The 72,089-nt window shown below is 41.7% G+C and overlaps 2 protein-coding genes across 3 annotated transcripts in view; one reads left to right on the forward strand and one right to left on the reverse strand.

Moving 5' to 3' along the window:
• Positions 1-672: 672 nt before the first annotated feature.
• LOC100554731 (ultra-long-chain fatty acid omega-hydroxylase) lies at positions 673-31,032 on the reverse strand. 2 transcript variants are annotated; one of them, XM_062971425.1, is made up of 12 exons: positions 30,624-31,032; positions 22,744-22,888; positions 21,642-21,695; positions 18,771-18,898; positions 16,509-16,630; positions 13,846-14,113; positions 13,377-13,443; positions 12,002-12,131; positions 9,772-9,905; positions 7,786-7,850; positions 4,919-5,001; positions 673-1,906 (listed from the first exon to the last, which is right to left on the reverse strand). In XM_062971425.1, exons 1-12 carry the CDS (start codon positions 30,843-30,845, stop codon positions 1,729-1,731), a joined length of 1,596 nt encoding a protein of 531 aa, XP_062827495.1. In that variant the 5' UTR covers positions 30,846-31,032; the 3' UTR covers positions 673-1,728. The 2 variants fall into 2 exon arrangements, with proteins under 2 accessions (XP_062827495.1, XP_062827496.1); XM_062971426.1 differs by lacking the exon at positions 22,744-22,888 and having other exon boundaries at positions 30,624-30,929.
• Positions 31,033-51,070: 20,038 nt separating this feature from the next.
• Positions 51,071-72,089, forward strand: part of pglyrp2 (peptidoglycan recognition protein 2) — a 24,165-nt gene continuing 3,146 nt past the window's right edge. Inside the window, exons 1-4 of the mRNA XM_062971427.1 lie at positions 51,071-51,172; positions 62,974-63,084; positions 67,560-68,459; positions 70,524-70,734. Coding sequence (XP_062827497.1) covers positions 63,024-63,084; positions 67,560-68,459; positions 70,524-70,734 — 1,172 coding nt within the window. The 5' untranslated portion in view covers positions 51,071-51,172; positions 62,974-63,023. The remainder of the gene's footprint in view (positions 51,173-62,973; positions 63,085-67,559; positions 68,460-70,523; positions 70,735-72,089) is intronic.

The raw sequence follows: 72,089 nt of genomic DNA on the forward strand, positions 1-72,089 counted from the left end.
GGCAAAGAAGGCATTAAGCAGTCCTGCCTTTTCCCTATCCCCTGTCACCATCACCCCATCTTCTCCTTGCAGTGGCCCTATCGCCTCCTTTTTCTTCCTTTTTCTACCAACGTAAGCAAAAAAACCTTTTTTGTTGTTTTTTATGTCCCTGGCAAGCCTGAGCTCATTTTGCGCTTTAGCCTTGCGAACCTTTTCCCTACAGGTGTTGGCTATACGTTTGAATTCTTCTTTGGTGATTTCTCCCCTTTTCCACTTCTTGTGCATGTCACTTTTGAGCTTTAGCTCAGTTAGAAGTTCTTTGGACATCCATTCTGGCTTCTTTGCACTTGTCATAGAATTAGAGTTGGAAGAGATCTCGTGGGCTATCCAGTCCAACCCCCTGCCAAGGAGCAGGAAAATCGCATTCAAAGCACTCCTGACAGATGGCCAAATTGTCTCAACTTTTGTGAAAGCTTGGGAAGCAGAGATTCTAGGATGACTCTGCAGTGGAAGAGATTATGCCCTTTTTTCAGAAAGGCAAACTGAATTTGGTACAAGTAGATTGGGTCTTTGCCTCAGAAGCATAATACGAAATCAGCAAAGCAAGGGGAGCACCTTGGAAGTAAGCAGGGTGCACTTGCTTATCACAAAGGAAAATGGATTCTCTGGAACTACAAAGACAAGTATCCACTGTTATAGTAATACAGAAATTTGTTTATTACCTTTTCACAATAACAATGGAGGCAATTGTCAATGATAGGATTTTTGAATTTGTGGTGTTACCAAAGGTTATATACAGTAGAGTCTCACTTACCCAACACTCGCTTATCCAACGTTCTGGATTATCCAAGCCATTTTTATAGTCAATGTTTTCAATATATCGTGATATTTTGGTGCTAAATTCGTAAATACAGTAATTACTACATAGCATTACTGCGTATTGAACTACTTTTTCTGTCAAATTTGTTGTATAACATGATGTTTTGGTGTTTAATTTGTAAAATCATAACCTAATTTGATGTTTAATAGGCTTTTCCTTAATCCCTCCTTATTATCCAACATATTCACTTATCCAACGTTCTGCTGGCCCGTTTATGTTGGATAAGTGAGACTCTACTGTAATATCATTTAAAGGGCATAGAATAATAAGGAATAAAACCAGCACCAAGTGTTTGTTTACTTTTTGTTTGTTACTTTAGTTTTTTTGTGTATATGTGTGTATTGTTATTGAGTTTTGGGCAAATCGTAGTTTTGTAATTGTAGGTACAATGTAGTTGTGTAGTTTTGTTACATATCACAACATTTTGTTTATTTCAGTATTGTTGTACTATTATGTTCTCTCTTTCTCAAACAAAAGTGACTTAAAAACAAAGAGTGTTTGGAATATTTGCCTTAAGATATCATTCTTTACAATCAACACTATGGTTAGGTTAGAGTTCTCCTGTCAACATGATTCAAGAAGTACTGCTGTAAGTTTAAAACAATGGCAAACTACATTTACACTGTTGCAACCTGTAAGACTTTACTGTAGTAGGACATAATTTTTAGGTCTCTTTGTCTCCGCCATAATATCAGAGCTAAGGAGCAATGGTAAGGAGGGCATAGTGATGCACAAACAATATGGTTCCACTCTGGTGTGCTGCTTTAGTTTAGGCACAAAGCTCCCGACCACCACAAATCCTCTGTGCAGATCCAGTGCTAAAACTTCCAGTTGCGTGTTGGAGGTTGGCGATAGCGAGGGCTTCCTGGTCAAGGCTTGGCCGGCAGAGGTTCCACCTGCAGCCACAGCCCATTCTCAGCTCTCAGGATTAATTCTGGCTTGCGCCGTACAGTCTGGCTTTTATCCAGACGCACCACAAACCGGAGCAACGTCAGAGCTAAGGTCACTTTCAGCTCTGCCATGGCAAAAGTCTGTCCAATGCAATTCCTGCAAAAAGGAGAAAGGTATGTTTTATGGAAAACGCCATATCATAGCACCAAAAGGGGACTGAACGGGCTGGTGTTCTACTGTGAAAAGTAACCATGAGACGATGAGGTTTGTATGTTATTCCTAAGGGAAAAAGCTGAGAAAGGTCCTTTCATGAGAGACAAACCACAGATGGCTCAGTATCTATTCCATAATGTTCTTCTGTTCAGGAGTTTCTTACGGCAAATTTGCACAGTGTCCTGAGCTTGTAATTCCCACCCACTTTTTGGTCTTCTGAAGAGTCACATGCCATGACAGTTCAGTGCCTTAAGGGAAGGGGATAAAAAGTCCTTACGATATATCTGATGTGCTTTTAAAGAGTGTAAGACTGCAAGGAGATCTGGAGACCAAATAATGTAGGATTTGTATTTTACAAATGCCTTTTTCAAGTGGTCTTCTGCACATCGTAACAAGTCCAAATGTGGAGTTTGTTTCCAATAGGTACAATTTTTTTTCTCAAAATTGAAAAATGAGTTATTGATTATAGCTCCAAAAATAAATTTTAATTCTTGAAGATCAATAATTTTGGTCTTGACCACTGCCTTGCTGATTCCACCTGCTTATTTTAGTATTTTTTTCTAGAATCATAGAATCATAGAATAGTAGAGTTGGAAAAGACCTATCTGGTGGCTTCCATGTCAGTGGGAGGATAAATCCAGTCCAGGTTTTCATCAAGAGAATCTGAGATATAGACTTTAGCACCTTGGGAAGCCAAGTTCCTCATTGTTTTTAAATCTCAATGAAAACCTTTTTTCCAAAACTTTTGAGATTTTAGTTTAATATCTTTTATAGAATCCTGTTTATTTTAATTACATCAATAGGACAATTTGCTTTATATTATATTATACTTTTTCCCTTCTGGAAAAGTCCCCGAGTTACAAACATCCGCCTTAGAAACAACTCCTAATTAAGAACAGGGGTGAGACAACAGGAAGTGAGAGAAATCTACCCCTCAGAAGGGAATTTCACTCCTGAGAGAGCTATCATGGAAGAAAGTTGTCTCCAGTGAATCTTTATCACCAATCCTTGCTTCCACAACAAGCCACATTGTTCAAAATCCAATTATCTCAGGGACATAAAGTAAAGAGCCTCCGGTGGCCTAGGGGATAAAAGCCTCGTGACTTGAAGGTTGGGTTGCTGACCTGAAAGCTGCCAGGTTCGAATCCCACCTGGGGAGAGCGTGGATGAGCTTCCTCTATCAGCTCCAGCTCCATGCGGGGACATAAGAGAAGCCTCCCACAAGGATGGTAAAACATCAAAACATCTGGGCGTCCCTTGGGCAACGTCCTTGCAGACGGCCAATTCTCTCACTCCAGAAGCAACTCCGGTTGCTCCTGACACACACACACACAAAGGGACAGAAAGTGTCCCTGAGACAACAAAACAAACAACACAGGAGTTACATTTAAAATGTACCAGTTCTAACTTACGTACAAATTCATCTTAATAATAAACCTAGAGAACCTATCTTATTTGTAACTTGGGAAGTGTCTGCATTGAATAATTTCATATTTTCTGGTGGTTTTTTTGAGTGGAAATCATCTATCGGACAGATGGCAAGCTATTTAACCTCAGCAGATTTAAAGCCAAAACCAAGGTCACCACAACATCTGTTATAGAACTCCAATATGCTGATGACAACATAGTCTGTGCGCATTCAGAAGAAGACCTACAAGCCACTCTCAACACCTTCGCAGAAGCATACGAGAAGCTCGGCCTCTCACTGAACATCGAGAAAACCAAAGTGCTCTTCCAACAGGCACCAGCTAATCCCTCTGCAAAACCAGGAATACAGCTTAACGGTGTAACATTAGAAAATGTTGACCATTTCCGCTACCTTGGCAGCCACCTCTCCACAAAAGTCAACATCGACACTGAAATACAACACCGCCTGAGCTCTGCGAGTGCAGCATTTTTCAGAATGAAGCAGAGAGTGTTTGATGACCGGGACATCCGTAGAGATACCAAGGTGCTTGTTTACAAAGCCATTGTCCTCCCAACTCTGCTCTACGCCTGCGAAACGTGGACTGTCTACAGACGTCACACCAAACTCCTGGAGCGTTTCCATCAGCGTTGCCTCAGGAAAATCCTGCAAATCTCTTGGGAAGACAGGCGGACAAATGTCAGCGTGCTTGAGGAAGCAAAGACCACCAGCATTGAAGCGATGCTCCTATCCCATCAACTCCGCTGGACTGGCCACGTTGTCCGAATGCCCGATCACCGTCTCCCAAAGCAGTTACTCTACTCTAAACTCAAGAATGGGAAATGTAATGTTGGTGGGTAGGAAAAGAGATTTAAAGATGGGCTCAAAGCCAACCTTAAAAACTGTGGCATAGACACTGAGAACTGGGAAGCCCTGGCCCTTGAGCACTCTAATTGGAGGTCAGCTGTAACCAGCAGTGCTGCGGAGTTCGAAGAGGCACGAACGGGGGGCCTAAGGGAGAAACGTGCCAAGAGGAAGGAGCATCAAGCTAACCCCGACCGGGACCGCCTTCCACCTGGAAACCGATGTCCTCACTGCGGGAGAATATGCGGGTCAAGAATAGGTCTCTTCAGCCACCTAAGAACCCACCCCCAAGACACCAAGGATGGAAGACAATCGTCCTCGAGCTCAGGAAAAGCCCCCTCTCCAATGTGCTAGAATGATTTTTAATACCCTGTCAACATCTACCTGGTCATATTGTGTATAAAGTTACTAAAACAAACAAAACCTTGCCAAAAGGCCAGGAGGCAAACAATACTGGTGACTCTGAACTTCTGTATTAATGTGTATACATGGAGAAGGAATCTTAATCTACTCTGGACTTCGGTCTGAACTTTCAAGGCACTGAACCTATTCCTGATATAATTTCTGTGCCTTAGTTCCTTTAAGTCAGGGTTGGCATTCATTGCCTCACTGACAGGGACACCAGCATAGATTGAAAGATTTGCTCCAAAGACTATATTTTTGGCAACCTGTGAATTCCTGCTCACCTCGGTCCTGCAGAGAAGGGGACGAAGGCCAGGGGGGACTGTTGCTTTGAGGCTGCTGGATCAAAGCGGTGTGGGTTATAAACCTGTGAGAACAACAACAGATTTCAAAAACAGGTTCCATGAGGATGAGAAGAAGAAGAAGTTAGGCAAGTTCCCAGAGAATGGGACACTGAGTCTTTTTATTACTGTGGATTTTCCTCGGTTTCCCAGGAATCCCAATTGATGTAATTATTTATTTACAGTATTTATTAGGCTTGATCGATCCACGAAAAATTTGATTCTAAACTCGTTTCAAAACTAGAGGGGGGCAGCTTTTCGTTTCTGATGGTATTTCCGAATTTGGCCCCCCAAAAAATTCGAAATTAACGAAAATTCGTTATTTTCTAAATTAATTCGTTAATGGCGGACACGCATGCGCAATTCCCAAAAACAGCACAGAGGGAGAGGACTTTACAGGACTCTCCCACCCTCATTTTTTGAGTGATCTTCTTCCAACTTGGTACAGTGGTAGAACACATTTAACACTGATAGCTCACCAAAATTTGGAACGTTTCCCTTATCCTCTGATTTTTGGCGAATTTTCATAGCTTTTATAATAAACCATTTTTTAATAATTGCAGAAATCTGTTCCTGGTTTGAAAGTCTTATTTCCTGTTAAATTGGGTTGTCTTTACTGTGAAAGTCATTGTTCTACTTCAGAAACTTTGTTTTTGTGGCTGAAACTTTGTTAAATTGGTGTGTGTGTGATATATACTGTGTATATAGTCCCTGCATAATGTGTGTGTGTGTGTGTGTGTGTGTGTGTATAGGTAAAGGTAAAGGTATCCCTTGACATTAAGTTCAGTCATGTCTGACTCTGGGGGTTGGTGCTCATCTCCATTTCTAAGCCCAAGAGCCAGTGTTGTCCATAGACACCTCCAAGGTCATGTGGCCGGCATGACTACATGGAGTGCCATTACCTTCCCGCCAGAGCGGTACCTATTGATCTACTCACATTGGCATGTTTTCAAGCTGCTAGGTTGGCAGAAGCTGGAGCTAACAGCGGGCACTCACTCTGCTCCCGGGATTTGAACCTGGGACCTTTCGGTCTGCAAGTTCAGCAGCTCAGTGCTTTAACACACTTCGCCATCGGGGCTCATGTATATATAATATACATACACATACACACAATGTGGAGAATATGTGGAAAGGTAGATAGATAAGTTGGGAGCCACAGCGAAGGCACCTTCCTGGGAGCAAGGTCTAATAATAATAATAATAATAATAATAATAATAATAATAATAATAATAGTAATAATAATAAAATCCCTTACAATATCCAAGATGGGTACCATTATTGGCAGAGAAAGCCAAGCTGTAGGAGTTGAAATCCAATCATTTATCCTCCCTATAGAATCAATTTTATATGCATTTTTAGCTACAGAAAAGCTAAAATCAGGACAGTAAAAGAACAACACCCAGAAAATGGGAATTCCAGACAGGAAACAATCAGGGCCAGCTAATACCTCCCAACAAAGGATTCCCCCAGGTAGGAAGCAGCCAGGCTTTGAAGCTGCAAGGCTATTCAATGCTAATCAAGGTGACCAATTGCAACATTCACACTTGCCTCCCACAGACAAGAGTTCTTTCTCCCACCCTGGACCTTCCACAGATATATAAACCCCACTTGCCTAGCTTCGCACAGACGTCAAAACCTCACCGCCGGGCCCCTCTCTGTCTCTCTCGGTTTCTCCATTCCCGGCTCCATCCGCCGCCTTCCCGCCTCACAGAGAGACACCAGGCCTGAGCTGAGGCGAGGCGGCGGCGGCCATTTCCCCCCTCCGTCTTCCTCCTCCTCCTCGGCCTCCTTCCCCCTTGCCCCCTCCCATTGGCTGAGCCCATGACGCCCCTTTTGCTGAGGGGCAAAAGGAAAGGGCCTGAATGGTGGGAGTTTGGGTGATTTGCAAAAGCTTTTTTTTCCTAACGAAAAAAACGACGACATAACGAAAAACGGCCTCTCGCGATTCGAAACCGCGATATCCAGACGTGTGGACAACCAATGCTTCAAAATTGCTTCAAAACAAACGAAAATAACGAATTAATAACGGTTAACGGGGAAAACGAATTATTTGAGCAAGCCTAGTATTTATAATTTGCCCTTCTCACCCCAAAGGGGACTTAGGGCAGATCACAGAACATACATATGCAGCAAACATTCAATGCCATTTTATACACAGACAAGAGAGACAATTGTACACAGAGGTCCATCTTCAGCAACTTTGGAGACTTGTGCTTGGTTCCGGCCATGAGGTGGGGGTGGGTATGGCGGTGGCATCACTGGCATTTTTCCTTACGAGTGTCTTAAAATACCTCCCTGCTTAAAAAAAAAGCAGCACCTACTCACATTTTGCTTTTAAACCGCTAGATAGGTGAAAGCTGGGCTAAAGGCCAGGAGCTCACCCTGACCCAGACTTCAGAGTGTCAACCTTTGATTGGCAAGATTTACTGCTGCTGGTGGTTTAACCTGCTGTGCTAAAGCCCAGCTTTTTACAGAGTGCAAAAAAGCTGGAACAGCCCAGTAGTAGACAACAAAGACATACATGACATATGTTTTATGTCCCATCAGCCTTATCAAAACATTTAACAAACACATTTAACACATACAGCAAACAACCCACATTAGAATCAAAGTCAACTTAAGCAAGCTGTTAACAAGGGGTCAAGATCCTGATCCAGATCTGCATCACTCCTACAAAGTGAATTTGAAAACAAAATAGTATCACCTCCCGGGGTCAATACAAGAAAAGTGTCTACTGGACTCTTTTAGGAATGCGCACTGAGTGTTCAAACTAGAGACAGAACAAATTGGGAAGAATGGGAAACAGTACCTCAGGCTCTGGCCACACAGCAGGATTGTGATGGGTCCCATATATGCTGATGAGGCAGACAACCCCTGGGGAGGGAAGAGTAATGAAAGCTTTTATTTTGCTGCTCAGGAAATTTAAAACTTTAAATCTCTAAAGCTTAAAACTTCAAAGTGTCAAAACTTTAAAACTTCAAAATTTTAAAACTCCAAAACTTTAAAATAAATTATTATTATTATTATTATTATTATTATTATTATTATTATTATTATTATTATTATCATCATCATCATCATTATCATCACAACAAGATGAGTCCACAGCAGACACTCTGCTGGCTGTTGAATTGGATCACACGTCGGACATTTCCCAAGTGTCTAGGACTGTGTGATATACTGGCAAATAATGCAAGCAGATCCCAGTAAGGTGGCCTTCTGCAGCTGGCAGATGGTAATTTTGTCAGCGCCGATTGTGTTTAAGTGCAGGCCAAGGCCTTTAGGCACTGCACACAGTGTGCCAATCACCACTGGGACCACCTAGACTGGCTTGTGCCAGAGTCTTTGTAGTTCAATCATTAAATCCTCATATCGTGTCAACTTTTCCAGTTGTTTTTCCTCAATCCTACCGTCACCTGGGATTACAACATCGACAATCCATACTTTGTCTTTTAACACGATCATGAGATCAGGAGTATTGTGCTCCAGAACTCTGTCTGTCTGAATTCGGAAATCCCAGAGTAGCTTGACATGCTCATTCTTTGTAACCTTTTCCGGCTTATGATCCCACCAGTTTTTGTCGCAGGCAGATGGTATTTGTGGCACAAGTTCCAATGAATCATCTGAGCAACGGTGTTATTTATGCCTCTGCTTGTAGTCTATCTGTGCGATCTTTTTGCAGCAGCTGAGGATGTGATCTATTGTTTCATCTGCTTCCTTGCAGAGCCTACATTTGGAATCTGTTGTCGACTTTTCAATTTTGTCTTTGATGGCATTGGTTCTAATGGCTTGTTCTTGGACTGCCAGAATCAGGCCCTCTGTCTCCTTTTTCAAAGTTCCATTTGTGAGCCAAAGCCATGTTTTTTCTTTGTCAATTTGGCTCTCAATTTTTCCTAGGAACTGTCCATGGAGAGCCTTCTTTTGCCAATTTTCTCTTCTGCTCTGGGTTGTGTTTTTACATCATCATCATCATCATCATCATCATCATCATCATCATCATCATCATATGTCCCCATGCTGTGCAGTCCTGGGAGTCATAGTTTTCCAAGATCCATGCCCTTTTCTTGGTGCATTTACACTGTGGAATGAATGCAGCTGAATCTTACTTTAATTACCATAGCTCCATACTATGCAGTCCTGGGAGTTATTGTTTTCTAAGATCCACACCCTTCTCTGTGGGACAGCCAGGAAAGAGAGAGAGAGAGAGAGAGAGAGAATCGCCACTTTCCCTCCCTGCTTCCTTGCTTCCAGAACTGAAGACACATAACGGCTGACATTTCAAAGAGAGGAGGTTTTTCCCACAAAGAACAGAGGGGCAGGATGGTGGGTGGTGCAATTAAAGTGTGATGGCAAATGTACTGAAAGAATGCTGAGTGCCACTGATACATTTAACAGTGTGATGAATGTAGGGAAATCATCTATTTCATTCCAGCACTGAGTCAGACGGAGCTCTACACTTCCCAACCTCAATGTGATGAAATGGATAGTGAAATTTTATGTCACAAACTATGAAAAAGGAAATAAGCACTTACTTAAAATGAACTAATGAAGTGAAGGATCAGAATGTAGGTGTGAATAAGCCACAGAGTCAACCTACCTTCCAAAACGCAGGATGTTTTGAAATTCACCCCATTTTACCTGTTCACACAATCTCATACTAATGGTGCAAAAACATGGCAGCCAATAGACAGCAGCTCCTTCACACGTATTCTGAGAGCTACTCCTTCAAGATGAAGGAGAAAGGAGAGCCCACCAAGCAACAGAGAGTGCACCAAATCCCTCTCTGGATAGATACGTTTGGGGATAACCTGTCCATTGGGCATTTTCACATCCTCGGTGCAGTGTCGTGAAATTTCTGTGACTGCCGGGTGGAGGCGCAAGCTCTCCTTAATGCACATGGTGGTGAAGGGCATCTGAGAGAGGTCTTCCCTGAGAAGAAAAAGGGGACCTACTGTTCACCATGGCTGGTTGGCACAAGAACATCAATGCATATGGTATCAGCAATTTCTCTTCTCTTCCTAGATGCAAGGCAGTCTGGAAGCCAAGACCTATTGAGGAGCAGTTTCAGGAGATGGGTATGTTTAGCTTGGAGAAGAGGAGGTTAAGAGGAGATACGATAGCCATGTTTAAATATTTGAAATAATATCCTATTGTGAAAGGGTCAAGCTTAATTTCTACTGCTCCAGAGACTAGGGCACTGAGCAAACCACAGGAAAGTAAATTACTCCTAGGACAAATGTTTTCGGGTGGAAAGAGCTATTGAACAGTGGAATATGTTGCTGCTTTGGAGTGTGGTGGATGTTATGGCTTGTGCTGAAGATGAGGGGGAAGGGGTTCTTCACCCCGTATCTGAATCAGGGGCAAATACAAATCCCCAGTATGAACTGTCTGACACTGAGGAACCTACCTCTGCAAAGCAGGAGCAGCAGCTGCAAGGAGACAGGGATACAGAGTCAGAGAAGGATCAGGGGTTTCAGGAAGCAAACCAGAAACTAAGCTAGGCTGCAATTGAGATCTGATGCCATTCAACTGAGGCTATCCAGTTGGTTGACAGAGAGGCGGACCAAAATGTGGGATCACTTGGGAAAGTGGCATAAGTAGCTGGAGATGACCGAAATATCATATTTGGCCAAAATTGGCAGAGATCCTTATTGATACACTGGATGTATGTTAGTGGCCATCCCTCCACTGCTCTATGATTATAATCTGATTTGGAGAGGGTGTTGCTTATTCATTTAATTTATATTGTCACTTTCTGCCAGAAATGATTACTTTTAAAAGCTATTATCAATTAGGAGCAAACAATTAATTTTTGCGTGTGTCAGGAGCAACCGGAGTTGCTTCTGGAGTGAGATAATTGGCCGTCTGCAAGGAAGTTGCCCAGAGGACGCCCGGATGATTTGATGTTTTTACCATCCTTGTGGGAGGCTTCTCTCATGTCCCCACATGGAGCTGGAGCTGATAGAGGGAACTCATCCGTGCTCTCCCCGGGTGGGATTCGAACCTGGCAGCCTTCAGGTCAGCAACCCAACCTTCAAGTTACAAGGCTTTTATCCCCTAGGCCACCAGAGAACACAAAAAAACAGAACATAAAACAGACATTTAATACCACTGGACTATTCAAGACTAAAAATAAGCTATTGAATTATATCAGCCAATACACTTTTAGAGGATGCAGAACCTCTACAAAAAGTGGAAAGGCTATGAATAAAAAGGAAATACATTTCGACCATAGAATCACACCAGAGGATTTAGAGATCCCATAAGAGAATATAATAATCAAATTTGCAAAAGCAAGACCTGCAAATGGGGAGAGCTGATTGTAATCATTAAAACAATTGATTAGAAGTGAAACAGAAAAACAAAATACAATGGAATTAACAATACATCAATAAATAGACATGATCAGCACCCAACAAGTTAGAACCAAACCATTTCAGAACAGACTATCTTGCTTTCTAACTTGAACAAAAAATGTCTTTGATTGCTTGTATTAATGAACAACAAAGAACTGATTCTAGCTTCTCTAGGCAGGGATTGTAAAAGTCTTCTTATTTATAACAGCACTTCGTTTTTGTGACTTAGGCAGGCAAAAGACAGCCAGTTATATTTCTCTCATCATGCCAGTAGTTGATAAGTGACCTCCTCTCTGATCTTTGGCAAGAGTCATACCAGCAGGTCAGGAAGTAATAGTTCAAAAATCAACTTTTTCAAGCTTTAGAATCTAATTCAGTGTAGATCCCTATCTATCATACTGTCTTAGTTCACTTTGTATGTATGTGTGTATAAACATGGAGGAAGATTAATTCCTTCTCTAGCTAAATAACATCTGGCCTCAAATCCACTTTAATTCACCCATTCCAAACCGTGCCCTGGTAGTAATAGTTTAAAAAAGTAACTTCTATCATACCATCTTTGTTTAGTGTGTGTGGAAGAGTTAATTCCTCTTCCAGCTGAATATTCAACATCTGACCTCAAGTCCACCATAATCTACGCATTTCAAACCAGGCCCTACAGTTCATTACCATTCAATTTCTTCTATGTCCCGGTCATGCAACAGTTCCTGGATTTCCTCCCGGCACTGGTCTTGGTAGTGTGGATGTTGGGCCAGATTGTACAGCACCCAAGACAAGCCGCTTGCTGTAGTGTCGTGGCCTAAAACATGAGAATAAGAGTGAAGCACATACAGACAGAGAGGGATGCAGTATATAAATGCAGGGAAACACAGAGAACACTGCTGACCCATTGCAGCCATGGCACTCCATCATCAAGCCATACACATTTGAACTGAAATAGCTCTTCTTGCAATTGGAATAAATTAAGCTGAGAGCATATATGTGCCAGGGTAGTGGTTTAGTCAAAATGCACATTTTTAGCTTTAAAAAAAAAATCAAAAGTTTTAAAGGATTAAATGTGGTCTATTACTATCCTGTAGTTTTATAAAATTCCTTAATACATTGCCTTCATATAAAACTCAGAGATAGGTGTTGGGAATGAACGGGCCGTTAAGCTCTAATCACCCTCTTTATGAGGTAAATTCCCATTAAAATAGCAGAGTAAAAATTGCAGCAGCAGTGAGACTTACGCAGTGTGAGTTTTGGAAGGCTTCTGTGTCATCAGGAAGGCAAAGGGATGCAAAGTTAGTTTTAAAGTTTAAAAGCATTTATTGAGGTAAAAAGAAATCCATTGATGGATAGAAAAGGTTTGGACCTAACTATCTAATCCAATCCTGTTCTAATACACATAGACGGATTAAAATAACAAAGCTCTAGATAGCTATATCTTGACTAATAGAGGACAGAGGTGCGTCCTCTCTGGAAAGCAGGAAGCTGGAATGGTGACCAAGCCTTGTGGGTCGCTTCTTCTCTAGGGCCATAAACATTCCAAAGGCCAAATTGGGGAAGTTACATCAAAGCCCTACGAGATATCACATTTCTAGAAACATCAAAGGGTGGGCTGACCTAAATAGGACGGGAAGCAGGAAACAATGGTGAATCCTATCTAGGCATGCTTTGGAAACGGGGAAAGGATTCCCTCAATCTAACTCTATCATCTATCTGACTACATTTAGACTTGAGTAGTCCAGGGTGATTCTCAACAATAGTGACTTGCTTTCCAAAACTCTCCAAATTAAGCTCTTATTCCTTTCATTATTCATGAGCTACCAAAAGAGAGAGAGATACAAGTATCTTCACATTTTCAAGTTCAAAGAGTGTGTCCAGGCAAAACATTCCCTTAAAAAACTGCAATGCTCCTCCCCAACTACACATTTCAGACTACTATGATGATAATTTGTGAGGGGCAACAGGATCCCAACCCCCAAATATCCCTCTATCTCTTCCTCTTCCCCTCTGGGTCATCGCTGATAGTGGCAGTAGAAGTCCAAACTTGGCATCTTACCCTCAAACATGAAGGTATCAACTTCAGCTGCAATGTCTTCATCAGACAAGTGGCATCCCTCTTCATCCTACGAAGACAAAATGAAATGTTGGGTGAGATGAGACTGCTGCCTGACCACTGGAGAATCTCACCAGGACCCACTATTAGTGGCAGGAGGCAATCCCTTTCCATGGACCAGAGTCTCATGTTGAGACTCTGCTTCCTTCTGTTGCTAATACAAGCCAGTTCTCATAAGAATAACTTTACCATGGGACCGGGACCGCCTTCCGTCTGGAAACCGATGCCTTCACTAAAGAAGGACATGCATTCACCGCCAAGGCACTACACTTGGAGGGCCATCATCCTCGAGTTACGAGAGATCAGCCAGATGGCAAAATCCAGTAGTGTAGGGTTCCTCATCCCATGAAGGTTCCTGCTCCACAGACAACAGTCAGGCCTTCCCTGCTCTTGTGACTCTTATGCCTAGTACCTTGGCTATCAACAGGACATCAATGAAATCCTTAGTTTTGTCCTGCTTGGGTTTGAGCCAGGCATCCTGTCCCAAGTTGCTAAGGGTCATTCGTCGCTTCTGGATCACATCAGCAGTGAAACGGTGTACGATGTCACAGGCATGGCGGAAGCGACGGCCATCTGACGTCAGATAATAGATCCAGTCAATATAGTTGTGCAGACTATATGGTCGCCGTGCTACAAGAGAACTGAGCAGCAGGATGGACGCAATGTATTCACTCGGTTTCCTAGAATCAAAAAAACCAATTTGTCAGGATATAACGAGAGACAAAGTTTCAACAGAAGCTGTCTCTCAGATATCTAAAAAAACTGGGGTAGGGGGGAATAATGGCCAGGCCTTGACCTGTCCCAGTTGTCAGCATATACCTTGGCTGACTTATTATCGCCAACTTACTTGGTTTGTTTGCACATTTCAATGGGCAAACAAACCTAGTATTTCTCAGAATATTTCATGCTATGAAATCTCTAGCAATGAACTGCTCTCAAATGTCTTCAAGATGTCCCAGCACAAGATGTAAGGGGTGAGGCTGCTTATTATTATTATTATTATTATTATTATTATTATTATTATTATTATTATTGGAGTCTCCGGTGGCCTAGGGGATAAAAGCCTTGTGACTTGAAGGTTGGGTTGCTGACCTGAAGGCTGCCAGGTTCGAATCCCACCCAGGGAAAGCGCGGATGAGCTCCCTCTATCAGCTCCAACTCCATGCGGGGACATGAGGGAAGCCTCCCACAAAGATGGTAAAACATCAAAACATCTGGGCATCCCCTGGGCAAAGTCCTTGCAGACGGCCAATTCTCTCACTCCAGAAGCAACTCCAGTTGCTCCTGACACGAAAATTTATTATTATTATTATTATTATTATTATTATTATTATTATTATTATTATTATTTGACACAAAGACATAGTATGACACAGCAAACGAGATATATATGCTGGATTTCATTTTAGAAAATCACAGGTTGAACACTTCCCAAGTGTTTAGAACTGTGTGATGTATTTTCAGATGATGTGTGCAAATCTTAATAAGGTGGCCTTCTGCAGTTGACAGATCATAATTTTGTCAATGTTTATTGTTTCTAAATGGATTATTATTATTGTTATTATTATTATTATTATTATTATTATTATTATTATTATTATTTTATTTCTATCTCGCTTTTCTCCTGTGGGTGGGAATTAAAGCGGTGAACAACATATAAAATTCATACAAATACATAAATTTGTGATGCTCCTGATGTCATCAACTGCAACTCCCAGCATTCTTCAACAGCAGCTTTGCCAACTTGGCTGTTGAGAGCAAGAGTGCAACAAAATTTGGAATCCTACCTGTGATATACACTTATTCAGGAGTTAACTCTCTTTAATTTTAATGGGCCTTACTCCCAAATAAACTTGCTTTGCACTGCAATCATTGGCATGCTTATCTAGAGCTAAACCCTACCCTACTAAATCTTATTAGACTCATTCCTAGGTAGGTATGTAACTCTTTGTGAGGCTACAAACAGAGCCAACCTCATCAGTAAAAACAGCCACAAAGATTTTACACATCTGGGTGTTTTTTAAATTTTGTTTTATAAAGCTTTAGTTTTGTTTTATAAATATTCAGACATTTCCAATGTTTTGAAGTAACAATAACTCCTAAGCACTGTTCACTACATGTTTTCTGTGAGTGCATCTCTATCCTGTAAAATGATTGCAGTTTGATACCACTTTAACTGACACAGCTCGATGCTATGGAATAATGGGAGCTGTCTTTTTACAGAGTGTTTAGTCTTCTCTGCCAAAAATTACTCATGCCTCACCACACTACAAATCCAATGATTCCATAGCATTGAGCCACGGTAGTTGAAGTGCTGTCAAATTGATCAGTTCTGTAGTGTAGATGTACTGTATATAGCTCTCAAAAATATACTTAGTGGCACCCTCATCAAACCAGAATTGCCATCACTTTTGGGAGATGAAGTTACAATCAATGAACAAATGATGATAAAGTATATGGATTCACAGGAAATGTTCATTTTGAATTTCAGACTCTTACATCGCACTGAGGAATCATCTCACTTGCTGAACTGTCACAGAAGTGATTGTGCCCAATGGCTAAACTGCAGCCCATGATTCACAAGTGATAACCACAGCCAATTCTGTAGCCAGTTAAAATTTCTCTCCATAAATTACCCCAATGTCCCTTAAGGCAGGGCTCCTCAAACCTTTTGACTTGGGACCCCTTTTGGCCCGAGAAATTTTTACATGATCCAGGATAGTTATATTAAATAGGTATAAATATCAAACATTTCCTGACAACAAATCAGCATTTGTAAGGCTTGCTAAACATGTTGATGTTCCTCTTCATTAAGAACAGCTGAAGCCTCTTCTGTAGAGTCTACTATAATTACTGCATAACATATCTATATAAACGTCTAAAATAGAACTGTGGTTTTTGTGGGAGCCGAAATGCAATTGGGATTGGTTCAGCTCTCCAATGTTCACTGGGGGATTGACATGGTACCCCATCTTTTCACAGTTTCCCACTCTGAAATAAAGATATCCCTAAGGCTGCCTATAATATCCCAAAGGCAACTAGATAACCTAGGATTACATTTGCTTGTTTACTCACTCCTGGCAGTTGCTGTTATAGCTGAAGACACATTTTTGTAAACTGTCCAGAGTCATGAGGCTGATATGCTCAAACATGTCAATAGAAGTAGGGCCTGCAGCTGTGAGCCTGCGCCATTTAGCCTTAAAAAAAGAACAGTGTGAACAGACAACCTGAGTCAATCTTGCTGAAAGAAAGCAATTTTTACAAAGTGAAGTGGGTTACTAAAGTAGCAGGGCTCTAGTAGGACAGAGGTTAAAAGGTACAAGCTGAGAAAGAAGATCCTGAAAATAGTTCATCTTTCTGTGAGCAAAGGCAGGAGATATAGCAATAAGATGATTCTCACTTGTCCAGAGGGCAAGTGAAGCTTATGCAGGAAGAGTTAGCTCAAAAGCAACATGCAACCAATGTCTGGGCAAGTAAAAGTTGGAAACAGAATGTCAAGTGTCCAAAATATAGGAGGCTTGCAAAATTTGAATTTAAGTATGGATATTTATTTAAGTTTGCCCTCTCCTCTGAATCCATTGCTAGAACCTTCAGTAGCTCAGTGTGATGCTATTTTGCAGATAAAATTTGTCATAAGAGCTGACTTAGAGGATGTTATTGGAGCAGAAGTCACCACAAGGTGTCCAGAAACTCTGTGAGTGGCATTATTGGATCAGTTTTAATTAGTGAGTACTGTTGATGGACAAGCTGTTGGGACAAGTAAGGAGGCTTTCTTGATCTCTGCTACTCTTAGTTGTTTGCCCAGGGAGGAGAAGCAATCAGATGTCAAATACAACAAATTATCAATGCATATCTTAGGGAAGGGAATTTTCCACCATGTTTAAAAGAAGCAGTAGTTAGATCACTGTTAAAAAAAACCCTCTCTGGATCCCCTGGACTTTAATCATTACAGACCAGTTTCTAACCTTCCTTTTTGGAGCAAGATGATTAAGAAGGCAGTTACCCTCCAACTCCAGGCAGTTTTGGCATTTCAAACTGGCTTCAGAGCAGGATATGAAGTTGAGACTGCTATGGTTGCCTTAGTGGATGATCTCTCTCTTAACATGGACAAGGAGTGTTTGTCCCTGTTGGTGCTTCTAAACCTCTCAGCGGCTTTTGATACCATCAACCATGGTATTCTTCTGGAATGCCTGGAGGGACTGGAAATTGGAGGCACTGTGTTGCAGTGATTCTGGTTGTACCTCTTAGGCAGGTTCCTGTTGGTGATGCTTGGGGAATAGCTGCTCCTCAAAAAAGGAGCTGTTATGTGGCATCCCACAAAGTGCCATTCCTTCCCCAATGTTTTTAAACATTTACATGAAACCGCTAGGAGAGATCATCTGGAGGCATGCGGCGGGGTGATATCAGAATGTTGAAGATAATCTAAAAATATTTATCCAAGCCATCCAAAACAGCTCTAGCTAAGTATAGTGTGTCTCCTCTGAATGAATGCCTGAAGGAGGTAATGGGTTGGATGAGGAAAAAGAAATTGCAACTGAATCCAGACAAAACAGAGGTACTTGCCATCAAGGACCCTAATCTGGGGATTGAGGTGTGTCAACCAGTCCTGGATGGGTTTACACTCCCCCTGAAAGGCTGTGTCCACAGCTTGGGAGTCTCCTGGATTCATCTCTCCAAATGTCAGCCCAAGTAGATGTGACGGTCAGGAGTACTTACTATCAGCTTAGGCTGATACTCCAGCTGCACCCCTTTGTAGGTACAGCTGGTATAACTGACTTGGAGGAGTTATAAGATGGTAGCGCATGCCCTGGTAACCTCAAGGTTGGACTTCTGCAATGCACTTTAAATTGAGCTACCTTTGTCCCAAGTTTGGAAATTCCAGTTGGTTCAAACCACGGCAGCCAGATTGGATACAGGAACATCCAGGAGTGAACTTATTACAGCTATTCTAAAGTCACTCCACTGGCTACCAATTAGTTTCTGGGCAAAGAACAAGGTGTTGATTTTGACCATTAAAGCCCTACATAGGGTGGGACTATGACTTCCCTCAACTGAGACACTATACTCCTATTGATGCAGCAGACAATCATATTGGCTTTTAAAGCTGTCACATCAGTTAACAAAGTATATGAGTTTCTGGACCATACTTCTTTAACATCAAGGCCACTACTACTTTAACAGCATTACAAAATTTGGGAGAAATTAATGCACAATAAAACAGAGCCTTTCAATATAGATATATGCTTCTTTTTTAACAAGCTGGTTGTAAGGCAAACATCTCTGCCTACATAGAGGGGGCATAGCCACAGAATGCACTGGAGTTTTGGAGGAGCTCACATGCATGATATCTGTGCTCTGGTTGAAGATTTTCATGTAAGGCTTCAGGATATCAAAATGGAAGGCAGGAGTGAGCATGCGCCGATGTCGTGCCCACTTTTTTCCACCGCTCAGCAGGAGTCCATCACCTGGGAGAAAAAGAAACAATAAGTTCATCATTTCTGGGGGACACAGAAAGAGCCTCCCCGAAGACTGAGTAAATCCAGTCAGGCATCCCCTGGGCAACTTTTCTTGTAAATGGCTAATCTCTCCAACCCAAAAGCATTGCTTTTAAACATTTTTAACATTTTAAATGTGTTTTATCTCTCTACAAATTGATGAATACCAAAGGTCTTTATCAAGACCATTGCTAACGATTATGTCTATTAATATAGAAGGTTTGTCACTTACTAAGGAAGAGCTACTAACCAAAATGTCTGAGGACATTTTGTGTGACATCTTATGTTTACAGGAAACACACAGAGACATCACAATGAGAAGACTAAAAATTATTGGAATGCAACTGGCAATGGAACGACCTCACAGACAATATGGTACTGCCATTTTTGTACGATCTGGTGTAGCAATCTCTGCAACCTCTCTCACAGAAGTGAACAACATTGAAATCCTATCTGTGGAACTTGATAGTTGCAGTGTATCATCACTCTGTAAACCACCTGGGGCTGATTTCTATTTTATGCTCCCAACCAATTGCCACAATCATCAAGCCCATTTTATTGTGGGAGATTTCAATACCATAACTGTGTCTGAGGCTATGACAAAGATGATAGAAATGGCAAAGCAGTTTTAATATTGGGCCGACAATAGTAGAATGAGCCTCCTTCATGACAGTAAACTACCACCATCTTTTAATAGCGGCCGATGGAAGCAGGGTTATAACTTATCCAGGCCTCGCTTATCCAAGGTTCTGGATTATCCAAGCCATTTTTGAGTCAGTGTTTTCAATATATTGTGATATTTTGGTGCTAAATTCGTAAATACAGTAATTACGACATAACATTACCGCATATTGAACTACCTTTTCTGTCAAATTTGTTGTATAACATGATGTTTTGGTGCTTAATTTGTAAAATCATAACCTAATTTGATATTTAATAGGCTTTTCCTTAATCCCTCCTTACTATCCAAGATATTCGCTTATCCAAGCTTCTGCCGGCCCATTTAGCTTGGATAAGTGAGACTCTACTGTACCACCATCTTTTAATAACGGCTGGTGGAAGCGTGGTTATAATCCTGATTTGATTTTTGTAAATGAAAGCATAATCCACCAATGCGTTAAAAGGGTATTAAACCCAATATCTAATACACAACACAGACCAATATGCTGCGTAGCATATGCAGCTATAAGACCAAAAAGTGTGCCATTCCGCAGAAGATATAATTTCAATAAAGCTAACTGGACAAAGTTAACAGAGACCTTGGAAGCTGCTATTTCTGATATTGAACATTCTATAGAATGCTGGCTCTTCGGCTAAGAAATTGAGATGAGCACCAACCCCCAGAGTCAGAAACAACTAGACTTAACGTCAGGGAAAACCGTTATCTTTTAGACTCCTATAATCCAGTTCAAAGCAGATGTGGATACAGCCTAAGACCAAATGATTGATTTAGACTCATACTGTGGAACCAGGCCCCATCTACACTGTCATATAATCCAGTTTCTGAATCCAGATTATCTGCTTTAATAAGGATTATATGGCAGTATAAAATGATATAATCCAGTTTAAGGTAGATAACCTGCATTCAGAAACTGGATTATATGACAGTGTAGATGAGGCCATAGTAAACAAAGTGCTCCCTACTCTTCCAGTTAAAATGTTAAAACCTTGCAACACTAAATCAAACAGCCTCTGTAAAAAGAATGCAGGCAATTAAGTTGCACCAATGAACTCACCTTTTCCCTGCATTAGTAATGATGCAACAGGTTCTCTGAGAGAAAGTTTAGGGATAGTTTTTTCACTTCATCGTCCTATAAAACTTTACACAGAGATTGCTTTAATAGCAGGCAGGGTGTCTCCTATGAAGAATGCTGTTTTATAAAGTAGTCATCAAGTGGCATGGCATAGCATGACATGGCATGTAGCCTGGAGCTTCCTCTTGCAAGCTGTCTTGCCTAACTTCAAGACTGACGTGTCTTCCTTTGAGCCTTCAGGCTGTTTCCACCAAAAAGAGTAATGGCCACTAGTAATGATGTACTGATGTAATGATGTTCAAGGTTATTTTAATACAGTAGAGTCTCACTTATCCAACATAAACGGGCCGGCAGAATGTTGGATAAGCGAATATGTTGGATAATAAGGACGGATTAAGGAATAGCCTATTAAACATTAAATTAGGTTAAGATTTTACAAATTAAGCACCAAAACATCATGTTATACAACAAATTTGACAGAAAAAGTAGTTCAATACGCAGTAATATTATGTTGTAATTACTGTATTTATGAATTTAGCACCAAAATATCACAATATATTGAAAACATTGACTACAAATATGCGTTGGATAATCCAGAACGTTGGATAAGCGAGTGTTGGATAAGTGAGACTCTACTGTAATTGCTTCCCAAATTCTGATCTGAATCACAGTGAGGATAAGTAGGCACATCATCCAATTGATATCGCATTACATTTTTTTGTACCACAACTGTTGGTTTGCCACATCTCTCACTTTTCTTGTACCTGACCTACACTTCCGATTTTTTTAAAGTTACTGTTTAGAAACTCTGTATGGTTTTAATGTTTATTTTTTACAGGTCAATTAAGCTTTTACAGTCCTGAAAATCGTACCAGAACACACCCAAATAATGCTTGTTCATGGTCAATATCTAATTGAATAAATACTAACTGTATAATAAATACATAGGAGGTCCTTACCAAGCCAGGGCTTCAGGAAGCCATAAAAGAGTTTGTCCTTGGGAGCAACAGCAGCTGCAGGGAAGAGAAAAACAAGACCTGTATTCAGTCTAGTCTTTCCTATTTTTATTGTTTTATTATTTTACTGTTCATATTTCTAGGTATCATATAATCTTTTATCTTAATGCATTCAAGCATACTTAAACTGGCGAAAAAGACAAAGCGATGAAAATAGTACAATAACACCCCTGTATAGGCAATGGTTGGAGCCCCGATGGTGAAGTGTGTTAAAGCACTGAGCTGCTGAACTTGCAGACCGAAAGGTCCCAGGTTTAAATCCCGGGAGCAGAGTGAGCAGCCGCTGTTAGCTCCCGCTTCTGCCAACCTAGCAGTTCGAAAACATGCCAATGTGAGTAGATCAATAAATACCGCTCCATGCAGTCATGACAGCCACATGACCTTGGAGGTGTCTATGGACTACTCTGGCTCTTCAGTTTAGAAATGGAGATGAGCACCAACCCCCAGAGTCAGACATGAATTGACTTAATGTCAGGGGAAACCTTTACCCTATAGGCAATGGTTATCAGAAACCATTGTTATGCCCGAATGTCAGTAAATTCCCTAAATTCTGGGATCAATCATTTTAAGGAATTTGCTGGGTCCTCTAGTGTGACTTCCAGGGCAAGCATAACACGGAATTGCTAGAGAACCTAGCAAATTTCTAGAGAGAACATTTTCCCCAGAACATGGGTAGGTGAAACTATGGATATGGAGTCTTACTTTATTGTATAGTCCCATTTCACCCATGACAACAAAACCTTATAAACAATAGGAAGATCATTTTTCTGTGCAAAGTCAAATGCTTTCTATCTCTCTCATTACATCAGCCTTTCACTTGATCTCCTATCTTACCATGGAAATAATCCCCATGGAGGGTACTGCATTCATTCTGCACTGTAGATGTACTCTGCTCTGCAAAATTCCACATCAATGTATGTTGCTCTCTATCAACTATGGACCATTTATATCATCCCTGTGGAGTTGCTGTAGAGAGAGGACCATGCTGTCCTCATGAGACTCCCTTTCCATTCCCACATTTTGTCACAATCCACCACCACAGTACCTGAGGCAGTCACAACTGGCTTAATATAATCAGGATGAGCCAACCACACGATTGGTAAGAAGGGCCCCATCCATGTCAGAAAGGGTGGGGACAACGTGGCCACCCACTTGGCTATTTTCACCAAGCCCTCCTCATTAGGATAAACCTGCAAGGGAGAGAGGCAGTGAGTCTGGTGCTATCAGGAAAGGAAGGGGAAGAGATGCTGGTGGGATTCTACAAGTGGGAAGCAGAGCAAAGACATATCCTTTTATAGAAAAGCATTGGGTCTGAAGTTCAGATTCTGGCCATATGTCATATGGTGCCATCCTAGAGCCGTGGTGGCACAGTGGGTGCCAGCTGGACTGCTGACCTGAAGGTTGGGTTGCTAACCTGAAGGTTGCCAGTTCAAATTCACAAGATGGGCTGAGCTCTCATCTGTTAGCTCTAGCTTGTGAGGACATGACAGAAGCTTCTCAGTTGCCCTTGGGCAACGTCTCTGTAGACAGCCAGATCTCTCACACCAGAAGCGACTTGCAATATGTTCTCAATTAGCTCCTGACACAATAAAAAAAATCCTAGAGAGCGCTAGGTTGAATAGTGTACAGTTTTTAGAATTATGCATTAGATGCTTTCAGTGCTAGGTTTAGGATTGTGCATTAGGAGCTTCTAACAAATAATTCTATTTCACCAAACTACAAATCCCACAATAGAATGGAGCAGAGAAAGTTAAAGTGTGCAATGTAGACAACACAAGGAACTTAGGAAAGTCCCCGTTACCTAGAATCTCTGACCTTGTTATTTTCAAGCAGAGGAATTCATGCCTTATATGACACTAGCTGTGCCCGGCCATGCGCTACTGTGGCGTAGTCTGGTGTTTGGCCGACATGGTTTGTGAGCTTGTGAATCATGTTGCATCCATGTTTTTCTGAGCATAGTAGTGTGTCTGCAGATGTGTGTTTTTGTGTGTGTTTTTTTGGTGTTGTGGTTTTGTATGTGTGTTTGTTGTTATGTGCTTTCGTTGTGGTTGTGTGTGTAGGCATTTGTTTCTCTTGGGTGTGTGTGTCATAGAAGATAGGTATTGGATTGGTTTGTTGATTGTAAGGTTTTGTCTTGTGTGCTGTTGTGTTGTGTTTGGTTGAAAGTGGTGAGACTAGAGGTGGTCTATATCTGTAATAATGATGATGTTGATTATGGCGTAGCTGGATGGCCATCTATCAAGACTGCTTGGGATGTGTCTTTCATGGTAGAAGGGTTGGACTGGATGGTCTGTTGGAGTTTGTTAAGTCTTGGAGCGTATGGTATCATGATTATCATTGTTATTGTTGTTAGTGTCATCATCATGATCCTCATTATTATGTAGTGGGTGGATGGCCATCTGTCAGGATTGTTTTGATTGTGTCCTCGTGCATGGTAGAAGGATGGTGTCCTCCATGGTAGGAAGGGGTTGGACTGGATGGCCTTTACGGGTCTGCCGTATATGTGTGTTTATAGGACTGTATTATTATTCTTATTGTGGAAATATTGGATGGCCATCTGCCAGGAGTATTTAGATTGTGTTCTCCTATATGGTAGTATGACGTGCGCCATTTTGAGCCCCTAACTTGGTCGTCGCTGTTGTTATCGTGATATGTGCCTGGCCATTTGTTTCCTTCCCTCGCCCCCCCCCCTTAGAGGGCCGTGACCCACGTACTTTCCCAATGCAGTGTGTTTTCGAATGGTAGTCTGAGGATGTAGCGGCAAGAGAGTCAAGGCCCGCTCTTGCCGCGGGGTCCTCTGAGGAAGATTGTTGTGAGCTGGGCAGTGGCGGCGACAAGTGTGACGCGAGCGTTGTGGAGGGGGGGGGCTGCGTGCGGTGCAGTTGGTGCAATGGCTCCCGTCCCACGCAGGTGCTGTAGGGGGTTTTGTGGTTTTCAGCTTTTTTGAGCAATGATTGTGTTTCTGAGTTGTGGTTGTGTTGTCGGAACCCAGCTGGGAGGATCATGGGTTGTGTTGTCAAGTTTCGTGTTTCTGAGTTGTTTAGTTTTGTTGTTAACCTCTCCTCTAAAATGGTCAGAACACATTTATATATATAGATTGGGAAGAAGGGATGGTGATCAAAGACCATGATTGGACAAAAGACAAACGTAACTCTGAAGTCTTGAATGTATTCTGTCTCAGACTGCTCCTTCCTTGTCTACGGTCATCCCAGTCCACAATTTGGTTTAAAAATAGCCAAGTACATAGTGAACATCACAACTCATCTGTCCGCATGCCAGCCTTCTTCAGAGCTTGCTTGTCCCTGGCAGTTCTCCACTTTGCCACCTTTGAGTTAATGCCCATTTCCGTCTTGGCAGTTGTATCCTAGGGAAACCTTGCCTCCTTAGAGGTTTCTGCTAAGAAACTGGTCCATTGTCAGGCACAAAGGATCCCCAGCACCATGAATCTTCAACCAAGACACAGTGGAGCAGGAATCAGTGGAAGGAGAGGATTTGTTGTGCTATGTAATTCCCTCTAACTAAACCAAACAGGAATGGCAGGGTGCTATGTAGAGAATTGGGGTGAGCATTTTCAGAGCCTGGCTCCCAAAATGAAGCTGGTTAAACAATACCAGCATTTTGCTCTTGACAGACTTTAGGTTCAACTAGGCCATGTGCCGCTGATCGTTTCTGTGGCTGCAAGAAGATAGCTGAGGGAAGCCACAATGAAGCAGATCCAGGCTCATAGATCTACACAGAAAACTAAAGTATTCAGCAAAATAGGTTTTTCTTTTTCACTTCTGACTTAATATTCAAAGTACAAAAACAAACTTTAAAAAACAGATTACTGTTGCGGGAAGGGGAAGGGTTGGACAGTATTTGGGATAAGCAGAAGGAGGTGGACCAAGAGCAGGGCCTCCCCAGAAGATGTTAATCTCCACAATGGTTCATAGAGGGAGATATGTTCGTATAGGTAAGCTGGGCCAGAATCGTTTAGGGATTTATAGCCTAAAGCCAACACTTTGAATTGTGCTTGGTAGCAAACTGGCAGCCAGTGGAGCTGGCATAACAGGGGGGTTGCATGCACCAGGGCTGTAGCAAAGGGAGGGGGAAGGTTAGGGGTTCACCCCCCCCCCCCAAAACACTTTCAGGTTTTAAAAAAATCTGGTTCACTCATAAATTTTAACCGATTAACCAAATCCCCATGAGTGTCCATTGAAGTTTTTAAAAAGTTTCAACAACCCCCCCCCCCCCCCCGGTTTTTTTTTTTTTTTTTTTGGCTATGGCCCTGGTATGCACCTACAATTCTATCCAATGTAGGCTCTTTATCTGATTGTAAGGTATTAAAGCACTGCTCTTTGGGAATTTGGTATTCTCTACTGGATAATATACATACACACACACACACATGCACACATGATATTAATAGCAGCTTATCCATTTGGGAGGGGCCCCTGGTGGCACAGTGCATTAAAGCGCTGAGCTGCTGAACTTGCGGACTAAAAGGTGCCAGGTTCAAATCCCGGGAGTGGAATGAGTGCCCGCTGTTAGCCCCAACCTAGCAGTTTGAAAACATGCAAATGTGAGCAGATCAACAGATACCGCTCCGGTGGGAAGGTAACAGCGCTCCACGCAGTCATGCCGGCCACATGACCTTGGAGATGTCCACGGACAACCACGGCTCTTCGACTTAGAAATGGAGATCAGCACCAACCCCCAGAGTCGGTCACGACTGGACTTAACGTCAGGGGAAAACCTTTACCTAACCTATCCATTTGGGAAACATCATATCTACAGTAGAGTCTCATTTATCCAACATTCACTTATCCAACGTTCTGGATTATCCAACACATTTTCAATACATCATGATATTTTGGTGCTAAATTCGTAAATACAGTAATTACTACATAGCATTACTGCGTATTGAACTACTTTTTCTGTCAGATTTATTGTCTAACATGATGTTTTTGTGCTTCATTTGTAAAATCATAATCTAATTTGATGTTTAATAGGCTTTTCCTTAATCCCGCCTTATTATCCAACATATTCGCTTATCCAACATTCTGCCGGCCCGTTTATGTTGGATAAGTGAGACTCTACTGTATATCTATATCTATCTTCATGTATATGGAACTGCACATTTAATCATCATCATCATCATCATCATCATCATCATCTCATCATTATCATTGTTATTATAAAACTTTATACCCGCCACCATCTCCCATATCGACTCGGGGTGGCTTACAAAATAGCACACAAAGATACCATATATAAAATACATAATACATAAAATAAAATACATCAGCATGAAAACAATAACATTACATAAACAAGGTATATAAATTGGATAAAAAGCCTCTATTAAAATAGAATCAGTTAAAAGATCCAGGTAATCAATATATCAGCCCAGCTAAATGCACACAATGCAGATATAAAGGGATTGGCAATCAGTTCTTGTTACTGTCTAAATGCCTGCTGGAAAAATCAAGTTTTTAACTTTTTCCTAAAGTGTTGTAGTGGAGGGGCTTGTCTAAGTTCCCAGGGGAGGGTGTTCCAGAGCCAGGGGGACCACCACTGAGAAGGCCCTCTCCCTCGTCCCCATCAACCATGCTAAAGACGGAAGTGGGACCGAAAAGAGGGCCGGGAGATCTTAAAGCCCATGCCAGTTCATAGGGGGAGATGCAGTCACGAAGATAGGCTGGACCCAAACTGTGTAGGGCTTTATAGATAACACCCTGCACTTTGAATTGGGACCGGAAATTTATTGGCAGTCAGTAGTGCTGCTTCAATAGGTGCATGATATGTTCCCTATAATTAGTTCCAGTTAGTAACCTGGCTGCCAATCTTTGTATCAATTGCAATTTCCGAGTTGTCTTCAAAGGCAGTCCCACGTACAGTGCATTACAGTAATCCATTCTAGATGTAACTAAGGTGTGGACCACCTTGGCCAAGTCAGGCTTTTCGAGGTATGGTAGCAGCTTTAACTGTGCAACCTGGGCTTCAAGCATCAGAGCTGAGTCCAGGAGGAGCTCCAGACTGTGGACCTATGTAACCCTGTTGAACACAGGTTGCCACCCTACACCCCGAACAGCCTTGCAACTGACCAGGAGGACCTCTGTCTTGTCTGGATTAAGCCTCAGCTTGTTGGCCCTCATCCAGTCCATCACAACTGCCAGGCACTGGTCCAGGATCCGGGGAGTTTCCTTGGAGTGGAGTGGAGAAGAGTAGTGGAGTTGTGGATCATATGCGTAGACAGAGGCGGTTCAACCACCAGGCCAACTAGGCAGTTGCCTGTGGCGCCATCTTGTTGGGGGCGCCATTGAGGCAACTCCTGTCTCCTGCGGCCTGCTTCTGTTGCCGTGCCTCCCTCCGCAAGGAAGGAGCTGAGGTCGCCGCTTTGGGGAGCAGAGAAGCAGCGCTTCTCTGCTCCTCAAAGCCCCGAATGCCTTCCTTCTTGCCAGGAAGATATTCAGGGCTTTGCAGAGCAGAGAAGCTGCCGAACGCCTTCCTGGCAAGGCCTTCCTGGCGAGGCCTTGCCAGGAAGGCCTTGCCAGGAAGGCGTTCGGCGGTTTGGGGAGCAGAGCTGCTTCTCTGCTCCCCAAAGCCCCGAACGCCTTCCTGGCGAGAACGAATGTCTGGATTTTTCCTGTTTTCAGAGTATTGTTCTTTATTTATTGTCCTGATTTTAGAGTTTTTTAAATACCGGGGGCTATCTGGGTTATTTAAGTCCACACTGCCCTATATCCCTGTTCAATGTTTGGTGTTAAATTCGCAAATATAGTAATTCCTACATAACATTACCATGTATTGAACTACTTTTTCTGTTGATTTGTTGTAAAACATGATGTTTTGGTGCTTAATTTGTAAAATCTTAATGTAATTTGATGTCTAATAGGCTTTTCCTTAATCCCTCCTTATTATCCAACATTTTCGCTTATCCAATGCTTTTATTTTTCAGTGATTGGTTTTTTTTGGGGGGGGGCACCAAAATTCTGTTCGCCCACATTTGACAAATACCTAGGGCCGGCTCTGTGAGTAGATATGGCACCCAACTCCAAAACTCCGGATGACCTCTCCCAGCGGTTTCATGTAGATATCGAAAAGCATGGGGGAAAGAATGGAACCTTGCGGGATCCTACAGGTCAAAAGCCAGGGGTCCAAGGAGGTGTCCCCCAGCATTACCATCTGGATCTGATCCTCCAGGAAGGAGTGGAGTCACTGCAGACTCAAGGTGCATCTACATTAACTTCAACTGCCATGGTCCAATGCTATGGAATCATGGGAATCATGGGAGTTATAGTTTGGTGAGGCACCAGTACTTTGTAAAACTATAAATGATCCCACAGCATTGAACCATGGCAGCAGAATTGTCAAATTACATTAATTTTGCAGTGTTGATGGATGATTAAATGCAGAGTGGATTACTGTATATACTCGAGTATAAGCCGACCCGAATATAAGCCAAGGCACCTAATTTTATCACAAAAAACTGGGAAAACTTATTGACTCGAGTATAAGCCGAGGGTGGGAAATGCAGCAGCTACTGGTAAATTCCAAAAATAAAATTAGATACCAATAAAATTACCTTAATTGAGGCATCAGTGGGTTAAATGTTTTGAATATTTACTGTATTTCAAAGAAAAATAGTAAACTAACTCTATAAGTGGAAAAGCAACAATAACTCATGAAATAATAATAATAATAATAATAATAATAATAATAATAATACTTTATTTATACCCCACCACCATTTCCCCACAGGGACTTGGGGCGGCTCACATGGGGCAAGGCCCAACTAGCACAATTTACAGAAACAACAGCATAAATACATTGAACAATATTCCCTCTTTTCTCCTGCACTTTCCCACCTCTTTTTTTCTCCCTTTTTCAAACTCTAAAAAGTAGCCAGAAAAGGCTTTTAAAAACTTCTCTCCCGCTCTCAAAAAACCCACCTCATTTTTGTTTCCTTAGGAATAAAAAGAAATACACACCTTCTATTGCTCTCTTTTCCCTCCTTCCCTCCCTTTGGACTCAAATGTTTTTTTCAATAGTAGTAGTAGTAGTAGTAGTAGTAGTAATAATAGTAATAATAGTAATGAATCGTGCAAATTTGCAAGAATATCTTTTTTTCTTCCCTTTCTGCCCATGCAATCTGGCTTGCAAGGGTTTCTCTCACACTCTCCTTTCGCTTTTGAAAACATTTGCTTCTTGTCTCTGTCTCTGTCACTCTCTCTCTCAAAAAAATAAGATAACCAGCCTGGAAGGAGAAGCAGAGGAGGGAGGTTTTGGAAAAGAAAACATACTGTGGCCTCCAGGCTCCACTGCTGGCTTGACCTTGACCCGAATATAAGCCGGGAGAGGCTTTTTCAGCTCATAAATAAGGGCTGAAAAACTCGGCTTATCTTCGAGTATATACAGTAATTGCCCCACTGACATGGATAGCTCCAGTTTCTACTTTCTGTCCCATAGCTGTGCCTGCAAGTACAGTAGAGTCTCGCTTATCCAAGCCTCGCTTATCCAAGCTTCTGGATTATCCAAGCCATTTTTGTAGTCAATGTTTTCACTATATCGTGATATTTTGGTGTTAAATTTGTAGATACAGTAATTACAACATAACATTACTGCGTATTGAACTACTTTTTCTATCAAATTTGTTGTATAACATGATGTCTTAGTGCTTAATTTGTAAAATCATAACCTAATTGGATGTTTAATAGGCTTTGCCTTAATCCCTCCTTATTATCCAAGATATTCGCTTATCCAAGCTTCTGCCAGCCCGTTTAGCTTGGATAAGTGAGACTCTACTGTACTGATTGACAGCATTCTCCCCCTCATAATCATGGCTGTAAAACTACTATACTCATTCTTCTCCGAAGAACTAGGGGCCACTCACCAGCTTGAAGCATGGTCCATGCCTAAGGTGTTTCCAGCAGCAATACTTACCACACCTAGGTGCCCCAAGAGCCAGTTGATGCGTGGGGGCTCTGGGAAGCAGCGCAGCTTCTGGCAGGTGACATAAAAGTGGTAGCAGAAACCAAAGCCCTTCAAAAGGAAATGGAAGAGGACAGCCAGCAGTAAAAATAACAAGCCAGAGACAGCTACCATCCGAAAGGAAACCTTCTCCAGAGTCAGGTCTTCCAGTATCCAGTCCATGAGGGGCAACATTCTGGGAGAAGAAAAAGAGACAGGATGTGTGCAGAAAGACTGACAGAGAAAAGAGGAACCTGGGGGCAGGAACTAAAGCAACCCTCTACTCTTGGACAGGACATTGGACTGATAGCTCAAATTTCACAGTTATTATGTAATTTGCCTTTCTGACACATCATTTGTTGCACTATGAGCATGGAACAGGCATTGCTTAAGAGTAGCAACCAATAGACAAAGCTGGGGAAGAAAAGTCCCGCCTTCTGCAGCTCAATTTCCAGTTTAACCTGTTACATTGCTGGAAATCCTCCTCTGACAACAGAACTGAGCTTCAAACTGATGTCCAATTTTCCTTTTACTGGTGACATCTAACACAGAAAACCTATGCTGGTTGCGTTACCATGGTCAATTACTGCTATTGTGGATATCTTGGGTTTTTCACAATTTTGTCAGACTATGATTTTACAGTCCATGGCCATTGGGCACATTTCCCTGCCCTAATTACTCCTTCCTCTCTTTGAGATGTCCTTTGTTGGAGACTGGCAACTTTCCCGGCAACAGTATATTCAGAAACTAAAATCCTTTCCCACTGATTTCTGAATGTTGCCACTTCAAATGATAGATTTGTTTCAGACTATTACTTTGTGTACTTCTTGTTGTATGAGGTCAATCATAAAGGAATATTGCAATCAACATTTAAGCCCAAAATGTTTAAACCTACAATCTGACAAATTTCGTATTAAACAGTTCCAATGTCCAAAGCTTCATGCATTGAATGAAGAGCCAGTGAAGGACTCAACTGCAGAAATATATACAGTACTAGCTGTGCCCGGCCATGCGTTGCTGTGGCTTATGGGAATCCTTTCTGAGCTGTTTCTAAAGGGGGAAAACAGCTCTTTCTCGTCCTCTAATTTGGGCTTTATTTTTCTAGGTTTTTTTTATTGAAAGACTGGATTATGTCTTTTGTGGCCAAATTTGGTGTGATTTGGTTCAGTGGTTTTGTTGTTTACTCCATAGTAAAACATCACATTACATTTTTATATATATAGATTGTACAATACAACTATATTGCAATATTATTAATAATATTACATGTAATGTAAATATGCATTTATAATACTGTATTATTATTATTACATTGTATTACATCATAATATTATTATCTATATTATATGTATATACAATATACATATATTATTTATTATACACTAGCTTTGCCCGGCCACGCATTGCTGTGGCTTATGGGAATCCTTTGTTGGCCAGGTGGAATAGCAGTGAATAGCCTTGCAGTCTCAAAGCCTGGCTGTTTTCTGGAGTAGCTGGAGCTTTTTGTTGTATGAATGTAGAGGCATGGATGAGGGGTTGAGCTGCCACGTTTAGTGTTTCTGGGATGTGTAGTTTTGTTGTTTTGTCCTAGGCCGAAATTTCATTACCCTTTTATATATATATAGACTAGCTTTGCCCGGCCACGCGTTGCTGTGGCTTATGGAAATCCTTTGTTGACCAGGTGGAATAGCAGTGAATAGCCTTGCAGTCTCAAAGCCTGGCCGTTTTCTGGAGTAGCTGGAGCTTTTTGTTGTATGAACGTAGAGGCATGGATGAGGGGTTGTGCTGCCAAGTTTAGTGTTTCTGGGATGTTTAGTTTTGTTGTTTTGTCCTAGGCCGAAATTTCATTACCCTTTTATATATATATATATAGATATAAAGGTCTAAATAAAAGAGACAACATAGATACAACTCAAAACAGAAATTCCACTACAAAGAATTTATCCTTTTGTCATCCCCTAAATCAATAACCAAAAATCCTGTTATCTTATACAAATCAAAAAATGACGAATCTTTCTATCTATTACATGGAGCCTCCGGTGGCCTAGGGGATAAAAGCCTTGTGACTTGAAGGTTGGGTTGCTGACCTGAAGGCTGCCAGGTTCAAATCCCACCCGGGGAGAGCGCGGATGAGCTCCCTCTATCAGCTCCAGTTCCATGCGGGGACATGAGAGAAGCCTCCCACAAGGATGGTAAAACATCAAAACATCTGGGCGTCCCCTGGGCAATGTCCTTGCAGACGGCCAATTCTCTCACTCCAGAAGCAACTCAGGTTGCTCCTGACAAAAAAAAAAAAAAGAAAGCTTTGCCCCACTCTACTTCAGAGATCTCAGGTGAAGCGCAGCTGCCCCCTGGTGGCCAATTTCCCCGTCTGCACTAGGCTTGCTCAAATAATTCGTTTTCCCCGTTAACCGTTATTAATTCGTTATTTTTGTTTGTTTTGAAGCAATTTTGAAGCATTGGTTGTCCACACGTCTGGATATTGCGGTTTCGAATCGCGAGAGGCCGTTTTTCGTTATGTCATCGTTTTTTTCGTTAGGAAAAAAAAGCTTTTGCAAATCACCCAAACTCCCACCATTCAGGCCCTTTCCTTTTGCCCCTCAGCAAAAGGGGCGTCACGGGCTCAGCCAATGGGAGGGGGCGAGGGGGAAGGAGGCCGAGGAGGAGGAGGAAGACGGAGGGGGGAAATGGCCGCCGCCGCCGCCTCGCCTCAGCTCAGGCCTGATACTCAGAGGTTTTGACGTCTGTGCGAAGCTAGGCAAGTAGGGTTTATATATCTGTGGAAGGTCCAGGGTGGGAGAAAGAACTCTTGTCTGTGGGAGGCAAGTGTGAATGTTGCAATTGGTCACCTTGATTAGCATTGAATAGCCTTGCAGCTTCAAAGCCTGGCTGCTTCCTACCTGGGGGAATCCTTTGTTGGGAGGTATTAGCTGGCCCTGATTGTTTCCTGTCTGGAATTCCCATTTTCTGGGTGTTGTTCTTTTACTGTCCTGATTTTAGCTTTTCTGTAGCTAAAAATGCATATAAAATTGATTCTATAGGGAGGATAAATGATTGGATTTCAACTCCTACAGCTTAGCTTTCTCTGCCAATAATGGTACCATATCAAACTAAACCTCCCAAGATTCTGTAGCAGTGAGCCATCTTGGATATTGTAAGGGATTTTTAATTATTATTATTATTATTATTATTATTATTATTATTATTATTAGACCTTGCTCCCAGGAAGGTGCCTTCGCTGTGGCTCCCAACTTATCTATCTACCTTTCCACATATTCTCCACATTGTGTGTATGTGTATGTATATTATATATACATGAGCCCCGATGGCGAAGTGTGTTAAAGCACTGAGCTGCTGAACTTGCAGACCGAAAGATCCCAGGTTCAAATCCCGGGAGCAGAGTGAGTGCCCGCTGTTAGCTCCAGCTTCTGCCAACCTAGCAGCTTGAAAACATGCCAATGTGAGTAGATCAATAGGTACCGCTGTGGCGGGAAGGTAATGGCACTCCATGTAGTCATGCTGGCCACATGACCTTGGAGGTGTCTATGGACAACACTGGCTCTTGGGCTTAGAAATGGAGATGAGCACCAACCCCCAGAGTCAGACATGACTGAACTTAACGTCAAGGGATACCTTTACCTTTACCTATATACACACACACACACACACACACACACATTATGCAGGGACTATATATATATTATATATACACAGTATATATCACACATTACACCAATTTAACAAAGTTTCAGCCACAAAAACAAAGTTTCTGAAGTAGAACAATGACTTTCACAGTAAAGACAACCCAATTTAACAGGAAATAAGACTTTCAAACCAGGAACAGATTTCTGCAATTATTAAAAAATGGTTTATTATAAAAGCTATGAAAATTCGCCAAAAATCAGAGGATAAGGGAAACGTTCCAAATTTTGGTGAGCTATCAGTGTTAAATGTGTTCTACCACTGCACCAAGTTTGAAGAAGATCACTCAAAAAATGAGGGTGGGAGAGTCCTGTAAAGTCCTCTCCCTCTGTGCTGTTTTTGGGAATTGCGCATGCGCTTCCGCCATTAACGAATTAATTTAGAAAATAACGAATTTTCGTTAATTTCAAATTTTTTGGGGGGCCAAATTCGGAAATACCATCAGAAACGAAAAGCTGCCCCCCTCTAGTTTTGAAACGAGTTTAGAATCAAATTTTTCGTGGATCGATCAAGCCTAGTCTGCACCTTGCCATCCAAAGCCCTTTGGCCAGGAGATCTGGAGTTTCCCAACTTGGTACAAAGGTAGCCCAGTGTAAAGCACATTGGAAAAGTCCAACTTCAAGGTTACCAGAACATGCGCCACTATCTCTAGGTCCTCCAATCTAGGAAGGGGCGCAGCTGGCATCTCATCTGAAGCTGGCAGAAGGTGCTCCTGACTGTCACATTTACCTGGGCTGACATTTGGAGAGAAGGATCCAGGAGACTCCCAAGCTGCCGACACAACCTTTCAGGGGTAGTGTAACCCCATCCAGAACTGGTTGAGACACCTCCATTCCCAGGTTAGGACCCTTAATGGCAAGCATGTCTGTTTTTTCTGGATTCGGTTTCAATTTGTTTTTCCTCAACCAGCCCATTACCTCATCCAGGCATTCATTCAAAGGAGATACGCTGTCCTTAGCTAGGGCTGTTTTTGAAGACATGGAGAAATATATTTGGGTGTCATCAGCATAATGATAACACCCTGCCCCATGTCTACAGATGATAATAAAAATAAATACATAATTTGATGTGTCACAAGACTCAAGGTGGGGGGAAACATAGTTAAAATACATAGCAAAAAACATAAGACTATTAAAACACTTAAAAAGACCCTGACCTAAAATTAAATCATATATTCATAGTTATATACTGGGTTAGGCCTCTGTTTGTGTGTGTGTACCCTAGTATACCATGTACCTGTACAGGGAATTGCCTGGCAAAACAATGTGGCCAAGCCAATGACAGTCAATGAAAGTCAGTGACAGTTGAGTATTGCCTCAGTTATCACATCCAACAATCAGTAAAACTCCCGTTGGTGTGGAAACAGATGCAATGTTCCCAGTTATATCTATATTAATCCCACAGGATGATAGGGCGAGATACAAATACAGTTTATATAGATAGATATGCTGGATTTCGTATCACAAAATCACAAGTCGAACACTTCCCAAGTGTCTAGGACTGTGTGATGTATTTTTGGATGATGCGTGCAGATCCCAGTAGGGTGGCCCTTTGCAGTTGGCAGATCGTGATTTTGTCAATGTCTATTGTTTCCAAATGCCGGCTGAGATCTTTTGGCACGGCATCCAGTATGCCCATCACCACCAGGATCACCTGCACTGGTTTCTGCCAGAGTCTTTGAAGTTCAGTCTTGAGGTCCTGATAGCGGCTGAGTTTTTCCTGTTGTTTTTCGTCAATGCAACTGTCACCTGGGATGGCAACATCAATGATCCAAACCTTTTTCTTTTCCACAACTGTTATTATATTATAATTATATTATTATTATTATTATTATTATTATTATTAGTAGTAGTAGTAGTAGTAGTAGTATTAGAATTACTATTAGTATTATTAAAAAGCACACCAGCCAAATGGCCTGGCTTTTCAGTGAGCCGGTGCCATCCATTCATGGAGGTGGGATAGCATTTGCAAAGAAAGCTAATGTTGCTATTTGTATCTGTAACCAGTGCTAGTTTGATGTAGTGGTTTGAGCAGTGGTCTACAACTTTGGAGACCAGGCTCCACAACTTGGTGACTTTGACCGAGTCACACACCCTCAGCCCAGAAAACCCTGTGATAGGGTGACCGTAAGTCAGACATTACTTGAAGACACACAACAATAAATATGTACCCCAACCCCATGGAAGTTATTCCATGGGCAGTGGCCAACCTGGCTGGGAGACACTGGAGGCAGTAGTTTGAAAAGTGTCTGGTGGGAATAAGATGTTAATAAAATATGCCTCCATTATTCTGTCTGTAATGTCTTTAATATATAGCACAGCTCTGAGCTGTATATGTTTAGATTTCCTCTAACACAGGCTCGGGCTGTGGCGTAGGCTGGAGAGCAGCTGCAATGAATCACTCTGACCAGGAGGTCATGAGTTCGAGGCCCGCTCGGAGCCTATGTTTGTTTGTCTTTGTTCTATGTTAAAAGGCATTGAATGTTTGCCTATATGTGTAATGTGATCTGCCCTGAGTCCCCTTCGGGGTGAGAAGGACAGAATATAAATGCTGTAAATAAATAATATTTCTTGGCAAGGATGTGGCTGGAATGGCGGCCTTCCCCTAGCATTGCCCTCCTCTGCTTTGCTGACCGTCTTCTCCAGAGCAGTGGGGAAGAGAGACTGGGCCTGAGACCCCAACGGCTGCACTTGCCGGCCCAGGCTATGGCTGATATCTTGCAAGCTCTAAATGAACTTGACATATGGCTTGTACTGTTATCAAATCCCACTATTCCCCCAAATAAAAAAGGATCTATGGTTTGGGGATCTGTAGTTTGCTAAAGGGCTTCAAACTGAAATGGTATAAAAGGGGTTGTCTTGGCCACCTTGCAAAAGGAGTAACAGCAGCAAGGATCCCCTTTCCATGTTAAACGACCCTGCTATTATGAACCAGTCCCAGGCAATGACTCATAAACGAAGGAACTCCAATGCCTTTTGTCTACTAGGGGTGAGAGACATTTGTACATTCTCAAAACTCAAAGTAGCTGCATGCAACAACATCCTGCAAAAACTTACTGGTAGTGCATGGGGTGCAGACCCACAAGTAATAAGAACATCAGCCCTGGCCTTGTCTTTCTCAACTGCTGAGTACGCCTGTCCTGTCTGGCACAAGTCTGCCCATGCGAAGCAGGTGGACATAGCACTGAACGAAACATGCAGAATAATCACAGGATGCCTTAAACCTACACCTGTTAATAAACTAATAAAGTTAGCTGGCATTGCCCCTCCTGATGTGCGACGGGAAGTTGCTGCTAATGGTGAGAGAAATAAGGTCGAACATTGTGAAAGCCACCCACTGCATGACCATCACCCCCCTCCCACCAGACTCAAATCAAGGAAGGGCTTCATGAGAACCACCACTCCTCTTGATGTTCCTCCAGCAGCAGCAAGGGTGTCCCTCTGGGCAGCTAAACAAGGCAATTCTAACTGGATGGCCCCCCAAGAGGGTCTTCCTCCAGGGGCAAACCAAGAATGGGCAACTTGGAAGTCCCTGAACAGACTGAGAAGCAGAGTGGGCAGATCAAAAGACAACTTGGCAAGGTGGCACTACCTGGAGGAATCCTCCACCTTGTGTGACTGTGGAGCTGAACAAACAACTCCACATATGTATGCTTGCCCACAATGCCCTGCTTCATGTATGGAGTTGTTTAAAGCTACGGACAATGTGGTCGCTGTTGCCCGCTTTTGGTCTAATACTATTTAGCTGTTTGTGATTCCTTTATTTTATCACTTTTGGACTTGTTTGTTATGCAATGCTTTTGACACTGAAAAAAAATTCTCAAAACTGGTTTGTCAAGTCAAGCTTCCTCCTGACCAGAACTCAATTTTTCTCCTGAGCCTGGACTTTCTAATCCCACCGTCCCCTGCTGGGTACATGCCAACCTCCCCTCTGGATTCTTCCCCACCCCCTGAGCCTAGCTCTAGCCTAGCTGGCAGAAGATTTCTAGTCACACTATCAAAGACTCATTCAATCCCAAGCCAGGGAGGAAGGATTCAAATGGTAACTATGAAACTCTATTTAGCTCCTTGCAGGAGCACATGTGAGCAGACTTATCTCTTGGTTGTGAGTCCACAGGTCTCCTTCCTATGGCCATGGACAAATAAATCTGCCTCTGTCTTATGTCTTCAACTGCCTTTGGTGAGTTAATTCTAATCTGGGAATAATTAATTGCTAGCATTCCTTGCCAGGCAGGATCTTCAAATTATTGCGATCTAGATTCAGTACCAGTACCAGCTCCCATAATCACAGACATTGCTGTTCCTGCATGGCCTTCAACCTGACCGCCATGCTGGAGAGCTGCCACTCCACGTCTTTCCTCCTCCCTTCTGCCTGTTTTACTGCTGTGCTGAACCCAAAGATGTCTTTGCTGGTGGAGGGGAATCTTCAGGAAAGGTAATGCAGGCATTATCTCTTCTCCCCACTTTGGATGAAAGAGGGCAAGAGCAGGATGCTGATACATGGCTCTATTGATCTGGATGTTGTGTGCTGTTTTCAATTACAGTAGTCTCTCACTTATCCAAGCCTCACTTATCCAAGCCTCTGGATTATCCAAGCCATTTTTGTAGTCAATGTTTTCAATATATCGTGATATTTTGGTGCTAAATTCGTAAATACAGTAATTACAACATAACATTACTGCGTATTGAACTACTTTTTCTGTCAAATTTGTTGTATAACATGATGTTTTGGTGCTTAATTTTTAAAATCATAACCTAATTTGATGTTTAATAAGCTTTTCCTTAATTCCTCCTTATTATCCAAGATATTCGCTTATCCAAGCTTCTGCCGGCCCGTTTAGCTTGGATAAGAGAGACTCTACTGTAAATGGCATCATCACTGAGGAAGTTTGGTGTGGAGTTATCATTCTGTGAAGGAGCTGAATTCATTTTTTTTAGACTCCAGTTTGTGGGGGGAATTGGAAGAAGAGGAGAAGTCCTTGTCTAAGCTGGACGTGGGCAAAACTGGAATGGCATTGAAAAGGCTGGTGTCTAATGCTTGTGCTGAAGGTGGTAGAATCCCATGCCCTTTCTCTGAGGCTGGGACTCTGATTGTCAAGATGAGGTCTGGGTGTGGAGCAACCATTTCCCCTTCTTCTTGAGGTGATACAAGAAGTATTTGGCCTGCATTCCCAGATTATCTGCAATGGCTGCCTTTCAAAACACCCAAGGAAACCTGGGCATAGGTTACCAAGGAGGACTTTCACAACTATTTTGCAATCTTCACCCACTTTCCCTAGGATAAAAAACCACATCTCTTTAGTCTTTGAATGACAATCAGGTCTGAGAGACACCATAAATCCAAACTATTAGATGCAAATGGAGAAGCTCAAGTTTAATACATTAACATTTTCACAGCCCACTTCAACTTGAGCCCCAATTTAGACTACGATGTGGTTAAAGAGGGCCTGTGTCCAGCGAATGCTTATGCTAAAGCCCAAAGTTCCCAATGGAAGAACACACTCACTAAGATGAAAGCAGCATGAGAGGTTTATTCGCAATCTGACCAGAAGGCATGCAAGTACTAGCGTCAAAAGTACATGCATAACCATATACTGTATATACTTGAGTATAAGCCGACCCGAATATGAGCCAAGGCACCTAATTTTACCAAAAAAAAAAACCTGGGAAAACTTATTGACTCAAGTATAAGTCAAGGGTGGGAAATGCAGTAGCTACTGGTAAATTTCAAAAATAAAATTAGATACCAATAAAATTACATTAATTGAAGCATCAGTGGGTTAAATGTTTTGAATATTTATTGTATTTCAAAGAAAAACAGTAAACTAACTCTATAATAATCATCATAATCAACAACAACAGCTTCATTTGTACCCTGCCCTATCTATCTCCCCCTGGGGAACTCAGGCCAGCTTCTAACATAGTAACAGGCAAACATATAATGCCTGCATAAACAGTGCAGAGCTAGATAGAGATCTATCATGATATATGCTAATTTCACATGTGTATTTCCCCCTGAAACCTTTGCAAATCCTCTCTCTATGTGCATTGTGCTTCTGCAATATTTGCAAGCCTGATTTATCAATGTTTATATCTACTAGACATCTGTTTGTGTGTGTGCGCGCACACACACATTTTCCTTCTGTACTTGCAAACATGTGAGGGTAAAATTCATATAAAATTCATATATAAAATTAATGTATACATATAGGAACAGATATACAGGTACATGGAAATCTCTAGTTATCTATATTTACATGGGATTTGCAAAGACCTGTAAACATATGAGGGGGAAATTCATATATTAATGTATTTGTAGTGGGAACATCTATATAAATATTTAGAAGCTTTGGGGCATGCATTTACCCAAGGAAGAAATGCAAGCAAAGTCCCCCTAAAAACAACTTTGTCCTCTTTTCTCCTGCCCTTTCCCACCTCTTTTCTTTCTCCCTTTTTCAAACTCTAAAAGTAGCCAGAAAAGGCTTTTTAAAACTTCTCTCCCCCTCCCAAAAAAGCCCACCTCATTTTTGTTTCCTTAGAAATAAAAAGAAATACACACCTTCTGTTGCTCTCTTTTCCCTCCTTCCCTCCCTTTGGACTCAAATGTTATTGCAATAGTAGTAGTAGTAGTAATAATAATAATAATAATAATAATAATAATAATAATAGTAATAGTAATGAATCGTGCAAATTTGCAAGAATATCTTTTTTTCTTCCCCTTCTGCCCTTGCAATCTGGCTTGCAAGGGTTTCTCTCACACTCTCCTTTCGCTTTTGAAAACATTCACTTCTTTTCTGTCTCTCTCTCAAAAAAATATAAGATAACCAGCCTGTGAGGAGAAGCAGAAGAGGGAGGTTTTGGAAAAGAAAACATACTGTGGCCTCCAGGCTCCGCTGCTGGCTTGACCTTGACCCGAATATAAGCCAGGGGAGGCTTTTTCAGCCCATAAATATGGGCTGAAAAACTCGGCTTATCTTCGAGTATACATGGTAATCCACACCAAGCAGAAAGGGAGCATTTTAGTGCAAAGGCAGATTATCTGTTGTCTTGGCTCTGTGCCTTCCCCAACAATTTGCAGAACGTTTTATGCTGTGAAAGAAGTAGTTGGCAACTTCAGTTATTATGCTGTGAAGAAAAACTCTTAGAAAAGGTAGCAGGAACAATACATCAGGTATGTGTATGAGCTTTGTATCTAATTTTATTTTTGAAATTTACCAGTAGCTGCTGCATTTCCCACCCTCGTCTTATACTCGAGTCAATAAGTTTTCCCAGTTTTTTGTGGTAAAATTAGGTGCCTTGGTTTATATTCGGGTCGGCTTATACTCGAGTATATACGGTATGTAAAACTTTAGAGCAAAGCATGGAAGTTCAAGGCAGTGTGCAATGTTGCTTAAAACCAAACGCTGTTATCTTTCCTGGCACTGTCAGCAAAAGAGGTACTTGCCCTTTGGCTGCTGCTTCAGGTGATGTTGCATGACATCAGTCTCTCCTTGTACAAGCAGTACTGATAAGCAATGCAGTATCTATTTTTCCAGTGTATGCTACGGACAATGCGGTCGCTGTTGCCCACTTTTGGTTTAAAACTACACAAAATAAATAAAAACCTCCAGAGTTCATCAGTATTCTCAATTGGCCATGTTGAATTTGTGTGCCAAGTTTGGCCCATATCCGTCATCAGATGGGTTCAGTGTTCTCTGAATACGGGTGAACTATAGCCTGTTTGTGGAGGCCGGAGGCTGTCTGTGTGAATGGACATCCGTGTCACATACAGATTTTCAATTTTATTATGTGTATAGATTTCTTTGCTTCATTCTAGACCTGTGTTTTTTGTCATTACAGTTACTTGCTTCAGGATTCCTTACAATTAAGCGGTTGGATTCCAAAGTTTTAAAGTAAAACTATGCCTTTGCCTTGTTGTAAGACTTTGTCGTAACAGCTTGTGTCCACCCATAGAATGTCTACATCAAATGACCCAGCAACTTTTTTCCTTGTTGATGTTGTGAACAATGGTCAGTTCAAATAGAATTTCAAAAATGATGCAATGTGTGCTGTTGAAGTAGTTGCCCAATCTTGAGTTTGAAGGGGAGAGGTATTTCGTATTTTACCCTATTGCCTCTATGCAAGATAGCAAGTACTTGACTGGGTAGATTTAAGATACTTAAAATATTTGCAGATTTATGCCTATTTTTCAAATCTAGTTCATGTACATACCTATTCACTTCTTCCATGACAGCAACATTTTGTCTCTGTATGTATCAATTTTTATTTCCCCTCACTCTTTTGCCTTTTTGCTGTAGTTTGGTGTCCACAAGCTATAAAGTCATAGAATCATAGAATCATAGAATAGTAGAGTTGGAAGAGACCACATGGGCCATCCAGTCCAACCCCCTGCTAAGAAGCAGGAAATCTCATTCAAAGCACCCCCGACAGATGGCCATCCAGCCTCTGCTTAAAAGCCTCCAAAGAAGGAGCCTCCACCACGGCCCCGGGGAGAGAGTTCCACTGTCGAACAGCCCTCACAGTGAGGAAGTTCTTCCTGATGTTCAAGTGGAATCTCCTTTCCTGTAGTTTGAAGCCATTGTTCCGTGTCCTAGTCTGCAGGGCAGCAGAAAACAAGCTTGCTCCCTCCTCCCTATGACTTCCCTTCACGTATTTGTACATGGCTATCATGTCTCCTCTCAGCCTTCTCTTCTGCAGGCTAAACATGCCCAGCTCTTTAAGCCGCTCCTCATAGGGCTTGTTCTCCAGACCCTTAATCATTTTAGTCGCCCTCCTCTGGACGCTTTCCAGCTTGTCAACATCTCCCTTCAAGTCATTTATAAATGTTTCATCTGAACAGTACTAAAATCCGAAATCATGTAAAAGCATTCCACTGTGTTTTTTTGAAATGGACATACATTACCTCATTATTATTATTTGTTTTTTGCACTGTTTCATTGCTTTCTATCAACAAAGCATTTAATCTTCACGAGGATTCTTCTTTATTTCAAGAAGTTGCTTATATCAGTGAACTACAATCAAACTTAAATCAAGTGTCCCTTACACTGATATTATTTAAAAGGCAGCATCAAAACTCTTACCTAACAGTTCTTGAATAGTCATGATCTCCCTCATTTTTATTTAATACCCATAAAAATTCCCTGAATTTTCTTTTCTTCTAATAGTGTGTTTGGTTCCTTGCACATTCAGAATTTGGTCACATCTGATCCTGGAAGCTAAACAGATTCAATCCTGGTTATGCTTGAATGGGAGGCTGCAAGGAATATCAGGTGCTGGATATTCATAGGGATTGGCAACAGATCAACTACAACCGTGAATGTCTGAGCCACTGACCTTTAAAGGCCAAGTTTCCCTAACAATGGCATTTTTTTAAAAAAAGAGACAAAGAGGTTTATGCAAACAATATATGGCTTGTTTGTTGCATTCCTTCTCTCAGTGTACTTTTGCTTTTTACAATATGATCTGACCAATAACAAGTAGACATTCTAACAAGGAACCTTTCTGTTTTTCTCCTTTGCCTCCTGGGAGGAAATAACACCTCTGTGCCCATTCTAGAGGTGCTACTCTGCCACAGGGTCATTTGATGCCATCTTTCCTCCAGAAAGCACTCTACAAGAAAGAGAGGGAGGTAAGAAAAAACTATCCCAGTACCTGTTGAGACCAATCTGCTATTCCTTCCCTTCTTCGCCCCAACTCTATTGCCCTGTTGCTGTGGGAAGGATTCAAGCAAGGAAGGCTTTGCCAGCAAAGGCTACTTCACATACACCTGTAAGTTGCTTCTTCTTTTCCTTGGGGTTCTTCTGTTATGAATAACTTTTCAATAACTTTAAAGCATAGGTTATTTTTATTGCAATTTCAGTGTGAGAGGGTACATCAGAACTTTTACAGAACAACAAAGAATGCCATTAGATATACAGGCATACAGATTCCATGTTACTACATTGGATTCACAAACCTACTACAGATACATCAACTAACAACCAAACAGACAAAAGAGGGGTTACATTTTCATTCAGCATCCACACACATGCTCAGGAATTCATCTTCATGCATACATCCAGATATTACCATATCCTTTTCTCCCGCCATGGAGAAGCACCTGCTTAGGCCATGCCCTGCTTTCCCTGCAGCCTGCCAACGCAAAACTCCAAACCGCAATGCGAAGATGCAACCACCAAAGACTCAGAGAGGAGACCTTTTAATTTTTTTCTTTCTTCTTTTTATTCACTTTAGATGGTAACGCAACTTAGTTTATAATATATGCGACAGAGGCTTAGATGTTGGAGGAACAATAACACGTTTATTCAGACACAGAGCTTAGTGGTTACAATGTTGTTTCTCACTTAGAGGCACTTTTATTAACAGTTACAATACTAGAATGAGGTGAGTCAAACTCCCTAAAGTGTCACTTATTTTACTTAAAGTAGTCAGAACTTCTTCCTCTGCTACTTTTAAACCGCAGTCACCCTGTGATATATGATCACAGATTCTCTGTTCTTTTCCAGGACAGAGACTACATTAAATAAGTCAACTTATTTTAAACCAACTCAAAAATGAACAACTGAGTCTCCTTGATCCCCTCAACCTAGGATCAATCTTCCCTGTGCCTCATCAGAGCACAGACTGAATCTCTTTTTTAAACTCTGCACTTTTTCAACAAAACAGCAGTTGGCTCTGCCTACTTCTCCGTGGCAACCAACCTCCGAGTGCTGAAATGCAATAACTGTAATACTTACCCTTTTAAAACACACACAATTAAACATAACATCTGTAAACCAAAAATTCATACTTCATTACAGCCAAAATGTCAAAACTTATCTTTCCCTAAGAACAATGCCAAGGATCAGAAACCTGTTTTCCATATAGCAGAACTGACTCCCTGCAACATGCATCATGACTCCAAAATGCACTCCTTCCTCTTCCCATGAGAAAGGAGGCCCCAAGTGACCAGACTGTGTTCCATTGCATAACTGCCACTTTCCCATCCACCATCTCCACTGAGCATAGCTGGTGAGCTAGACTCCCCTGGTCTGCCACATTTTCTGGATCGTCATAAGGTCACTTATATAGCAATATTTCTCTGATGTTGTCCCAAAGTTGTAATTGATGTCTTCCATCCTGGCTCCATCTCAGTTTCCTTGAGCAGATGTTGATTCTTCTTGATTAGTGTTAGCCTTGTGCTGACTTCCTTCTTAACACTGTAAACATTTCCTTAACATGATGTAAACATTTCTCTTATCAGTCACAGTTCTTATCATAGTTTACCAGTCATGTCAACTATTTCAGGTCTTACTGAAATCGAGCTAGAATTTTGAGGTCCTCTCCCAATAGAGAGAGAGAGACCTGAGACCCCCTAAAAGGGTTCATTACCTCTGGCGAGAAGGAGAGAGCTGCTAGAATCAGAATTTCCCAGTTCCCAAATAAATCTCACCATAGGCTGAAGAAAGAGCACTGAGATGTTTAATGTGTTTAATGTGATCCAGCTGGAAAGGATGTCAAACCACGATCATTCGACAAGCTAACATAACATACAATGGAATACAACACACTTTATAGCAAAGAAATGGGGCGGCAAGGTTTGAATTTTCCGCTCCGCCTCCCTCAACCGGCTGCATGCTGATTGGTCATCTTCATCAGCTGTAACGGAGGCGCGAAAGCCTCGCCCAATCATAGAGCCAGCAGTGCTTCGGCTTCTCAACCAATCAGGAGTGAGGAGGCAGTCTGAGCCGCAAACAAGGGGCTGCTGAGTGGATTTATGAATGAATCAATGGGTCTAATGTGTACGTGATGGGCACCGATTACTTCAAGAGTCCTCAAGGTACCCAAGGATTATTTCTAGCAATGGAAATATACATATTGGGTCTAAAGGCTGGGTATGGGGACAGATGGGTGAATTCTTTGTTGGTGGTTTCGGCCAGGTTCTTAAAAAAAAGGAAAAGACAGTTGGGGGTGATCTTGGCTTTTCGAAGGCCGATTGTCCCATATCTGAATATGACAAGGAAACCAGATTGGTTTGCATATTTGCTTATCCAACATTGTACCGGCCCGTTTATGTTGGATAAGTGAGACTCTACTGAATATATTTGCTTCATTTTGTTGTGATTCTGTGGGAGTTACTTTCTTCACAATGCCACAAGGAAACGAAATACAAGCGAAACATAAGTAACATTTATTGCTACAGTAGATATTTAGAGGAGGGATTCAGGCTTTCCAAACCTCCCCTACAAAACTGTAAGAAATGTATCGTATATGTCCAAGGAATTCATCAGACGCATTGCAGAAAGCGGGGGGGATTGTCTTCTTAGCAAAGCATATCATCCCCTTCCATTTTAAAAGACATTGCTTTGTTTAAGATGCTTTATGTTCTCCCATTCTGTCCAGCATTCTGGACCAACACACCAGCAAGTGCAGTCTCCTTCCACTCCACATTTTTTTTCAGTTAGGGCAACTCTGAAATCCAGCACTATTTTAGCCCCTTTTGCCATGATGTATTCTTCCCATGCCTTGCTTCCCTGGCTTAGTCCAGTGATATTTTAACCCCCTTTGCCACAATCTGCTCTTCCCATGTCTTGCTGCCTTGGCTTAGACCAGTGCTTTTTAAAACCCCTTTGTCATAATCTTTCCTTTTCTCTCCATGGGCTCCTCTGCTCTCTCTCCCAATGCTCTTACTATTGGGGAGACATATTGCTTAAAGCAGACTCCCCCTTCCCTGGGCTCCACTACTCTCATTATTCTCCATTGTGGAAGTCTGACAATTTTGTTTACCATGAAGGAGAAATAACAGGAAAAACAAACTGCTGATATCTTGAAATGTCGGTATTTCTCACGATTAAATTAATTAAAAAGTGACCATGCCAGACTCACAAAGCAGGATTTTGTTGTGACTCAGCCTTTGCGTGACTCTGATGAGGATTCTGGGATGCAGTTTCAAGATGATGGGATTTAGGTTCAGGATGAGTTTCGAGATGAGTTTCAAGATGACTCTGATGGGAATTATGGAATTCAGGCTTTCCCATTGGAAGAAATGATGTTGTTACTGATGATGGTTTTCAGGTGCAAGAAGTAGAAAAGGAGAGTAGCTAACGCTAATGAGCCCTGTTGCCTTGAAAGTGATGAGGCTGCTTCTCTAGATTGGGCTAGTCGTTTGGAATTTTGAGGGTTGCGCAGAAGTCTCAGAATAGCAAATAAGAGGGAGGTCAAAGAGCAAAGAAATGCCTTCATGGTATGCTATTAAAACAGTCTGCTGAGAGGGTAATCTTCGTCAAATCTTTGTCTGCTTTCCTGTATTATTTTATAGCCTGGATGTATCCTCGTTTCTGGGACTTTGGCTTCATTTTAAGGACCTTGCTTCATGCCTAATGTTTCCATGGATTTGTTCTTACAGCCTTGTTTTTATAACTATCTTTTGGAACTGAACTTTTATCTTTTATGAACTATCTTTTCCTTATTTCCTAATAAACTACAAAAGACTACAATCTGTGTGCAGCCTGGTGTCTTTAACAAGGTGAAGCTAACCTAAGGTGCGACAGATTTGGGGAGAGAAATGTCAATATTTGGTTATTCATTCATTTATTTATTTCGTGTCAAAAGCATTGTACAGCAAATACATTTCAAATAATGGAGAAAAAAAAGAAATCACAAGCAACTAAATAGTTTTGGACTAAAAGCGGGCAACAGCAACTGCATTGTCTGTAGCTTTAAACAACTCCTCCTCCGTACATGAGGCAGGGCATTGTGGGCAAGCATACATGTGCTGAGTTGTTTGTTCAGCTCCACAGTCACACAAGGTGGAGGATTCCTCCAGGTATTTGGTAGGGGAACACCTATTGCTCTATGTTACTGAACCGAAATGACATGGGGGTATCTGACCAATCCTATCCTATGTGTTTCCCCCCTCTTTCTCCTGTTCCCACCCACATTGGGAACTCAGATGATGATTTATTCTGAGGGTCTGCAGCTAACATAGCAGGTTAAACCACCAGCTATTGAAAATGTTGTGGGCAGTTAGAGTCGTGGGTCAGGGTGAGCTCCCGCTATCAGCCCTAGCTTCTGCTTACCTAGCTGTTCAAAAACAGCAATGTAAGTAGATAAATAGGTACTGCTTTGGCGGGGAAGTAAAAGGTGCCCCTGAAAAACATGCCAGCAAAATTCGACCAGGAAGGTGTCCATGGACATCAGCCTCCTCAGTGTGGAAAATGGAAAAACAGCACCTCTCTGTGGCCAAGTCGAGCACAGCTTCCAAATGCCAGAGATGGAAAAGCGGGAAGCCTTGCCTCTATCTAAGTATTGTCTGTCTTTGTTATTAATTGTGATAGCATTGAATGGTTGTGTGTAATCCACTCTGAGTCCCCTTGGGGAGATAGAGCAGAATATAAATAAAGTATATTATTATATATTATTATTATTTCTCTCCCATCTCCCTTACCTCCATTTTTCTGCACTTCTACTACATTTCAGGGACGAAAGGCAACAGATGACAACCAGAAGTAGTTTTGCATCGTGTGAAGGGCTCCGTGGCACTGAAATGTCTTTAAAGTGTGTGGAAACGAGGGAGATGTTGTGTCTGATGAGGTCCCAAGTCCAGTTAGTCCTTCTATGCTTCTCTAGTTTTAGTTTAAACAATTTATCCATTGTTTCCCCAACATTTCAATCTTCCTACCTTTACTATTTTGCTTTGTAACATTGCTCCATTTTTATTGACATCTAGCTTCTCCACCCATGCGTTCTGTGTATTTCCATTCTTACCACACAATGAAACTTGCATATCCAGCTCCAACTATATTTCCACATAATGTTCTGCATTATGGTCTGCCTATGTAGTTTGCTGAGATTAAATTTGGATGTTGGTTGGGGGAGAAAAAAAATCAAGTCCCTTGGTTGTTTACCAGCATCAGGTCTATGTGAGAGATGGGGAGGTGCTGTAGGGAGACCATAGAATGGTTGGCCAGATGAATTCTGTTGGTCAATCTGGTGGCTTTCAGCTGAGTGGAAAAGCAGTTGCTGGCCATGCGTGAAGGTATCTGAGAAAAGGGTTTGTTCCCCTGCTCCTCACTTTCATTCTTTCCCTCTTTGATATCCTGTGGGTCAGAGAAAGACTTCAGAGAGCTGCCACACAACCTCTGAGGATGCTTGCCATAGATGTGGGCGAAACGTCAGGAGAGAATACTTCTGGAATATGGCCACACAGCCCAAAAGACATACAACAACCCTACTTCAGAGAGTTGTTTGGGACATCTCCTAATGCAGTGGTTCTCAACCTTCCTAATGCCATGACCCCTTAATACAGTTCCTCATGTTGTGGTGACCCTAAACCATAAAATTATATTTGTTGCTACTTCATAACTGTCATTTTGCTACTGTTATGAATGTAAATATATGATATGTAGGATGCATTTTCATTAACTGGACCAAATTTGGCACAAATAGCCGATACATCTAAATTTGAGTACTGGTGAGGGTGGGGTAGGGGTTGATTTTGTCATTTGGGAGTTGTAGTTGCTGGGTTTATAGTTCACCTACAATCAAAAAGCATTCTGAAAACCACCAGCGATGGAAATGAACCAAATTTGGCACACAGAACGCCCATGACTAACAGAAAATACGTGAATGGTTTGGTGAGCATTGACATTGAATTTTAGAATTGTAGTTCACCTACATCCAGAGAACACTGGACTCAAACAATTATGGATCTGGACCAAAGTTGGCATGAATACTTAATATGTTCAAATGTGAACACCGGTGGAGTTTGGGAAAAATAGAGCTTGACATTTGGGGGTTGCAGTTGCTGGGATTTATAGTTCGCCTACAATCAAAGAAAGGAGCCCCGGTGGCAAAGTGTGTTAAAGCACTGAGCTGCTGAACTTGCAGACCGAAAGGTGCCAGGTTCAAATCCCGGGAGCGGAGTGAGCGCCTGTTGTTGTTCCAGCTTCTGCCAACCTAGCAGTTCGAAAACATGCCAATGTGAGTAGATCAATAGGTACCGCTCTGGCAGGAAGGTAATGGTGCTCCATGCAGTCATGCCAGCCACATGACCTTGGAGGTGTCTACAGACAACGCCGGCTCTTTGGTTTAGAAATGGAGATGAATCAGACATGACTGGACTTAACATCAGGGAAAACCTTTACCTTTATTACAATCAAAGAGCCCCTTGAAACCCATCAACAATAGAATTGGGACAAACTTCCCACACAGAACCCCCATGACCGCAAAAAAAAAAAAATACTAGTCTTTGGTGACCCCTCTAATTCCCCCTCATGACCCCCCAGGGGTCCCAACCCCCTGGTTGAGAAACGCTATCCTAGTGGAAAAAAGTAGGTGGGTGAATGGGTGAAGAAAGACTGAGACAGTCATTTAATGCAGTGGGGTAAGAAGAAAAAAGGGAGTGAGCACAGCTCCTTGAAGACAGGAAGACATTTGTCTTTTGTTTGCACAGTGAGGCTGCTTCACTTGGTGGTTGTGGAAGCAACTCTTGAAAAACCCAGTTTTCTTTCTTGAACTAGACTGGCTTACTTACTGGTAGTTCCTGGTTTCAATAACAGCTCATAAAGCAGCTCTAAATCCCTGCTTTGAGCACCCTGGGGATCTCCCACAAAAGGTCAATGAGGTGAGGAAGGAGTGTTAGCAATTCCTCCATTCAGTGGGGCTGGATAGTTCAGCTACTTTGACAGAGAGCCAAGCATGTTTGCATAGCGGGGCAATGAAAACAAGAACCACATCTGGCCAAAAGAATGGGGAAATCACTTGTGTAATGCTGGGCAGCAGTGGGGAATTATATAAGGTCACCAGAAGCTGGATGCACATATCTGTTTCCTGCAGAGAGGGGTAAGTGCTGATCTTCCTACTAGAACACACTGGGTGGCTTTTTTTTTTCTCGTGTCAGGAGAAACCTGAGTTGCTTCTGGAGTGAGAGAATTGGCCATCTGCAAGGACGTTGCCCAGGGGACGCCCGGATGTTTTTGATGTTTTACTATCCTTGTGGGAGGCTTCTCTCATGTCCCCGCATGGAGCTGGAGCTGATAGAGGGAGCTCATCCGCGCTCTCCCCGGGTGGGATTCGAACCTGGCAGCCTTCAGGTCAGCAACCCAACCTTCAAATCACGAGGCTCCCTCCTGGGTGGCTAGGGGGGTGGGAATGCTTTGGGAACATATACTAGAGGAGTACTTTCTGCTCTCCCTCTGCTCAAAGAGCATTAGGAATTGAGTTGATAACTTGCCTGTGAGCCAGTTATTCAATGCACTCGCTAGAGACACTGTCCCTTTCAGTTTGAAATGATTCTGTAACCTACTTGCTTTGGCTGCTAAGCCCCGTCAATATTTTCCATTTGGAACCATGCAGCACAGAATGGCAACAGGCTTAATTACACAAAAAATGCTGGTAAAAGGTGCTGAGGCTACTTGTGCCCCTTGTGACAAAGCTGGAATAAAGAACAGCCCTCGATTGTTGTGTGTTTTCTGGGCTGTTTGGCCATGTTCCAGAAGCATTCTCTCCTGATGTTTCACCCACATCTGTGGCAGGCATCCTCAGAGGTTGTGTGATATATATGTTTGTGTGTGTGTGTGTGTGTGTGTGTGTGTGTGTGTGTATGTATATATATATAAAATTTTGCATGGAAAGTTCCTTGACAAAATTGAAGGAAAAGCTAAGATAAGGAGAAGACCTGGCTCTGGCTCACGAATGGGACCCTGAAAAAGGAGACAGAAGGCCTGATCCTTGCAGCCCAGGAGCAAGCCATCAGAACAAATGCAATTAAGGCCAAGATCGAAAAATCAGCTGATGACCCAAAATGCAGACTGTGAAAGGAAACGGACGAAACCATTGATCATATCCTCAGCTGCTGTAAGAAAATCGCACAGACAGACTACAAGCAGAGGCACAACTATGTGGCCCAAATGATTCATTGGAACTTATGCCTCAAGTACCACCTCCCGGCAGTAAAGAACTGGTGGGATCACAAACCTGGAAAAATATTGGAAAATGAACACGCAAAAATACTGTGGGACTTCCGAATCCAGACTGACAAAGTTCTGGAACACAACACACCAGACATCACAGTTGTGGAAAGGAAAAAGGTTTGGATCATTGATGTTGCCATCCCAGGTGACAGTCACATTGATGAAAAACAACAGGAAAAACTCAACTGCTATCAGGACCTCAAGATTGAACTTCAAAGACTCTGGCAGAAACCAGTGCAGGTGGTCCCAGTGGTGATGGGCACACTGGGTGCCGTACCAAAAGATCTCAGCCGGCATTTGGAAACAATAGACATTGACAAAATCACGATCTGCCAACTGCAAAAGGCCACCCTACTGGGATCTGCACACATCATCCAAAAATACATTACACAGCCCTAGACACTTGGGAAGTGTTCGACTTGTGATTTTGTGAAACAAAATCCAGCATGTCTATCTTGTTTGCTGTGTCATAAAATATAATAATAATAATCATCATCATCATCATCTTTATTTATACCCCACCCCATCTCCCAAAAAGGGACTCAGAGTGGTTTTAGTACCTCCATTCTATCTCAGTTGTTCCTTGGTGTTCATCCAATACATTTGCACAGCCAGACACCAAATTAGACCACCCAAACAACCACATTTGGGTTTGATGAAGATAGAACTGCTGCCATTCATATATTGCTGGCACCTCTGACAAAGTCTCCAGCTGATCTCAATCAATCTTAGCAATATTTTTGCTGAATATTTTGAGGTGGGCAAATGATTAATAATTTCCAGCATAAATGCTTCCTTTCTCTTTTTCTTTTAATGATGCACATGGAACCTGGATTTTCTTAGCTAACTTGATATAAGATGAGTACAGAAAAACTGCTGTAGAATTGTGTGTGGGGAAGCATCAGCTCCATGCAATTAGCCAGATACTAACACTATGCAACAAAATTTGATTTTTTTTTCCTGTTTCTGGTTTGAGAGTGTTATTTCCTATTTAACTGTGTGGTATGTACTTTGAAATTAGTTGTTATACTCCAGAAACTTCATTTTTGTGGCTGCCACAAACTACGTTGAATTGGTTGAGACTCGATGAGATCTTCATTGAAAAACTATAGCAAAATGTGCTGCAGGATGTCCCACAAAAGTTTTTGCAGTTTTATAAACTTCTCTCATGTTTTATGATAGAACCAATTAGGTAATGACATTTCTAACCCAGGAACAAAAATCGTGTTACATAGTGTTATAATATGATGTTGCCACTGGTCAGTCTGGATAAAATAATTTTCTATGCAACCAAGAACAGCCTGACAATATTCTGTGTTGTCACTGGTCATTAAAAAAAAAGAAGTTGCAGGATGTTCAAATGACCGTAACATACCCCATTATTAGGTGAATCAAACTTCAGTGTGTATATCATCATACATTCATGTTCCTCATGAAGCCTGGGATGTTGTGAACAAGCCAGTAAGCTGAGTAGTCCACAAAATCTCAGGCTTCATGGGGAGCATGGATGTATTGTGATATACAGTAGAAGTAGCTCAAACATTTAAGTCCATAAACTCAAGACATTAAGTCCATTATTTTATTTTGCATGATGTGCAGACGTGGCAAGAGAAGGAGCTTATATTTCATTGGGTTGCTGTGAGTTTTTTGGGTTGTATGGCCATATTCCAGCAGCATTATCTCCTGACATTTCGCCTGCATCTGTGGCTGGCATCTTCAGGGGTTCTGTTGGCAGTAAAGCAAGTGAAATGTATATCTGTGGAATGTCCAAGCTGAGAGAAAGAATCATTGTCTGTTTAAAGCAAGTCTGAATGTTGCAATTAGCAAGCTTGAGTAGTATTCAGTAGCCATGAAGCTGCAATAAGTGAAGGTATCTGCATAGAGGTAGCCTGGCCTCTGTTGCCTGGGGGCATCCTCTGTTTGGGAGGTGCTAACTGTCATTTGATTGTTTGCTGTCTGGAGGCCTCCTGTTTCTGAGAAGTATTTCTTATTTATTGTCTTGATTCTGGTGTTTTTTTTTAAAATACAGTAGAGTCTCACTTATCCAACATTCTGGATTATCCAACGCATTTTTGTAGTCAATGTTTTCAATACAACATGATATTTTGGTGCTAAATTCATAAATACAGTAATTACTACATAGCATTACTGCATACTGAACTACTTTTTCTGTCAAATTTGTTGTATAACATGATGTTTTGGTGCTTAATTTGTAAAATCATAACCTAATTTGATGTTTAATAGGCTTTTCCTTAATCCCTCCTTATTATCCAACATATTCGCTTATCCAACGTTCTGCCGGCCCGTTTATGTTGGATAAGTGAGACTCTACTATACTGGTAATCAGATTTTGTTCATTTTCATGGTTTCCCTCTTTCTGTTGAAATTGTTCGCGTGCTTGTTGCTTTCAATGACTTCTTTGTGTAGTTTGGCATAATAGTTGTCAGAGTGGTCTAGAATTTCTGTGTTCTCAAATAATAATCTTTGTCCAGGCTGGTTTAATGTGTTCTGCTGTAGATGACTTCTCTGGTTGAATCATGTTCTTTGATTTGTGTCTGGACGCTGCGTTTGGTGCTCCCTATGTAGACTTGTCGACAGTTGCACTGTATACGGTAGACTCCTGCAGTGATTGGAGGATCCCTCTTATCCTTTGCTGAATGTAGGAGAGAAGGCTACTAGAACATGGACATACAGCCCGAAAGACTCACAGCAGCCCAGTGATTCAGGCCATGTAAGCCTTCGACAACACAACTTATAGTTCATTGTCGGTGAGCAGTTCCCATAAAGGTAGACTTCAGCGTGCTGGCTTATTCCCAATACAGTGGAAATCACTATAACTCCACCTTGCCATGTTGTACAAATCCAGGCTATGACTCCAGCTGCCCTTTATTTAAATAAAACTAGAGCAAACAAACACACCCTGTACTTAGGAAGGGGAAAGTCCACAAAATCTGATAGCAAAGTTTCAACCACAAACAGTATACAGAAGTATGTGTATATTATACATTTGCAATAATAGTACCAAAGAAGAGAACCCGGTTTTCAGGATTTTTTAAAATAAAAAAACAAGTTTCTAGTCTTTACAAGATTTTATAGGAAAATTATAGACAGAATTTTGTGAAATTTCATGATTGAGATAGCACAACTGGACAGCAGTTGCTACTCATGGCCACCAAGGAAGAAGGAGAACAGATAAAAATTCCTTCTAAAATAATATTTTGGTTAGGAGAGGTTCCTGAGGGGAAGAATCAGTGGCTCATAGGAAGAAATAACTTTCTCTGGAAGGGTCTAATTTCTATTTCCTGCTTTGGTAGATAAAGGTAAAGGTTTCCCCTGACATTAAGTCCAGTCATCTGACTCTGGGGGTTGGTGCTCATCTCCATTTCTAAGCCGAAGAGCCGGCGTTGTTCCGTAGACACCTCCAAGGTCATGTGGCCGGCATGACTGCATGAAGCGCTGTTACCTCCCCACCAGAGTGGTACCTATTGATCTACTCACATTGGCATGTTTTCGAACTGCTAGGTTGGCAGAAGCTGGAGCTGACAGCGGGCGCTCACTCCGCTCCTGAGATTTGAACCTGGGACCTTTCGGTCTGCAAGTTCAGCAGCTCGGTGCTTTAACACACTTCGCCACCGGGGCTCCTTTTCCTGCTTTGGACAAAACATATTTTTAAAATACGTCTTTGGGTCAATTTATACTGTAGAATTGATACAGTTTGATGCCACTTTAACGATCAAGGCTCAATGCTATGTAATCCTAGGACCTGCAGTTTTGTCAAGCACCAACACTCTATAGAAAAAGAAGATTAAATATCTTGTAAAATTACAACTCTGATTATTCCATAGCATTAAGCCATTTCAGTGAAAGTGCTGTCAAACATTATTCATTCTGTAGTGTATATTAATATCCAGATGATATAGAGGAATAAGACCCCAAATTATGAATTATAGGAAATACTGTGTTTCCTCACTTATCGCGGGGGTTAGGTTCCAGGACCACCCGCAATAAGTGAAAATCCGTGAAGTAGGGATACTATATTTATTTTAATATTTATTAAATATTTATTAAAACGGCTTGTGTGCCATTTTGCACTGTTCTTGATCTGCATGTTCTCCCACAGTAAGGACATCGGTTTCCAGATGGAAGGCGGTCTCGGTCAGGGTTGGCTTGACGCTCCTTCCTCTTGGCACGTTTCTCCCTTAAGCCCTCCATTCATGCCTTTTTGAACTCCACAGCACTGCTGGTCACAGCTGACCTCCAATTAGAGCGCTCAAGGGCCAGAGCTTCCCAGTTCTCAGTGTCTATGCCACAGTGTTTAAGGTTGGCTTTAAGCCCATTTTTAAATTTCTTTTCCTGTCCACCAACATTACGTTTCCCGTTTTTGAGTTCGGAGTAGAGCAACTGCTTTGGGAGAAGGTGATCGGGCATTCGGATGTGGCCAGTCCAGCGGAGTTGATGGCATAGGAGCTATTGAAACACACTTGGACCCCAGGAAACAATCCCTTCAATTTCCATAATCCCCGCACAATGAACTGGAAGATGTGAGAGGAATTTACAACTGAGTTACTTCAGAATCCCTGGATCTTTTTCCTGTTTTTCCTGATATGATCAGGGCTATCTGTGGGAATGGTTCTTCTCCCATGCCTCAAGTCAGCCTCACCTTTGTAACACCCATTGAAATGGTCATCAGCTTCAAGCACCTGTTGTGCACCCACCTTAGACTAACTCTATTGTTCCTACCACAGCCACGCCATTGAACACATCATGAGCCCATTGCCCAATGCCACACCACATTTCTTTCTGATTGCACCCCTCATAGGGACAGATCAATAAGCAGACTGACATTTCAAATAACCCAATGCCAGTTTATTCAATTTCCTGCCACCACAAAGAGCCAACCAGTGATGACATCAGACTGAGTCCTGAGCCATTCAGGACACGGATCCTAGCTGGATAGTTTCTATGATTTTATGTGATTATATTGGGTTTGTTCCCCATGTGAGCTGCCTCAAGTCCCCTGCTGGGGAGATGGAGGCAGCATACAAAAATAATTTATTATTATTATTATTATTATTATTATTATTATTATTATTATTATTATTATTAGCCAATCGGGAACTGGCTCTGGTTTCTTGAATAGCTTTCAAATGAAATAAACATTTGCTGTTGTGGTATGCCAGTTCTCTGGAGTGCTTTCTCTGCTGACATCCTCTCTAGCCATGAGAAGAAACCTCTGATTTTGCTTTCTACCCATCTGTGTCTGATTTGGCCTTCTGGGAAACCCCCATACACACGGTTCTTGTGGTAGCTGAAATCACATAACATAGATACACCCTTAGTTCTCAAGGAGACCTTTAAATGCCCAAATAGCTGTAACTCATTTATTTAAATTCTCTATTCAACCTGAAGTCAACTGCAGCTGCTTTACAAGAGAGGAAGAGAACGGGTGGGAAGAACCACAGAACTAATGTGTATTTACATATTGCCAACCTTGTAATTCCACTCTTACGAACAATATTCTCTCTGTTCTCTTTTAGATCCAAACACAATCCTTCTGTTTAACAATGAGCTTATAGCCTTGTTCAGTGAACCTAATACTTTACCAACATAATCTAATGTTAAGTAGATTCCAATCTCTCTTCCAGCCATTTCATTTTTTTTCCTAATATTCATAGGATAATTCTCAGAAGGGGTGAGGAGCAAATGTTGTGGAAGCTCTTTTCTGGATTCATTGTGTTGATAACAGTGCAGAATAATGCATTTATGTACTGTCAAGTGGGGAATGTTTGCTTTTTCGTATAACACCAGAATTTTATCAGGAGGAGTTTCTTTTTATACTAAAGGGAGATAACCAAATGTATCAAATAACAAAAACTTGTTTTCAGTAATCTCACTTTTCCATTATGCAGAGTAGAAAATTACTAAGAGAATCCAAATGAATAAGTTAAAATTACATAAACATCTATAGTATTAAACAAATTAAACAATAAGAAAAACTAATTTGCAATAGAATGTCACTCTAAAAGGGGAAGTGCATCACAAATAAAAAAGAACATGCAGTTTTGCACAGATTTAATATTTGGTCATTTATAGTTATAGAAGATTTTTTTTCAAGCGTGATATTTTAAAGAATAATATAAGCGATTTCAACACAGTGGGAAAGATGTGACCCAGTGTTGCCTTTCTGCATGCTCTGTTTCCTGTTGGGTTTATCTCTTTTGTTTCTCAAGGCCTTGCTCTCTCTCATGTTTTCATTATTTTTATTTGAACTGGTCTAGGAGTGAATCACAGGTGGCTTCAAACAAAAGCCTTCCATCTGTGAAGTATGATACATAGTCACCTCGATTTAGACTTCTGATATAAAGCAGTCTTAATAGTCAATTCAAAATAAATAAATAAAGCAAAAATGCAATCCCAATCTTCTTGATCAGCAAATGCCACATTCTCATTTCTACAATCAGTGAGATAGTGAGAAAATGGCATCATCACACACATCACCATTCTCCACACCTCATATAGAGAAGAGCACTTCTGCTTACTTAAGTCAATGGGCAGGTTAATACAGCGGAAAGTTCTTCTACTCCCTCCCAGATGGCAGTTTTCTCCAACATGTTGCCTTTCGATGGGTTGAACCATCAGTCTTGATCATGGTGATCACATTTGTTAGGGACAATTAGGGCTCTCATTCAACCCATGCGGAAAAGTCTTGTTGTTGTTGTTGATGATGTTGTTGTTGTTGTTGTTGTTGTTGTTGTTATTCAATTTTCCCCAGTACTGGCACCCAAAACAATGAATAACTTAAAAAGCAATACAGATTAAAACATATAAACTGTCAATATTAAAATAGAATTAAATTAATGCAATTGTCAGAACATTAGATTAAAATACAATTATTGCGTCCTCAATGCAGCGTTTTGGCGACGATGAGCAGCTGCGGGAAGGGGTGACCAGCTGGTTGAGGACACAAGCGGCAGGGTTTTGTGGGGAAGGAGTTGCCAAGCTCATTCATTGCTATGATAAGTGCCTAGATTTGAATGGCGACTAAGTAGTATTTGGGCGCGGCTTTCAACTGCATATGGTAAATGTTTTCTCCTATACCTTGTTCATTTTTAATTCCAAAACGTGATCTACTTTCTGGATAACCCTCATACAATCTTATATGATGGATCTGACTCATCTAGCACTTTTTAAACAGGAGAAGTAGATGTTTATTTATTTGAGAAGTCCCAGCAGATTGGAGGAGGGCGAATGTGGTCCCTATCTTCAAGAAGGGAAAAAAGGACAACCCAAACAATTACCATCCAGTCAGCCTCACGTCAATATCAGGCAAGATTCTAGAAAAGATCATTAAAGAAATGGTCTGCAAACACTTAGAAACAAATGTGGTCATTGCTAATAGTCAACACGGATTTACCAAAAACAAATCATGCCAGACTAATTTGATCTCTTTTTTTGATAGAGTTACAAGCTGGGTAGATGCGGGGAACGCCATGGATGTAGCCTATCTGGCCTTCGACAAGGTCCCCCATGACCTTCTGGCAAACAAGCTAGTCAAAGGTGGGCTAGACAAAACTATGGTTAGGTGGATCTGTAATTAGTTAAGCGAACGAACCCAAAGGGTGCTCACCAATGCGTCGTCTTCATCTTGGAAAGAAGTCACGAGTGGAGTGCCGCAGGGTTCTGTCCTGGGCTCGGTTCTATTCAATGTCTTTATTAATGACTTAGATGAAGGGTTAGAAGGCACGATCATCAAGTTTGCAGATGATACCAAACTGGGAGGGATAGCTAACACTCCAGAAGACAGGAGCAGAGTTCAAAACGATCTTGACAGATTAGAGAGATGGGCCGAAACTAACAAAATGAAGTTCAACAGGGACAAATGCAAGATACTCCACTTAGGCAGAAAAAATGAAATGCAAAGATACAGAATGGGGGACGCCTGGTTCGACAGCAGTACGTGTGAAAAAGATCTTGGAGTCCTCGTGGACAACAAGTTACACATGAGCCCTCAATGCGATGCGGCGGCAAAAAAAGCCAATGGGATTCTGGCCTGCATAAATAGGAGTATAGCGTCTAGATCCAGGGAAGTCATGCTACCCCTTTATTCTGCTTTGGTCAGACCACACCTGGAATACTGTGTCCAATTCTGGGCACCGCAGTTGAAAGGAGATATTGACAAGCTGGAAAGCGTCCAGAGGAGGGTGACTAAAATGGAGAACAAGCCCTATGAGGAGCGGCTTAAAGAGCTGGGCATGTTTAGCCTGCAGAAGAAAAGGCTGAGAGGAGACATGATAGCCATGTACAAATACGTGAAGGGAAGTCATAGGGAGAAGGGAGCAAGCTTGTTTTCTGCTGCCCTGCAGACTAGGACGCGGAACAATGGCTTCAAACTACAGGAAAGGAAAATCCACCTGAACATTAGGAAGAACTTCCTCACTGTGAGAGCTGTTCGACAGTGGAACTCTCTGCCCTGGGCTGTGGTGGAGGCTCCTTCTTTGGAGGCTTTTAAACAGAGGCTGGATGGCTATCTGTCGGGGGTGCTTTAAATGAGATTTTCCTGCTTCTTGCAGGGGGTTGGACTGGATGGCCCATGAGGTCTCTTCTAACTATACGATTCTATGATTCTATGATTCTATTTACTGTATTTATAAAGTAAATAGATTCTCACCGCAAAGGAGACTCAGAGCAGCTTGCAAGTAGGCAACAATTAAATGCATGTAAACAGACATAAAAATAAAATACACTAATACATTGAAAACCATAAAGTTAAAAACATCTAAACATTAAAACCAATTATTAAAACCACACGTTCTAAAATCATAATCCAGGAGCCATTCTGGTCATAATTGCACTTATTCCGTAACACTTATTGCACTGCATTACTGTCCAAAAGCTTGGTCCCACAGCCATATTTTTAGATTTTTTCTGAAATACAGGAGGGTGGGAGTGATCTAATTTTGCTGGGAGGGAGTTCCATAGCCGAGGGGTCATAACTGGCCACAGGTGCATTTGGGGGCGGGGCCAAGGGAGGGGCGGGGCCTCTTCCAAGTGCCAAAGACAGGGCTGAGCCTCCTGAGGTGCCTGTTAGGACACAGGGGGCGGAGCTAGAGTGGGCGTGGCTTTTTCCCAAGAGCCCGAGACAGGGCTGAGAATCTATACCTCTCCTGAGGCACTTGTTGGGACACAGAGGGTGGAGCTATGGAAGGGGGCAGGGCCTATTTGTGGCCCCGCCCATCTCCCCCTCCCCCCAGCCCTGCATCTTGGACTAGGGGAGAGGCTCAGCCCCGCCCTCTTGAGCAGGAGCCACACCCACCCCTCTAAGCCACGCCCCTTTCCAGGGGGTGCTGAGTAATATTTTTTTCTGGAAAGGGGGCAGTAAGCCAAATAAGTTTGGGAACCACTGGTTTAGGGCTTTATAGGCTAAAGCCAGCACTTTGAATTGTGCTCGGTAGCAGACTGAAGGCAACTATAAAGAATGCATCTCCATGATACAAGATCTATCTATTTAGAAAATTTTTGAAGACACTCAAAAATGATTAGATATAATTCACTTAATAAAATCCTGTGAACGGGCATGTAGGATAGTGTGAAAGTATTTTTTAAAAAAACCTAAAAGAAGGATGATCAAATGTATTGAGGAGTTCTGGCCATGTATTGTGTATTGTGAAAAAATATATGCTTTCATCACTTGCAGTACTAACCAACTGTAATTCTAAGGAACTTTTCAAGGTTAACTCTGTGTACAATTATTACATTAATCTAATCTGGAAGTTACATGATCACCTATATAACCATGATGGAATCTTGCTTGAGTCACAGCTGGTGTTTCAGCCTTCGCTGATAAAAGGGATCCGTTGCCACCGGAATGTCCAGAAACAAGGCTAAATCTACCTGGGTGAGAAATATTTTCACTAACAGGTACAATTTTTTAAAAAAACTTTTTTTTCCTGTCAGGAGCAACCGGAGTTGCTTCTGGAGTGAGAGAATTGGCCGTCTGCAAGGACGTTGCACAGAGGACGCCGGGATGATTTGATGTTTTACCATCCTTGTGGGAGGCTTCTCTCATGTCCCCGCATGGAGCTGGAGCTGATAGAGGGAGCTCATCCACGCTCTCCCCAGGTGGGATTCGAACCTGGCAGCCTTCAGGTCAGCAACCCAACCTTCAAGTCACAAGGCTTTTATCCCCTAGGCCACCGGAGGCTCCTTTAAAAAAACTAGCTGGTGTATTTGTGTATATTTAGATACTATTCTAGTTATTCAGTCATCTCTTGTAGCAGAACAGGTTGTTCGTCTGGAGGAAGGTCAGTTTCCGCTTTCCTAGGGTGCAGCTTCAAATGCTACCAAAACCTGATTGGACCAGAGTAATACAAAAAATGTAACATACAGGACCAATTATTGCCCTATAGCACCACCTACAAGCCTCCAGGCATCAGAGATGGGGGAAACCCAGCCTACACGCAGCCTTAGCTCAAATTAAGAGAGGCAAAAACTCATAGTCCGCCTTATAGACTGTCCAAATGGACTTCTTTATTCGGCAAGACATGTGGTACCATCTGGAAATGCTGTGTGAATAGGCTGCCTTCATTTCCTGTTAACCTTTAGAGCTCCTTCAGAGGCCCAGACCCTTATCATTGCTTTGTGTTTTCTCCTCTCCCTCCCACTGTATTGCAGGTGCCAGCAGATACCACTGTCAAAAGGCTGCTCTTCACCCTCCTAGCAAGATGTTCCTGCTATGGCTGGGATTTGTGCCTGTGCTTCTTTGCAGTCCTGTGATGAGTACAGGTAAGACTCAATCAACACATTTGGAAACCTGTGTGATCCTTCAGGAAACCACCCAAAGAGACTAGTCAAGACTTTTGTGAAATAAACAAGAGCATGTGATATCCCTGGGGGTGCATCTATAGTGCAGAATTAATGCAGATTAATGCCACTTTGACTGCCATGGTTCAGTGCTATGGAATCATGGATGTAGTAACTCTGTGACGCACCAGGGCTATTTTGAAAAGAAGGCTAATAACTATAGGTGTGCAAAATGGCTGAAATATGATTAGTAATTCATTTCGGAGATTTAGATGACCTCTGTTTTGATTCGTAAAGGTTCAAAGGGGTGCCGTTCAGATTTGTAAACCGAATCTCTGAATTGTAATTGCAATCTTTGTAATTGCTTGGTTAAGATTTGTTCCATTAGTGGCAATGCGGCTCATCTCTCTATCATTTTTATGGCACTCTTGTTGGCAGCATATATGACTTTGAGCCTGGCAAGTTTCAGAATGTTTCGGTCATCCACTGATTTTTAGGATTTTTAAAAATGATTTTATAAATATTTTTTTAAAAAAACTACAAGAGGTATCCCCTTGAATTTCTGCACAATGAGATAACTTAGGCAGGGCATCAATAATAATAATAATAATACAATAATAATAATAATAATAATAATAATAATAATAATAATAATACATCACACAGTCCTAGACACTTGGGAAGTGTTCGACTTGTGGTTTTGCGAAACGAAATCCAGCATATCTATCTTGTTTGCTGTGCCATACAACGTCGTTGTGTTGATAATAATAATAATAATAATTTTATTTTTATACCTCGTTACCATCTCCCCAGAGGGACTCGGGGCGGCTCACAGATATAAAACAAGCAGACAGTGGTGTCAAATACAAAAAACACACAAATAAAATTAAAAGGCATAAAATAAAATCACAGTCATTATAAAACACATGATAAAACACAACAATAAAATCATACAATGGACTGGGCAAAGTGCACTGAGTGAAACTTGTAAACATGAAGGAAGTTAAGGTGCTATAAGATCATGGGGAATATAAATACACTTTATTTATATTCCAATTTATCTTCCCGGAGGGACTCAAAGCAGATTACAGTTTACATATAAAGGCAAACACTCACTGCCTATTACCCAGTGAACAACAACGACATACAGTACACAGACAAATGTACAAAGACAAAGACCTTTCAATCCCTCAACGTTTCAGAAAGATTCGTTCATCTTCTAATTTTTAGGTATTTTAAAATTTTCTTTCAATTTTCTTTTATTTTGTATCAAAAGCATTGCATAAATAAATATAAAACTGATAAAAATAGAGGGACCACAAGTGGCTAAATCATTTTTGATCAAAAACAGGCAACAATGACCACATTGTCTGCAGTTTTACAGGCAACAATGACCACATTGTCTGCAGTTTTTTCAGTTAAGCATTTCTTTAAAAAAAAAAACTACCAGAGGTATCCCCTCAAATTGTGGCACAGTGAGACAACATGAGCAGGGCAGCTAGCCTGTAAAGTTTCAGAACAATTAGTCTCTCCACCAATTAGTCTCTCCACCAAGATTTTTTTAAATTTAAGTACATGTGATTAACCTTACTAGGGCTTTAACGTGGGATGCCCCGTTCTTCTAGCATGAGCAGAATTCTGGGAAATGTAGTTTAGGGCGGGGCCTTTTGAGTACTCTACTACAGAGGTACTCACTTTTCCAAATTACACTTCCCAGAATTCTGCTCACACCAGAAGAATGGGCCTGAAGTTTGGGGTTGGATAATTTTAACAGAGGAAGGTTATAGATTGGATATATGAAAGGACAGAAACAAACAGAATGATCAAAAAGCTACTATAAGTTTAAGTTTTAAGAAACACACAGAAACAGAACGAACCTCCAAAACCACACGTGTTTCTCTTTCTCCTGCAAACACCACAAAGATATAGAGAGACACTGAGGGGAGGAGACCAGCTTTGCAAAATGCTGCATGATTGCCTTTCTTTTTCTGATTGGCTAGCAAGGGAAAAAAACAGTATGCAGTACCCCTGTCAATCACATCAACCCCTGCCTCCTTCCACCCCAGACAATTATGGACAACGAAGCACGTTTTGTTACATTGAAAAATTGCTTCCAAACAACACAGCTTTCCAAATCTTTCCAAATGTTTAGGAGACTGGTGTATAACAGACACCCCTCACTCTACACTCTTCACACAAGCAAGCACACGTATGTGAGAGACGAGGGAACACAGTTTGATTTTAGAATTTTCTTTTAAAATGGTAACTGGCACCAACCTAAAATGTTTTTAGGATTTTTGTTGTTAAATGTACTTGAGATAAGTTTCTCCCATTCCCTGCCCACACTGTTTCCACCCCCTGGCTTCCAAACTGATGTTTACTTTTCTGTGGTATTTAATTGTTGTATTGCTGGAACTATTATAAAGGCTTCTTAATAGAAAGATATACTGTAGAGACTTTTGAAAGTTGAAAATAGAATAAAAATTTATTTTCTTAAAACAGGCAAATAATTACTTCAGAGAGATACATAAGCGTAAACGGTTATAGAAGTTCTTCAGCTTAACTTAGTTGTATGTTTCAGATTACTTCACTTAGTTTCAAACACTTCCAGTCAAACCAAACTATCTATTGGTCACAGAAACCCTAGCTCTATTTGCTGAGAATAGTCACGAGTTCAACTAACCTAAACTAGATAGCCCCTGGGTTGTTAACTAACTCTAACCTAGAGTCCTTCCATTAACCAGCCCAGTAGTGAGAGTCAATCTCTTGAATTATTTCCCCCCCCCCCCCAAGAGATCCAAGCTGTCTGACCTATCCTGTCAGTTTCACAGCTCTCAGTTCTCTCACACACAACCAAAACTCCAAACTGCACTTTCCTCTCCAAAACCCAAAACCGAACTGCCTTGGAGCTCTTTTTTTCTCTGCACTCTAAGACTTGGCTCCTCCCATCTGCTCTGGCCAATCCTGAGATTCTCTCTCTAAGCTCCTCCCTCTTTCTAACCACACTCAAGATGGCTGCCTGGCATTCCTCTACAAAATGGAGGCCTGCCTCACTCACTGTTACCCAGGCTTCATTCCCGGCCTAATAGGTAAAGGTCACTACATGGTGTTTCGATATGTAAATGTTTCAGAGGGTCCCCTTCTCATTAGTAATTTGAAGGTTCTTATTAAGAAATCATACGATCTCCAAATTACAAAACGGAGGTCTGAAGCTTTGCACACTCTTACTAATAACCTTTAAAACTACAACTCCCATCATTTCATAGGATTAATTCTACAATGTAGAAGCACCGTAAAAGGATAGGTTTACATCACAGAGGAGTCAGGATGGGTAGGAAAAGAGGAAGGACACTTTGGGTTGCTCAATCTATCTAACCCTATTACGACTGCCTACTTTGAAGTAATCTTGTCTCAACAGTGCCTTACTTCATTTCTATCAGTTTTCAGCTTTCCAGCTTTCTGAGAGCTTGAGAATACAGTTACCCTTCACATTTGTGGGTTTGACCCTTCCCAAATGAGACCTCTGTGTTTAGGGTCAGAGAGCCCAGCCTTTTGTATTTATTTATTTGTTTACAGTATTTATATTCCACTCTTCTCACTCTGCAGGGGACTCAGGGTGGATCACAATGTACATATACATGGCAAATATTCAATGCCATACAAACAGAGACAGAGACAAAGACACAGAGACAATTTAACAATTTCCGGCTTCATGAGGGTATGCTCAATTCCGGCCACAAGGGGAGCTGCAGCTTCATAATCCACTGTGGCACCCAGTCCTCAATGTATTACTTCCTCAATCCTTTCCGCACTCTGCTGGACGATTTTTAATGGTGTTGTAAATTAGTTAAATTAGCCTCCCCGCACAAGCGGTACCTAAATTTCTTACTTGATAGATGCAATTATCTTTCGGGTTGCTTAGGTCAACAACGGACTGGGCTATTGTAATGGTTGGGCACTCAATCTGACTCGGGCTTTGAACTCATGACCTCTTGGTCAGTAGTGATTTATTGCAGCTGGCTACTAACCAGCTGTGCCACAGCCCAGCCCTACAGCATGCTGAGTCCAAGAATTAGCAAAAAATAATACACTATTACAATAATAATCACAAACATATACTTGTTCCCACAACTTATAAAAGATGCAGCAAGCGGTAATATACAATGAGACATAAGTTTGTTATAATCATAATACTAATTGCTATTTCTTTCCTGTAAAAGGGAGTTTCTAACAAGTTTCTTTAAACAAATTTCCTCCTTAAAGTAATAGTGTCTTTTTCTTTCTTGTAAAATGAGATTTCCAACAAAGTTTGTATATACAGATTTTCCTCTATGCTTCCTTCCACGAATTAGTCAGGTGTGAATCCTGGATGAATTGATCTTCACATGCTTCAAGCTATTCCCTGCCTGCCTGCGTGTGCAAACTTTTCCTCTTTCTTTCATTCCTGCCATTTCCAGGTGCTTTGACATTCCACATGAATTCAGTGATTGGGATTCTAAAAGATTTGGAATTCCATCTGAATGGGACTCTGAACCTGGCTGTGAGGGAGCTTTTCCGAGAACTGGAATACTGCAATGGCAAGCTGTGGCAGCAATTCCTCTGCCCCATGGCTTCAGTGCCATCAGATATGTCATACCTGAATGAGCCGCAGAGGACTTTCCTCAGACATTTGGTAAATCACACAGTTGATGCTTCTTTGATAGAGCATGGGGTGGTCTTAACCCCTGATGGGACCACAATTTCCCTCAGTCCTCTTCTTGCTGGAATAGCAGTTGGATCCAAGAGAAGGCAGGAAACAGTTCTTCTTGGCACACCTTTGGTCACTGACTCATCTAATAACTCTCGTCCAGAGCCACAATTCACTTTGGACCCCCTCTTTGCCACCACAATAGCTATGGACCTTGGCATGGCTTTCCTGCTCTTTCAGACTAACCAGAGTGAAGCGGCCCTGGGGCCAAATGGATGCTGGGATAACATCTCTGCACCCCATACATTCACTTTGATGGGACCTCCCTCCAATATTACAGACGCTTTCATCAATGGTGCAATGGACGGCCTCGTTCTCGGAGCCCTTGTTGCAGAGAAATATGAAACAACGTCCAGCCTCAGTGCCCTCCTGGGTGACTACTATGGAAGAAAGGGCCTGATATGGAGAAATCGTGTGACTAGGAGCAACTTCCGACGAAATAACTTTGCAGCCCTGGTGAGTGAGGAAAAACTAAGGGACCAAGTAAGGCGTTCCATGGAACTACTTAGGCAGCTGAATGAAGACAGTCCCCTTTTTGAAGGCATCACAAGTGAAGAAACAGGACTTCTGGCAAATCAAGCAGTAGATGAATTCATGGCATTATATGTAGGTAAGTGGCAAGTAGTTCAGAACATCGCTTGATTGGAACTACCGTATATACTCGAGTATAAGCTGACCCGAATATAAGCCGAGGCACCTAATTTTACCACAAAAAACTGGGAAAACTTATTGATTCGAGTATAAGCTGAGGGTGGGAAATGCATCAGCTACTGGTAGATTTCAAAATAAAAATAGATGCCAATAAAATTATATTAACTGAGGCATAAGTGGGGTAAATGTTTTTTGAATATTTACCGTATTTCAAAGAAAACAGTAAGCTAACTCTGTAAGTAAATAAGTAGGGTCAACAAAAACAATATGTAATCAACAATAATAATCATCATCATTATCATCAACAACAACAATAACAACAACAACTTCCTTTGTATACTGCTCTATCTATCTCCCCATGGGGACTCAGGCCGGCTTCCAACATAGTAACAGGCAAACATTTAATGCCTATATAATCAATGCAGAGCTAGAGATAGCTCTATAATTATATAAACTAATTTCACATTTGCATTTCCCCCTTGAAAAGTTTGCAAATCCTCTGTGCATTTCCCTCCTGCAATATTTGCAAGTCCCATTTATCTATGTTTACATCTATCTAGACATCTTTGTGTGTGTGTGTGTGCATATTTAAAAGGCCTATATCTATATTAATATCTATCTATCTAGACATTGCTCTATATATAATTATATCTTTATAGGACTTGCAGAGACTTGCAAACATGTGAGGGGAAATTCATATATAAAATTAATGTATACATATAGGTACAGATATACAAGTACATGGAAATCTCTAGATATCTAAATGTAGATAGGATTTGCAAAGACCTGCAAACATATGAGGGGAAAATTCATATATTAAATTAATGTATTTGTAGGGGGAAATCTATACAGTAGAGTCTCACTCATTCTGCCAGCCCGTTTATGTTGGATAAGTGAGACTCTACTGTATATTATTTACAAGCTTTGGGGCAAGCTAAGGAAGAAATACAAGCAAAGCCCTCCTAAAAACAACTTTGGCCTCTTTTCCCCTCCCCTTTCCCACCTCTTTTATTTACCCCTTTTCAAACTCTAAAAGTAGCCAGAAAAGGCTTTTTAAAACTTCCCTTCCTCTCCCAAAAAACCCACCCCATTTTTGTTTCCTTAGGAATAAAAAGAAATACACACCTTCTGTTGTTCTCCTTTTCCTCCTTCCCTCCCTATTGACTCAAATGTTCTTGCAATAATAGTAATAATATCTCCTGAAAATTTGCAAGAGTCTCTCTTATTCTTCCCCTTCCACCATGCAATATTTTTCTTGCAAGAGGCTCTCACTCACTCTCCTTTCGCTTTTGAAAACATTTCCTTGTCTCTCTCTCTCTCTCTTAAAAAATAAGATAACTCCAGCCTGGGAGGAGAAGCGGAGAAGGGAGGTTTTGGAAAAGAAAACATACTGTGGCCTCCAGGCTCCGCTGCCTGGCTTGACCTTGACCCGATTATAAGCCGGGGGAGGCTTTTTCAGCCCCCCAAAAGAGATAAAAAAAACTCGGCTTCGAGTATATATGGCATTTATTTTATCTGGCCTGTCTATACATGGCTACTGGCTACAGTTGCTGCAAATCCATCAAAATAGCCTCATTGGTTTCTAACGACCTCGTCACACTTACTTAACAAAGCGTCTAGGACAGTTTCACCTTGGCTTCAGGACGGAGCCCCATGCTGGCCATCGCACAATGTTGTGTGACTTCCAGCTCACGGGAGGCTTCCTATGGAGCCAGCACAGGGCCTCAGCACTTAGGTGACACTTCCCCCATGTGATAAGGAACATATAAAATATTTATATTTTACTTTTATGAAATAGAAGAAGCTTCATGTGGGGCTTACAATTATGCAAAAGGGATATTGAGGATAATATCACATTATAGTTCTAACTTACCTATAGGAAATCACCAGGAAAACATGTTATGGGACTATACCTAACTACCATGTCTCAATTGTGCTTTAGTTTAACAGTTTGCAGCTTCCCAAAGCCTAATGTCGTCTGTTCTGCTCTGTAACTCTTTTTTGTTTGACTCCTCCTCCCCAGAGTGTCCTGCAATCATCCCAAGATGTATGTGGGGGGCCCGGCCCTATAGAGGAACACCAGCACAGCTTACTCTGCCCTTGAACTCTGTATATGTCCACCATACGAGCACTCCTTCAAAGCCATGCCAAACCTTCTCAGTATGCGCAGCTGATATGCGCAGCATGCAGAGATTCCACCAGGATGTTCGTGGCTGGGATGACATTGGCTACAGGTGAGCATTCATCCATGTCTGATGAAAGGTGAGAACCTAAAAGAAGCTCTGGACATCTCTACTCCCTTTTTGCTCCTTTTTCCTTCTCAAAAGGCATAGTGTAAAAACACATTTAATGTACAGTTCACAAATTTTCAGAAGCATGCCTCAGCACTCAGGCTTGCAGACCAAGCCTGTGTTTATCCTTCAATAACCAATCACAAAACAAAGCAAAGCACAATAACCTCAGGAAAGACATATGCAATGGCAAACAGACATCTTTGCATCCCCTAAGGAGGCAGCACTATTCAATATGTCTAAAAGCATCACATAATTTGACCTGAAATCATAATCTACACAAAAGGTGCAAATTTTTCAAGGTTCTCCAGAAGACCACTTGCACATTTAACATCTGTGAAAAGTAAAATGAATAGGAGAAAGTTGTGAATGGAACAGTAAAAGGGTAGGTAAAGGTTTTCCCCTGATATCAAGTCTAGTTGTGTCCAACTCTGAGAGTTGGTGCTCATCTCCATGTCTAAGCCAAAGAGCCAGTGTTGTTCATAGACACCTCCAAGATCATGTGGCCGGCATGACTGCATGGAGCGTCGTTACCTTCCTGCCGGAGCGGTACCTGTTGATCTACTCACATTTGCATGTTTTTTAACTGCTAGGTTGGCAGAATCTGGGGCTAACAGTGGGAGCTTTCGGTCAGCAAGTTCAGCAGCTTGGCGGTTTAACCCGCTGCGCCATAGGGGGCTCCTGAATGGAACAGTAGTTAGATGTTTTTCCTGCCATAGTGCAACTGTCTTTGCAAAACATGAGCTCTAGTTTTCCCTAAGGCATTGAACCTATGTCTGGGTCATTTATCTATATATATAAAAGAGTGATGGCATCACGGCAATTCACAAAACAACAAAACTACAGGCCCCCCAACCTCAAAATTTGACAACACAACCCATCATCCACGCCTCAAGGTTGATATAACAAAAAGAAAAGAAAAATAAAGTCCTAATTAGAGGGAGAGCAATAATTGTTTTTTATCCAATTGCTGCCAGTTTAGAGGGCTAATCTCTGCCCACTTGGTCGCCTAGCAACCAGCCTGTCAGCAAAGGGACAGCCAGGGTTCAGTTAGGGGACAGGCAGATTTAGGCCTAATTTAGGCTTCTTCCACAGATTATCTAATTTGCACTGGATTATATGGCAGTGTAGACTCAAGGCCCTTCCACACAGCTATATTACCCATTTAGAATCTTATATTATCTGCTTTGCACTGGATTATCCTGACTCCACACTGCCATATAATCCACTTCAGTGTGCATTTTATACAGCTGTGAAGAAGGGGCCTCATATAATCCACTTCTAAGCAGATAATATAA

This window comes from Anolis carolinensis, chromosome 2, assembly GCF_035594765.1.
Source record: "Anolis carolinensis isolate JA03-04 chromosome 2, rAnoCar3.1.pri, whole genome shotgun sequence".
NCBI classification, from domain to species: Eukaryota; Metazoa; Chordata; class Lepidosauria; order Squamata; family Dactyloidae; genus Anolis; species Anolis carolinensis.

Bases quoted from the DNA above. Each gene is read 5' to 3' on its own strand.
- LOC100554731 (XM_062971425.1), bottom strand. From the start codon at position 30,845: ATGTTGCCCCTCATGGACTGGATACTGGAAGACCTGACTCTGGAGAAG. The intron at 22,889-30,623 runs GTAAGTATTGCT...TCTCCCTTGCAG, and splicing joins TCTTGGGGCACCTAGGTGTG to GTTTATCCTAATGAGGAGGG. The intron at 18,899-21,641 runs GTAAGGACCTCC...TTTTTCTCCCAG, and splicing joins CTTCCTGAAGCCCTGGCTTG to GTGATGGACTCCTGCTGAGC.